The 72,089-nt window shown below is 45.3% G+C and overlaps 2 protein-coding genes across 3 annotated transcripts; one reads left to right on the top strand and one right to left on the bottom strand.

Moving 5' to 3' along the window:
• The first annotated feature begins 35,302 nt into the window (after positions 1-35,302).
• LOC123097414 (villin-2) lies at positions 35,303-48,802 on the top strand. The gene is made up of 24 exons (XM_044519129.1): positions 35,303-35,555; positions 36,137-36,244; positions 36,342-36,441; positions 36,539-36,607; positions 36,705-36,941; positions 37,020-37,197; positions 37,281-37,413; positions 38,093-38,252; positions 38,329-38,482; positions 38,564-38,664; positions 38,759-38,917; positions 39,227-39,295; positions 39,373-39,441; positions 39,712-39,849; positions 40,632-40,760; positions 42,117-42,264; positions 42,397-42,407; positions 42,495-42,635; positions 42,716-42,841; positions 47,322-47,378; positions 47,491-47,589; positions 47,678-47,876; positions 47,969-48,153; positions 48,259-48,802. The coding sequence occupies exons 2-24, from the start codon at positions 36,189-36,191 to the stop codon at positions 48,370-48,372; spliced, it is 2,832 nt and encodes a 943-aa protein (XP_044375064.1). The 5' UTR covers positions 35,303-35,555; positions 36,137-36,188; the 3' UTR covers positions 48,373-48,802.
• On the bottom strand, positions 36,886-45,082 carry LOC123097415 (uncharacterized). 2 transcript variants are annotated; one of them, XR_006447169.1, is made up of 2 exons: positions 44,838-45,082; positions 36,886-37,071 (listed from the first exon to the last, which is right to left on the bottom strand). XR_006447169.1 is itself a non-coding variant. In XM_044519130.1 (2 exons), exons 1-2 carry the CDS (start codon positions 44,377-44,379, stop codon positions 37,041-37,043), a joined length of 390 nt encoding a protein of 129 aa, XP_044375065.1. In that variant the 5' UTR covers positions 44,380-44,816; the 3' UTR covers positions 36,886-37,040. The 2 variants fall into 2 exon arrangements, 1 of the variants encoding a protein (XP_044375065.1); XM_044519130.1 differs by lacking the exon at positions 44,838-45,082 and adding an exon at positions 44,021-44,816.
• Positions 48,803-72,089: the final 23,287 nt, after the last annotated feature.

Here is a 72,089-nt window from a genome sequence, read left to right on the forward strand (position 1 = left end):
CTCTCATGATATAGAAGATTATGTTGCATCCATGGATGAAAATAAATCCATGGAGGGTAATTGATCATACCTAGGGATGTGTTCCATGGCAAACTCATCAATGGCATGGTTGAAGAAAATGGATGATGTGCTAACCGAAGAATTTGATGTTGTGATGCACTCCTTCGGCTTAATTGTTTGTTGCTACCATCCTCCTCTCTCTTCACTTTTATTGTACTTCTTGTAATGGAAGCTTGCACATAATTCTTATTTTGAGCACTTCCTTTGGGAACCCATGCCATGTTCCTTTCTTCAAGTTCTTGTGCACTAAGTTTTTGTAATTTCTTCTTTTGCCAATGCGATAAGCCGAGCGGGCATCTCGGCTGTGATTCTGTTTTGACCAATGGCAATTCCTTTTTGGCCTTGTGCACTCTCAACTTCTTTTGTTTATATTTGGCACTTCGACTCTCAATAATTGGTTGCTTTGTCTCATTTCCTTTAGTAGCCAATGTCAACACTTTAATTGGCTCTTTTTCATTTGAGATCAAATCTAAAGTTGCACTCTTACGACCATCTCTTTTAACACGGTAAACTCACTTGACCACCTCCTTCTTCTTCTTCCTTGAGCTCTGGACCGATTCCTTATGATTGAAACGGTCTTTAACACGTGATTGTTCAAATGTTGATCTTCTCGGAGCTGCATAATATTGGTGAGATGGTCTAAAATAAGATGGAGAATGTGCCCTTGTATCATACCTGACCCATGATGGATATGGATCTATATGAGCATAGCGAGGCATCCACGGCATTGGCATTGGCGGCCCAAAATAAGGATATGAATATCTTGCATTAAAATTCTCAGTTTGCCAATACCAATCCTCATATTTGTGCCTTGGGGGTGATCTTGGTTTCTTTGCATGATTTGGCCGATAAGTATTCGTCTCTTCACTCTTCTTTTGATATTTATGCAATAGTTCAGCGAAGGTGATTTTTGATCTCTTACACTTGCGCGTATTTCGGCCTTTGTTTTCTTTTGGTTTGCTTTCGTCGATCATTGGATTTGCTTGCTGCCCCCCAGTCCTTGGCGTCTCCATTGTAGCTTCGATGGAATTCTCGCCCTCAAGATTATGTTCATTATGCTCTTCAACAACTTCTTTACTTGAAAGCTTGATCTCATCACCTGCAGTTTTTACCTTCTCTTTAAGTGGATCAGCTTGAAGCAGCCGATGCAAAAACTTTCTGCCATCGGGACCACTCGGAATAGACTAGTCATCTCTTGGTGTCTCAACAAATTTCAACCGTCCTTTATTAATGGCCGATTTAATTATTTGACGAAACATGTTGCAATCCTCAAAATTGTGCTTGGACGAATCATGCAACTCACAATACATTCGTCCCTGGACAGATGGCTCAACATGGTGATCAAGAATTCTAATATAATTATTTCTCAACAACAAATCAAAGATTTGATCACACATATTTGAATTGAAGGTAATTTTTTTATTTTCTAGCTGATCTTGCTATGAAAACGGCTTTGGAGTTAAGCAAACGAGTGGTTCAGATTTTGTATCGCCCCATTCGACTATGATTTTTATTTCGCATTCTTTTACCGATGTCATTGGATAAGATATTATACTAGCATTGGTTTTCTGAAAAGAATCTAACCTTGGCTTTATGTTTCTGAAACAAAATTAGTTAGAACATGCATGGCTCAATTGAGACCAAGAGTAAGCCAAGTATGAAACAAGCAAAGCTACCCATGTAGATACGAACTTTAAATAAAGCAATGAGGAAAGCCTTGATTGCAACAATAAGGCAGTATCGGTCTTTATTAATGATGCAGTGGGTTGGCCGATATGTTCTATAACAATTTTATTGCTAACAAGTAAATGAAGGAAATATGCCCTAGAGGCAATAATAAAGTATTATTTATTTCCTTGTATCATGATAAATGTTTATTATTCATGCTAGAATTGTATTAACCGAAAACATAATACATGTGTGAATATATAGACAAACAGAGTGTCACTAGTATGCCTCTACTTGACTAGCTCATTAATCAAAGATGGTTATGTTTCCTAGCCATAGACATAAGTTGTCATTTGATTAACGAGATCACCTCATTAGGAGAATGACGTGATTGACTTGACCCATTCCGTTAGCTTAGCACTCGATCGTTTAGTATGTTGCTATTGCTTTCTTCATGACTTATACATGTTCCTATGACTATGAGATTATGCAACTCCCGTTTACCGGAGGAACACTTTGTGTGCTACCAAACGTCACAACGTAAATGGGTGATTATAAAGGTGCTCTACAGGTGTCTCCAAAGGTACTTGTTGGGTTGGCGTATTTCGAGATTAGGATTTGTCACTCCAATTGTCGAAGAGGTATCTCTGGGCCCACTCGGTAATGCACATCACTATAAGCCTTGCAAACATTGTGACTAATGCGTTAGTTGCGGGATGATGTGTTACAGAACGAGTAAAGAGACTTGCCGGTAACGAGATTGAACTAGGTATCGAGATACCGACGATCAAATCTCGGGCAAGTAACATACCGGTGACAAAGGGAACAACGTATGTTGTTATGCGGTCTGACCGATAAAGATCTTCGTAGAATATGTGGGAGCCAATATGGGCATCCAGGTCCCGCTATTGGTTATTGACCGGAGACGTGTCTCGGTCATGTCTACATAGTTCTCGAACCCGTAGGGTCCGCATGCTTAACGTTACGATGACAGTTTTATTGAGTTTTGATGTACCGACGGAGTTCGGAGTTCCGGATGAGATCGGGGATATGACGAGGAATCTCAAAATGGTCGAGACGTAAAAATCGATATATTGGACGACTATATTCGGACTTCGGAAAGGTTCCGAGTGATTCGGGTATTTTTCGGAGTACCGGAGAGTTACGGGAAATCGTATTGGGCCTTAATGGGCCATACGGGAAAGGAGAGAAAGGCCTCAAAAGGTGGCCGCACCCCTCCCATGGTCTGGTCCGAATTGGACTAGGGAAGGGGGGCGCACCCTTCCTTCTTTCTCCTTCCCCCTTCCTTTCTCCTACTCCCACAAGGAAAGGAGGAGTCCTACTCCCGGTGGGAGTAGGACTCCCCCCTATGGCGCGCCTCTCCCCTTGGCCGGCTACCTCCCCCTTGCTCCTTTATATACGGGGGCAGGGGGGCACCCCAGAGACAACAATTGATCCTTGAGATCTCTTAGCCGTGTGCGGTGCCCCCCTCCACCATATTACACCTCGAGAATACCGTTGCGGAGCTTAGGCGAAGCCCTGCGTCGGTGGAACATCATCATCGTCACCACGCCGTCGTGCTGACGAAACTCTCCCTCAACACTCGGCTGGATCGGAGTTCGAGGGACGTCATCGAGCTGAACGTGTGTAGAACTCGGAGGTGCCGTACGTTCGGTACTTGATCGGTCGGATCGTGAAGACGTACGACTACATCAACCGCGTTGTGATAACGCTTCCGCTGTCGGTCTACGAGGGTACGTGGACAACACTCTCCCCTCTCGTTGCTATGCATCACCATGATCTTGCGTGTGCGTAGGAATTTTTTTGAAATTACTACGTTTCCCAACAGTGGCATCCGAGCCTGGTTTTATGCGTTGATGCTATGCACGAGTAGAACACAAGTGAGTTGTGGGCGATATAAGTCATACTGCTTACCAGCATGTCATACTTTGGTTCAGCGGTATTGTGAGATGAAGCGGCCCGGACCGACATTACGCGTACGCTTACGCGAGACTGGTTTCACCGTTCGGAGCACTCGTTGCTTAAAGGTGACTGGCGGGTGTTTGTCTCTCTCACTTTAGTTGAACCGAGTGTGGCTACGCCCGGTCCTTGCGAAGGTTAAAACAGCACCAACTTGACAAACTATCGTTGTGGTTTTGATGCGTAGGTAAGAACGGTTCTTGCTAAGCCCGTAGCAGCCACGTAAAACATGCAACAACAAAGTAGAGGACGTCTAACTTGTTTTTGCAGGGCATGTTGTGATGTGATATGGTCAAGACATGATGTGATATAATGTGTTGTATGAGATGATCATGTTTTGTAACCGAGTTATCAGCAACTGGCAGGAGCCATATGGTTGTCGCTTTATTGTATGAGATGCAATCGCCATGTAATAGTTTTACTTTATCACTAAGCGGTAGCGATAGTCGTAAAAGCAATAAGTTGGCGAGACGACAACGATACTACGATGGAGATCAAGGTGTCGAGCCGGTGACGATGGTGATCATGACGGTGCTTCGGAGATGGAGATCACAAGCACGGTGCTTCGGAGATGGAGATCACAAGCACAAGATGATGATGGCCATATCATATCACTTATATTGATTGCATGTGATGTTAATCCTTTATGCATCTTATCTTGCTTTGTTTGACGGTAGCATTATAAGATGATCCTTCACTAAATTATCAAAGTATAAGTGTTCTCCCTGAGTATGCACCGTTGCGAAAGTTCTTCGTACTGAGACACCACGTGATGATCGGGTGTGATAGGCTCTACGTTCAAATACAACGGGTGCAAAACAGTTGCACACGCGGAATACTCAGGTTAAACTTGACGAGCCTAGCATATAACAGATATGGCCTCGGAACACGGAGACCGAAAGGTCGAGCGTGAATCATATAGTAGATATGATCAACATAGTGATGTTCACCATTGAAACTACTCCATCTCACGTGATGATCGGACATGGTTTAGTTGATATGGATCACGTGATCACTTAGAGGATTAGAGGGATGTCTATCTAAGTGGGAGTTCTTAAGTAATATGATTAATTGAACTTGAATTTATCATGAACTTAGTACCTGATAGTATTTTGCTTGTCTATGTTAATTGTAGATAGATGGCCCGTGCTGTTGTTCCGTTGAATTTTAATGCGTTTCTTGAGAAAGCAAAGTTGAAAGATGATGGTAGCAATTACACGGACTGGGTCCGTAACTTGAGGATTATCCTCATTGCTGCACAGAAGAATTACGTTCTGGAAGCACCGCTGGGTGCCAGGCCTGCTGCAGGAGCAACACCAGATGTTATGAACGTCTGGCAGAGCAAAGCTGATGACTACTCGATAGTTCAGTGTGCCATGCTTTACGGCTTAGAACCGGGTCTTCAACGACGTTTTGAACGTCATGGAGCATATGAGATGTTCCAGGAGTTGAAGTTAATATTTCAAGCAAATGCCCAAATTGAGAGATATGAAGTCTCCAATAAGTTCTTCAGCTGCAAGATGGAAGAGAATAGTTCTGTCAGTGAGCATATACTCAAAATGTCTGGGTATAACAATCACTTGATTCAACTGGGAGTTAATCTTCCGGATGATAGCGTTATTGACAGAATTCTTCAATCACTGCCACCAAGCTACAAGAGCTTCGTGATGAACTATAATATGCAAGGGATGAGTAATTAAGACAATTCCCGAGCTCTTCGCAATGCTAAAGGCTGTGGAGGTAGAAATCAAAAAGGAGCATCAAGTGTTGATGGTCAATAAGACCACCAGTTTCAAGAAAAAGGGTAAAGGGAAGAAGAAAGGGAACTTCAAGAAGAACAGCAAACAAGTTGCTGCTCAGGAGAAGAAACCCAAGTCTGGACCTAAGCCTGAAACTGAGTGCTTCTACTGCAAGCAAACTGGTCACTGGAAGCGGAACTGCCCAAAGTATTTGGCGGATAAGAAGGATGGCAAGGTGAACAAAGGTATATGTGATATACATGTTATTGATGTGTACCTTACTAATGCTCGCAGTAGCACCTGGGTATTTGATACTGGTTCTGTTGCTAATATTTGCAACTCGAAACAGGGGCTACGGATTAAGCGAAGATTGGCTAAGGACGAGGTGACGATGCGCGTGGGAAATGGTTCCAAAGTCGATGTGATCGCGGTCGGCACGCTACCTCTACATCTACCTTCGGGATTAGTTTTAGACCTAAATAATTGTTATTTGGTGCCAGCGTTGAGCATGAACATTATATCTGGATCTTGTTTGATGCGAGACGGTTATTCATTTAAATTAGAGAATAATGGTTGTTCTATTTATATGACTAATATCTTTTATGGTCATGCACCCTTGAAGAGTGGTCTATTTTTGTTGAATCTCGATAGTAGTGATACACATATTCATAATATTGAAACCAAAAGATGCAGAGTTGATAATGATAGTGTAACTTATTTGTGGCACTGCCGTTTAGGTCATATCGGTGTAAAGCGCATGAAGAAACTCCATACTGATGGACTTTTGGAACCACTTGATTATGAATCACTTGGTACTTGCGAACCGTGCCTCATGGGCAAGATGACTAAAACACCGTTCTCCGGAACTATGGAGAGAGCAACAGATTTGTTGGAAATCATACATACAGATGTATGTGGTCCGATGAATGTTGAGGCTCGTGGCGGATATCGTTATTTTCTCACCTTCACAGATGATTTAAGCTGATATGGGTATATCTACTTAATGAAACATAAGTCTGAAACATTTGAAAAGTTTAAAGAATTTCAGAGTGAAGTTGAAAATCATCGTAACAAGAAAATAAAGTTTCTACGATCAAATCGTGGAGGAGAATATTTGAGTTACGAGTTTGGTCTACAGTTGAAACAATGCGGAATAGTTTCGCAACTCACGCCACCCGAAACACCACAGCGTAATGGTGTGTCCGAACGTCGTAATCGCACTTTACTAGATATGGTGCGATATATGATGTCTCTTACTGATTTACCGCTATCGTTTTGGGGTTATGCTTTAGAGACGGCTGCATTCACGTTAAATAGGGCACCATCAAAATCCGTTGAGACGACGCCTTATGAACTGTGGTTTGGCAAGAAACCAAAGTTGTCGTTTCTTAAAGTTTGGGGCTGCGATGCTTATGTGAAGAAACTTCAACCTGATAAGCTCGAACCCAAATCGGAGAAATGTGTCTTCATAGGATACCCAAAGGAGACTGTTGGGTATACCTTCTATCAAAGATCCGGAGGAAAAACTTTTGTTGCTAAATTCAGAAATTTTCTAGAGAAGGAGTTTCTCTCGAAAGAAGTGAGTGGGAGGAAAGTAGAACTTGATGAGGTAACTATACCTGCTCCCTTATTGGAAAGTAGTTCATCACAGAAACCTGTTTCTGAGACACCTACACCAATTAGTGAGGAAGTTAATGATGATGATCATGAAACTTCAGATCAAGTTATTACTGAACCTCGTAGATCAACCAGAGTAAGATCCGCACCAGAGTGGTACGGTAATCCTATTCTGGAAGTTATGTTACTAGACCATGACGAACCTACGAACTATGAAGAAGCGATGGTGAGCCCAGATTCCGCAAAATGGCTTGACGCCATGAAATTTGAGATGGGATCCATGTATGAGAACAAAGTATGGACTTTGGTTGACTTGCCCAATGATCGGCAAGCCATTGAGAATAAATGGATCTTCAAGAAGAAGACTGACGCTGATGGTAATGTTACTGTCTATAAAGCTCGACTTGTTGCGAAAGGTTTTCGACAAGTTCAAGGGATTGACTACGATGAGACCTTCTCACCCGTAGCGATGCTTAAGTCTGTCCGAATCATGTTAGCAATTGCCGCATTTTATGATTATGAAATTTGGCAAATGGATGTCAAAACTGCATTCCTGAATGGATTTTTGGAAGAAGAGTTGTATATGATGCAACCAGAAGGTTTTGTCGATCCAAAGGGAGCTAACAAAGTGTGCAAGCTCCAGCGATCCATTTATGGACTGGTGCAAGCCTCTCGGAGTTGGAATAAACGCTTTGATAGTGTGATCAAAGCATTTGGTTTTATACAGACTTTTGGAGAAGCCCGTATTTACAAGAAAGTGAGTGGGAGCTCTGTAGCATTTCTGATATTATATGTGGATGACATATTACTGATTGGAAATGATATAGAATTTCTGGATAGCATAAAGGGATACTTGAATAAGAGTTTTTCAATGAAAGACCTCGGTGAAGCTGCGTATATATTGGGCATCAAGATCTATTGAGATAGATCAAGACGCTTAATTGGACTTTCACAAAGCACATACCTTGACAAAGTTTTGAAGAAGTTCAAAATGGATCAAGCAAAGAAAGGATTCTTGCCTGTGTTGCAAGGTGTGAAGTTGAGTAAGACTCAATGCCCGACCAATGCAGAAGATAGAGAGAAGATGAAAGATGTCCCCGATGCTTCAGCCATAGGCTCTATCATGTATGCAATGCTGTGTACCAGACCTGATGTATGCCTTGCTATAAGTCTAGCAGGAAGGTACCAAAGTAATCCAGGAGTGGATCACTGGACAGCGGTCAAGAACATCCTGAAATACCTGAAAAGGACTAAGGATATGTTTCTCGTATATGGAGGTGACAAAGAGCTCATCGTAAATGGTTATGTTGATGCAAGCTTTGACACTGATCCGGACGATTCTAAATCGCAAACCGGATACGTATTTACATTGAACGGTGAAGCTGTCAGTTGGTGCAGTTCTAAACAAAGCGTCGTGGCGGGATCTACATGTGAAGCGGAGTACATAGCTGCTTCGGAAGCAGCAAATGAAGGAGTCTGGATGAAGAAGTTCATATCCTATCTAGGTGTCATACCTAGTGCATCGGGTCCTATGAAAATCTTTTGTGACAATACTGGTGCAATTGCCTTGGCAAAGGAATCCAGATTTCACAAGAGAACCAAGCACATCAAAAGACACTTCAATTCCATCCGGGATTTAGTCCAGGTGGGAGACATAGAAATTTGCAAGATACATACGGATCTGAATGTTGTAGACCCGTTGACTACTGTGTAATCTAGATTATTGACTCTAGTGCAAGTGGGAGACTGAAGGAAATATGCCCTAGAGGCAATAATAAAGTATTATTTATTTCCTTGTATCATGATAAATGTTTATTATTCATGCTAGAATTGTATTAACCGGAAACATAATACATGTGTGAATATATAGACAAACAAAGTGTCACTAGTATGCCTCTACTTGACTAGCTCATTAATCAAAGATGGTTATGTTTCCTAGCCATAGACATAAGTTGTCATTTGATTAACGAGATCACCTCATTAGGAGAATGACGTGATTGACTTGACCCATTCCGTTAGCTTAGCACTCGATCGTTTAGTATGTTGCTATTGCTTTCTTCATGACTTATACATGTTCCTATGACTATGAGATTATGCAACTCCCGTTTACCGGAGGAACACTTTGTGTGCTACCAAACGTCACAACGTAAATGGGTGATTATAAAGGTGCTCTACAGGTGTCTCCAAAGGTACTTGTTGGGTTGGCGTATTTCGAGATTAGGATTTGTCACTCCAATTGTCGGAGAGGTATCTCTGGGCCTACTCGGTAATGCACATCACTATAAGCCTTGCAAGCATTGTGACTAATGAGTTAGTTGCGGGATGATGTGTTACAGAACGAGTAAAGAGACTTGCCGGTAACGAGATTGAACTAGGTATCGAGATACCGACGATCAAATCTCGGGCAAGTAACATACCGGTGACAAAGGGAACAACGTATGTTGTTATGCGGTCTGACCGATAAAGATCTTCGTAGAATATGTGGGAGCCAATATGGGCATCCAGGTCCCGCTATTGGTTATTGACCGGAGACGTGTCTCGGTCATGTCTACATAGTTCTCGAACCCGTAGGGTCCGCATGCTTAACGTTACGATGACAGTTTTATTGAGTTTTGATGTACCGAAGGAGTTCGGAGTTCCGGATGAGATCGGGGATATGACGAGGAGTCTCAAAATGGTCGAGACGTAAAAATCGATATATTGGACGACTATATTCGGACTTCGGAAAGGTTCCGAGTGATTCGGGTATTTTTCGGAGTACCGGAGAGTTACGGGAAATCGTATTGGGCCTTAATGGGCCATACGGGAAAGGAGAGAAAGGCCTCAAAAGGTGGCCGCACCCCTCCCCATGGTCTGGTCCGAATTGGACTAGGGAAGGGGGCGCACCCTTCCTTCTTTCTCCTTCCCCCTTCCTTTCTCCTACTCCCACAAGGAAAGGAGGAGTCCTACTCCCGGTGGGAGTAGGACTCCCCCCTATGGCGCGCCTCTCCCCTTGGCCGGCTACCTCCCCCTTGCTCCTTTATATACGGGGGCAGGGGGCACCCCAGAGACAACAATTGATCCTTGAGATCTCTTAGTCGTGTGCGGTGCCCCCCTCCACCATATTACACCTCGAGAATACCGTTGCGGAGCTTAGGCGAAGCCCTGCGTCGGTGGAACATCATCATCGTCACCACGCCGTCGTGCTGACGAAACTCTCCCTCAACACTCGGCTGGATCGGAGTTCGAGGGATGTCATCGAGCTGAACGTGTGTAGAACTCGGAGGTGCCGTACGTCCGGTACTTGATCGGTCGGATCGTGAAGACGTACGACTACATCAACCGCGTTGTGATAACGCTTCCGCTGTCGGTCTACGAGGGTACGTGGACAACACTCTCCCCTCTCGTTGCTATGCATCACCATGATCTTGCGTGTGCGTAGAATTTTTTTTAAAATTACTACGTTCCCCAACAGTAAATTACCCTTCTTCATTGGTCTTTCAAGATTACTTAAGAGGATTTTTCTAATAGATGCATCAACAATAAATTTTTGACCAAATCTGAAAATAGGTAAATTACTTACTAAACATACCTCTTCAAATATGTTCGGAGAGCATGATGGTGGTGTGACTTGAACAATATCTTGCTTCATCTTTGGGTGGCTCCCCAACGCCTCTTCATCATCTTTTTCTTGATTCCGTGCATCATTACCTTGAAGATCCTTATCAGTCAAACTTTGTTCGGCTACTTGGTCTTGTCCTTGAGGCTTGTTAATTTCTACGGCACAGAACTCATAGGGCAGGAAGTAGGTTCCATCAACTTCAGAAAAATCAAGCATGGTTGTTTTGCTATGCTTGCCATGCCCCTTCTCAATAATGCTTGCCTCTTTGGATTTGATGGATTCGGAATATATACTACTTGATTCGGCTTTTTCAACCGAAGCACTTTCAAGTTCTGAATCATCCTTCTTTTCATTGATCCTACCAATTGGCAATGCTTCTTTTATCTGAGCCAATTCTTTTTCTATTTGTTTCTGGTGGCGAGCGACAAAATTGGCTTTAAGCTTGTTCTCAATTTCAGCCCACTCCGGATATGATTGCCCCCCAATGTTTTTAGATTCTTTCGGCAATGACACACGGGTGTTGCCGAAATTTTGCAATATTTTTGGGGGTGTATAATATGATGTAGTACTAGGTGAAGGCATATGCATTGTTGTAAAACCATATTTTTGCTCGCCAATTTTATCAATTGGCAAACATTCATCTTCTTGCAAAACTCTAGCTTTTATTGCGGCATAATCAGGAAATAGCCCCTTTTCATGTTGTTCAAGGCAAAGAGCATTAATCCTCTTATTCTGGGCTAAACTCTTCAATGCAGCCACAACTACCTCATCTTCTACAATATTGGGCACAACCACTCCTGTAAAATTTACATTTATTCGGCTATGACCAGAAAGGTGTGAAGCCGAATTATGAACATCTACAGTTGTGTATGGTGTTGAAAAATTAGTAGCATGAGGTGTAGCATATGATGTTTGAGGGTAATTGGCCGAATAACTAGTAGTAGCATGGCCAATTCCCCTATCCACCGGCATGTTTGGATTAACATGTTGCAAGTTGTTTGCCGATGAATAAAAAGGTGAAACACTTTGTTGCATGCTATTGGAAGTTCCTACACGAGGTGTTTCAACTTGATTGACCAAATTCATCATGTTGTTTCTGGGGTTGCCGATGCATGAGAGTTGGAGTACATATGGTGCATGTTACTAGTATCATAAGAAGTTGAAGCATGTAAATTACTTTGAATCGGCCTTTGCACGTAATTAGATCCATTATTGAAAAAGTTAGGGTTGGCCGATAGAGTATACTCATTGAACGATCTAGTAACACCATATGAATTATTTGCATCTACAGTAGAGAATTGGGTATTCATATTACCTTTGTAGATTGCAAACCCTAGATGACGATCTCTTCGTAGCATGAACAGGCTGGAGACCGTTCAAAGCTTTTTCCCCAGCGGAGTCGCCAAAAAGTGTGTTCGCGCACGAACACGTCACCGTGTACCTCCAACGCCGAGGGTGATGCACCGCAGCTCACGTCGAAGGAGACCCGTCCGGAAGCGCGGTACGCAAGCAATTCGGCGGGTGCTTTTGAGGACCCGAAACCCCACATGCCCGGGAGGGACCCCGTCATGGCGCGCGGCGGCTATGGGCTGCCCTAGGTCAACCTGATCTCCCCTAGGGCCTCGAGGTTCGCCGCCCTGCAACAACAAGAACGAACGAAGAACGAGGAAGAGGAAGAACAAGGGAGAGAGATAAAAGTAAAGATAAAAGGGGTAGATGATTTGTTCGATTGTGTGTTGTTCAATCGGCCGTCACCTCTCATCTATTTATGAGGCGGTTGGACTTCCCGTACAAGAAAAGGTTGAAAAATTCCGTCCAAAACATCAAAAACCCTAACCTAACTCGGACAGGAATCTTTGGTAATGTCCCGGACCAACTCGGTCTCACCGATTGGTTCGTTTCGGTCCCACCGAGTGAACGTTGCCAACTCTCTGTATCCTTCTGTAATTTCTTGGATCAACTCGGTCTCACCGATTGGTTTGCTTCGGTCCTACCGAGTGAACATTGCCAACTCTCTGGTAAATTTTCGGACCAACTCGGTCTCACCGATCAAATCAACTCGGTCGGTCCGAAATGACTCTGCAGCTTCTGTTTCTGACCTTGTTTTGCCTCCACAGGTTGCATACAAACTCGGATTAAGACGATTTTATATCAAAATCAATCGTTTCGATGAGATGCACAACTTTCATGTTGAAACAGTTTCCATCAGAGGCCATCTTGATTGAGTTTTATGCCTTTCTTTACTCTGGTGTGAACATGAGCATCTCTGAACTTGTCATAACTTTTGAGTCTGAGCTCCGTTTTAGACCATCTTCATATCCATCTTGATCTTATCGAAGAGAGACATTCCAAGGTGACTTCCAATCATAAGTTTGAATTGGTCTTGATATAACCTATGCTAATTTTATGACTGTGCCAATTTTGAGCGTCAACAGGCCCAAGATTTACCGAGGAACAAGCACAGTCTTGTTGAAGGAAGAATTATGAAGGATCCATGAAATGTCTACCGATCAAGTTATAGCTATTCCATAGGAGGATACGTAAAACCAGAGGGTTTTGGTGAAATGGTAGTTGTTTTTGTTTGGCTTGCAGAATTGATGAATTTATCCGAACCCAGTTTGTGGACAAGAGAAATCTGCAATGCCTGTGAGGATGCCCGAGTGTTAGGATGCGAGATTCACTAAACCTTATAAAGGGTAATGATTTGTGTGCGACATGGCTTGGCCACCATGACGACTTACTCTTATCATTCGCTCTTGTTATTTGGAATGGTAAATCTAAGTGACATACCCACAGTAAAGTGACGACGCCCATTGAAGCCTTGATTAAGCCTTAGAATGGTATGATGATAAACCCATGTACATGGTAGGTGTTGCCAATCGTAGGTTACACGGTGAGAATGAAGCCAAGACCCATTTCTTGCAGGGAACCAGTAATGGCAGACCTCCATGAGATTTTCCGATAGTTGTTTACCATTGGCGCTAGACCGGTCAGATGAGAAGATCCAGTCTCGGAAGAATTTCATTTTGATGCAAAGACCCAGGATATTGAAGGAAATGTTATGCCTCTAACAGGAGAGCATCAATGAAGGTGTTATTACAAGAAATTTGAGGAGAAATGTGTTGTCAACACTATAGAGGTGGTGCATGAGTTTATTTTAAGTGTGGTAGCACCCGGGACCTTCATAATGATCAATGGAATTGCAAGGAGACCCCAACCCTAACCTTTTCTTTCTAGCCGTTCCGAATCTCGAGGACGAGATTCATTTTAAGTGTGGTAGGTTCGTAACATCCCAAAATTCTATATCTTGGAATGTTATATTAAATAAATAAATAGGATTGTTTGTTTGATTGTTGTGTGATGGATTGTGTGAAATTATTTTATTTTCATGAGAATTAAAACCTTTTGAGTTCTTGTTTAAAACTTTTTCTAATCATGTTATAAAAGTTGGATAACATTTTGCCCAATAAAGAAAACTATGGTTGGGGAAGTTTATTCAAGAAATCAAAGGGCTTTAATTTCTGTTTGACTCTTTTTGAAATATTGGAGACCACAATCACAATTTTGGAGTGAGAATAAGATGACTTTCTCAAATGTGGTGGATGAATATTTTCATATGGAGTTTGTTTGGATTTTGGAGTTCCAATTGAAATATGATATTATTTGGAGTTTTACAGCCGTTTAAAAATTTCCAAATTAATCAAATAAAATTTATGAGGGGAGATAACATGACTTCTCCAAAATTATATTTGGAAATGTTTATGGCTCAATTATTAATTTTCAATTGAGAATTTATAAAAGAGAACACTTTTGGGGATAATTATAATACACTTATTGAATAATAAGAGCAGGATAACTATTTAATTTTGGCTAAAACTTTTTTCAAAATATATGAATGTTATTTAGGTTCACTTGAACATTTATTAATAAAATTTTATTTGTTGTTTATACAAACGTTTTGCACACTTAAATTAAAAATAAATGTGAACATTTATTTTATTTGCTATTTTAAAACTTTTGCACAAAAAAATATTATTTTATAATTATGTCCTAAGCCTATTTGGACCATGCCCACTTCTATTTTTTTCTTTCTCTCTTTCCATTTTCCCCTTGGGCCTGGTTCCCCACTAAGGCCCATCTTATTTTTTCCTTAGCCCAAGTCGAGGAACCCCTTCTTCCTCCTCTATAGGTTTCAATCTGGAGCAGAACACAAACAGCCATGGCACCTGTACATCTTCCTCTCCCTTTAGCACTTGAAACGCTCGCTCTTTCCACTTCTTATCAACACGAAAGATCTTTTGTATTGCATGGATAACCCATTCAAAGGATTAAAATTCCACTTTGATATCTTAATTGTTCCGGAATCAATCCGTCATTAGAGGCCACAATGAGCTCGTTTGATCTCCCTGTACCGGCTCCCTCGGCCACTATAAATAGGACCCCTAGGTGCGCCTCGAAGCCCTCATCCCTCTCCCTGAAAACCCCTCTCTATATCGCTCTATTCCGAGAGGAATTGCTCGCCGGTATTTACCCGTTTTCGCAACTCCGGCGGCTTCTCCACCGCGCCCAAGGACGAGGACGATCTCACCTCTGCATCTCTCAAGTTCGCCTCGGCCTCCTCTCCGCCGTTCGGCCATTCGTTGACGTCGGGGCCTTTTCTTCTCCAACTCCGACGAAACTCCGGCGAAACTCCGGTGAGCACTGTGTAAATCCCGTAATTTGTTTTTCAGAAAAATACTCAAACTTCAGAAATTCATATCTCCTAGACAGTAAGTCCGAATTCGACAAATTTTATATCCACGGATTTTTTGAAACACGAAGTTTATCATGAGACAAAAATATTCCACTTTTGGTAAATTCAATTTGACACAAATTTAAAATTTGTATTTGAGTATTTTTGCTATATCTATTAATTTGTAATTCTTTTGAAAATGTTTCCTTCTGCAAAATTGATCCTTCGGTCCATATCTTGCTGTTAGATTTTTTTCCTAATTGTTCATCTATGTCTAGCCACTGTTTCAACCTTAACACTTGATATAGTTTTTCTTTTATCGTAATTCAATTTCATCGTTAGTTTAATTTGATTCTTGATTCAGCTTTCTTGAGAAGATCATGAGGAACCTCTCTGGTCATATGCTATCATTATACAAATTTAGACTTCACGAGATGTTACATACATTTTGTAACATAAACCTTTATGCCACAAACTCCATCTACCATTTTCATTATAGACTTTGTCGTACAACCTTGCCTCACAACTCTTCAACCCGTGATCTTCACTTTGACCGAACCCTAGAACAAAACCTATATCATATTTTCATTCTTGATCTTATCTCAACCCGTAACCAAGTCCTAACAACTTATGTAGGAATGTTTTATTTTATTTTATTTTGTATTGTAATTTGAATATTTTATTTGGATCTTTATTTGGATGTTGTTGTGTGTTAAAGTATTTTCTTATATCGTTAGATATATCGTAATGAGAAGGAGAGACGGCTCAATAGAATATTTCATCTTCATCAACAGTACAAGGCAAGTTACATCTTGATCATGCCCTTTTATACCTATGTTTTATATATGCATTTAGTCCTTTGATGTAGGGTTTGCATGAATATGTTAGTTGGCTATATCATAAACCCAGTAGTGTAATGAGGTAGGTCTGAGCCTTTACTTCTTTGTCGCCAACATTGAAGGGATTTTGCTATGCAATTGTAGACGGGGATTGGTATGTGAGATCATGAAAGTTGTGAGTGATATAATAATTAAGGGTAACCTTAAGGTGGCAACATTAACACACATCTGGGTGGATTGGTAAGGGGCACCCTGGAGAAACCAGTGGACTTGCCCGGGCACCCTGGAGAAACCAGCGGACTTGCCCAGGGGATCCCGGAGTACCCGTGTGATCACCCTATGGACTGCCACCCAGGCTCAAAGGGATTCATGAATTTTTCATGACTAGAAGCTTACCTACACAGCCACAAGATATTATGGGCTCTGGTTTAGTTGAGTATGTTGTGTGACCTCTTATAGTGGTAGACTAGTAGATGTAGTTATATATGTAGGTGTACCGGTCTACCCAGGGTTTAGAGGGAACACTTCAGAAAGACTATGTCTCGATCTTCCGGCTCTCAAACACCAGGCAGTGCGAGGACTATAAAGGAGTTGATCGAGTCTTGTGGGGAAAAGTGTGCAAAACTCTGCAGAGTGTAAAACTAATCGATTAGCCGTGTCCCCGGTTATGGACAATTTGAGCATCTGGAAAGTGGGAATTGAGCAATCTCATCACTCTTAATCAATTTAATGGGTTTTAATGAATTTGGGTATAGATTGAATGGAGCAACCATCTCAATCATATTATGATGAATTATGTAGTAACAATATGATATTCTTTTGATGATAGGGAAAAATCAACTTTATGCAAATTAAATTTAGAACCATCCACCAGCCATATTGCATGTATAAATAGGACATTTATTCACCTCTTGTGGTGTGACTTGCCAGTACATTTAACGTACTGGCCTACACGGCTGCAACATATTATGTTGTAGGTATTATCCGACGAGTAAGTGATACGATAGGGATACGGTCCGCACTCAACTTGCCGATGGAGTTGATGGGACTCCACACCCGTTTGCATGTTTCCGCTGAGATTCTTAAGGTATATATCAGTTTTTCGCTACTTATACATGTGATTGCACTTTGATATATACATTGATGTACTATGTGTGCTAGCCTAGCGAGGCCGCCCCTAGGGAGGTCTTGGTGTCGTCCGCCTCGCGAGGCTTGGCCCCTCGCGAGGGTCTTGAGTTTTTGCTGCTGAAGCTGGGCCATGTCGGGTCGTTGATCGAGCCACACCACGGGCTGCAGGCAGGAAAGTCTGGGTACCCCAGTTCTCAGGACGCCGACAGTAGCCCCCGAGCCCAAGGCGCGCTCAAACTTGGCTTCGAGGCGAAGCCGAGGTGCAAGTGCGGAGCGCCGCGGGCCCCAACCCCCTGTGGCCTCGGCTGACGCGTGGCGATTGATGGGACGTGGGCTCCTCCGCTTCCCCATGCTGCCTCGGCAACCGCTCGACTTGACGAGACCCTGCTGCATGCAAAAGAAAACCATCATTACGTGCGATTGTGGAGGCCAGCGGTTGGCCTCCTTCTGTCTATAAATGAGGGGAGGGGCAGAGCCCCCTCGCTCATCTCTGTCTTCTCGCCGCCCGCTCCTTCTCCTTCCCCCTCGCCTCGCCGTCTTGTCGTAGCCCCATAGCGCCAACGAAGTGGTTCTCGGCCGCGGAGAAGGGGAAGGCTTGCCAGGAGGGCCCCGGCTCGCCACCGCCCAAGAGGGGGTGGGGCCGCCCCCGCAAGCACGCTGCTACCCCTGTTGTGGCTCCTCGGGGGCGCGGACGTACTCCTTCGGGGACCGGCATTGCTCTCGGCGGCAGCAGCGGTGTCTCCTCCCATGGCGGGGGCCGCTCGAGGTGGAGCAGCCCTTGCGCCGAGGGGAGGCGCGCCATGGTCGCCCGGCCTCCTCGGTCGCGCTTCCATTCGGCGGAGGTGCTCCCGGAGTTCGTCATGTGGTCGGAGAGACCGGGCGGCACCTGGCTCCAGCTCCCGCGCTCCTTTGCCAGCGAGCTGCCGGCCGCGGGTCTCGACGGCTTAGCCGACGGCTGCTGCAGCAAGGCCTCGTGGGCCGTGGTGGAGGTTTCGGCCACAGGCAACGCGGTCCTGGCCCGAGGCTGGCAAACGTTCGCCCACGCGCGCGGCCTGAGCAGGAGGTGCACCCTCCACTTCAAGTACGACGGTGTCGCGACCCTCTATGTGAGGGTATTTGGGGAAGACTGTCGCCGCGCAGGGTGCTGCCCCGAGGACAGCGGTGGCGACGACGAGCTCAGCCTTGATGACGGGCATGACGATGTTGAGGGCGAGCTTGCTCTTGGCGACGGCCGTGGCTCGTCCAGCGACAGCGGCTCCTCCTCCAGCAAGAGCACCAGCAGCGGTGGCTATGACCAGCCGGCACGTCACCGGGCTCGCTTCGAGGACGGCGACGGGTCGTTCCGTCACCACGCTCCGGTGAAGCACGAAGAAGGCTCGGGCTGAATCCGGGAGGCCCTTGGAGCCAGGCCTCGTGCTGCTGCGGTCGCGTAGGCCGCTTTTGTTTAACCTTTCCTTTCTTCCTGTATTTGAAAAGTAGATGGCCCTGCTGGGGCGTGTAATGAACCATGGTACTTATGCCGTTATGCTATGCTTATTGTCCTTGCGTTATGCTATGATGTTCATGCTCCACGTAGATGTAGAGGAATAACTTAGCTTGATACGCTCGGGGTAGTTTCCCGTCTCGTGAGGACGCGCCTTTTGGCATCTGGCGAGGCCTCCTTGCTGCCAACTCGGAAACTACTGACCTTGGGAGGCGTCATAGAGCTGCAGAGTTTGTTAGGAAATCCGTTGGGTGCCTTGTTCCTCCTTGCACGATCCCTCATACATGGGCTAATCATGGCTTAGTGCATCACGTCGCGGTACCCGGGGGGCACGGACTTTAAGAGGGGTGCGCCAATCACGAGCTCATTCTAGGGCGCCTTGCGAAGATCAAGGGAGCCGAAGCTCTGGGGCGACAAGGCTTTGGCGAGGTGTGTCCGCGGTCTAGGCTAGCCCGGTGCAAACACACCTGCCCAGCCCCCGCGCGAGGGAGAGCGTCGGGCAACTACCGTCCTCCCTGACGCAATACAAAAAAGCGAGCGAAGTAAAAGGGGAAAACTCAACCAAGCAATCGAGAAACGCCAAAACTCCAAATTTCATTAAAAAGTTGCAAACCAGCTACAGAAAGCAAATGAACAGTCGTGTCCGGCACCTAGTCTAGTCTTCACACTTCACTACGACGTGGGAGGGAGCCCCCGAGGCCGGAGGGCGGCACTCTGGAGACTTCAGGGCGTGTGCAGCCCCACTCATTATTATGTGAGAGTGTCACGAGCGGAGACCTTCACAGGCACTGGGCCTTGCTTCATGGGTAGAACTTCCGGAGGTGCTGGATGTTCCAGGCGCTCAGGATGGAGATCCCGTCCTGCGTCTCCAGGCGCGCGGCGCCAGGCCTGGAGACGCGGGCGCCCCTAAACGGGCCCTCCCACATGGGTGAAAGCTTATGCATCCCTTCCCTGGAGAGCACCCACCGTAGGACGAGATCACCCACCTCGAGCATCCTGGAGCGGATGCTGCGGCAGTGATACCGCCGCAGCGCTTGCTAGTACCTTGTCACTCAGAGTGAGGCTTGACGGCAGCATTCCTCCCCCAGCACGAGGTCCATCCCCCATGTGGCGTCCTGGCGTGCCTCGTCAAATGCCAATACCTCATGTGGGAGAACCGCTTCCGCTCCATAGACGAGGAAGAATGGAGTTTCACCGGTTGGCTTGGTCGCGGTGGTGCGGATGGACCACAGCACGGTCTGGAGCTCGTCCAGCCAACCCCTGCCGCAGGCTTCGAGCTTCTTCTTGAAAGTCCTCGCTTTAAGGCCCCTCAGGACCTCCGCGTTCACGCGCTCGGCCTGGTCATTGCTCCTAGGGTGTGCCATTGAGGCATAGCATATCTGCGTTCCAAGATTAGCACAATATGTTTGAAGAGATTGTTAGTGAACTGCGAGCCGTTGTCGGTGATGATGCGATTAGGGACTCCGAACCGGCTCACGAGGCCCTTGATGAACTTGACTGCTGAGCCGACAGGGATGGTGCAGACCGGCTCCACCTCCGCCCACTTGGTGAACTTGTCGATGGCGACGTAGAGGTAGCGGTAGCCCCCTGGCGCTCGAGGGAATGGACCCATAATGTCCAGCCCCCAGACCGCGAATGGCCACGAAAGCGGGATGGTCTGGAGGCCTTGAGCAGGCTGGTGGATTTGCTTGGCATGGAACTGGCAAGCCTCGCAGGGTCTCACCAGCTCGGTTGCATCGTTGAGTGCCGTGGGCCAGTAGAATCCGCTGTGGAATGCATTGCCCACCAAGGTGCGTGATGACGAGTGATGTCCGCAGTCCCCTCCATGTAAGTCGGCTAGCAGCTCACACCCCTGCTCCCTGGAGATGCATCGCAAGGAAACATAGTTCGATCGTTTTCGGTATAGCTCACCATCCTGAATGGAATAGGTTGTGGCCTGCCGAGCCACGCGCTCCGCGTCTTCCTCCTTCTCTGGCAGGGCCCCTCGCAGCAGGTATGCCTTAAATTCTTCGGTCCAGCATTCCTCCTGAGGCTCGAGTGCGAGGAGTATAAGCGCTCCTGAGGTCGGGCCACAGGCGGGGGCTCCCGAGGTTGGTGGCGGGGGAAGCTCCTCCTAAGGCAATGCCAACCCCGCAGACGGAGGTGCTGCTGAAGGCTTGAAGAGCCGCTCCTCGAAGACGCCGGGCTCCTGGGGCAGGCGCCTGGACGCCCTCTTGGCGATGTCATCGGCTTCCTTGTTCGTGCCGCGAGGCACATGCTGTAACTCCAGGCCCAAGAATTGCTTCTCCATTTTGCGCACCTCCGCGAGGTATTCCTCCATATGCTCGCCCTTCGGCTCGTATACTTTGTCGGAGAAGTTGACAAGGAGCTGAGAGTCGCCCCTGATGGTGAGGCGCTTCACTCCCAAGGTTGCTGCAACCTTAAGACTGGCGATCAAAGCCTCGTACTCTGTGATGTTGTTGGAGACCTTCTCGCCCCGCTGGAAGCAGAGCTGCACGCTGTAGTAGAGCTTGTCCTGGGTGGGCGAGATGAGCATGGCTCCAGCCCCCGCACCCTGATGCGCGAAGGCGCCATCAAAGTGCATGATCCATCATCGCGCTTCAGTCCGAGGTGAGAGGGACCGGCCTTCGCCTGGCTCGGGCCCCGGAACGTCCGTCCGGCAACACCCTTGACGACCCTGGTGGTGCTGAACTCCAGCTGGAATGCTTGCACTTCGATGTTCCACTCGGCGACCCTTCCCGCAGCATTGGGGCTCCGGAGCACCCTCTCCAACGGGTAAGCTGAGACGACCTTAATGGGGTGGCCTTGGAAGTAGTGACGCAGCTTGCGCGAGGCAACGAGAAGCGCCAGCAGGAGCTTCTGCGGCATGGGGTAGCCCCGCGCGTTGCAAAGTACCGCGCTGACGAAGTACACCGGGTGCTCGACCAGGGCGGGAGTGTTGGTGGAGTCTGAAGCCACCTGAGACAGGGGCATCTCCTGGGGCTGGGAGACCTCAGGAGCCGGGCCGCCTATTTGGGCAACCATAGCCTCAGGAGCGCCCCTTAGTGGAACCTGGCCGTCCACTGGCGCTGTGCTACCTCATGAGCATGCGTTGGTTTTCCCTTGAAGAGGAAAGGGTGATGCAGCAAAGTAGTGTAAGTATTTCCCTCAGTTTTTGAGAACCAAGGTATCAATCCAGTAGGAGACAACGCACAAGTCACCTAGTACCTGCACAAGCAATCAAGAACCATGCAACCAACGCGATAAAAGGGTTGTCAATCCCTTCACGGCCACATGCAAAAGTAAGATCTAATAAAGATAGTAAAGTAAATATTTTTGATATTTTTGTTGTATAGATTGGAAAGTAAAGATTGCAAAATAGTAAACGAGATGCGATGTAAATAAAAGAGATGCAATATAATAAGAAAGAGACCCGGGGGCCATAGGTTTCACTAGTGGCTTCTCTCAAGATAGCATGTATTACGGTGGGTAAAAAAAATTACTGCCGAGCAATTGATAGAAGAGCGCATAATTATGAAGTTATCTAAGGCAATGATCATGAATATAGGCATCACGTCCGTGTCAAGTAGAGCGAAACGATTCTGCATCTACTACTATTACTCCACACATCGACCGCTATCCAGCATGCATCTAGAGTATTACGTTCATAAGAACAGAGTAACACATTAGGCAAGATGACATGATGTAGAGGGATAAACTCAAGCAATATGATATAAACCCCATCTCTTTATCCTCGATGGCAACAATATAATACGTGCCTTGATGCCCCTACTGTCACTGGGAAATGACACTGATGAGGACATGACTACCTTGGATACGACCAAAAATATTGCATACATGCATATTTGTCAGGTGATTTCTAGTGCAAACTATTCAATAATTTATTTATGTTATCCAGAACAAAAATACTTCACACACTTTTGTGTTTTGTCTAATTGCATGTGTATGCGACATTTGTACAATCCACATATGAAGATAAGGGAAAAGGAGAAGTTTAGGTTCTGTTCCAAAAGTCCTCTCGCGTCACTTTTGGGCCAAGAGAAGATAGAGTCCAAGTGTTTCACGTTCTGGATTCAGATTCAGACTGCACAGACATACCTGACTCAAAACGCCAACAACTTTTTCATACGGAGTCCAAATTGGGTGATTCTTTTTTTGTTGGAAAGTAGATTTCGTGCTCTTTCCAACCCAATCAGATTAACCTTCAAATTCATCTGGAACATTGAGATATGGACGAACAATCTGACGCTGCACAAGAATCCGAGTCGAACAAGAAGTCCAAAGGTGTTGCATCACCTCCACTTGGGCCCATGAGCCTTGTACGACCTAGGGTTAGTTTTCGGCTATCTTGGGACGTCCTTCCACCTCATTGGCCGCCACCCCTTGCTCCTATATAAGTAGATCCATCTAGTAGCTTTTTCCTTGGGATTTGTTTAGTTAAAAGTTAGCCATTGCAACTTCATGTACTTCGTTTGTGTCCACCAACCAGACCAAGACCGCTTCCGGATCCCCACCTTTATCAATACTTCATCCATATTTGCAATATTCAGATTGTTGTTATCATATTCTTGCTTGTTCTTCGATTGCATGCAGGAATAGACCTTCATGGTCAGGCTGATCATGCTTCCGGCATCGTCGGTAACCTCACGGAGATTGGTTTAGCGATTGCTAAGGCGCAACATCGTGCATGTTTGTAGTCGAATCGTCAAAGTCGTCTCCACAAATCGATAGTTATCATCTCATCGAAAGATCGGGACACCCTTTGCCTCTATCAGACACCACAAGATTGAACCCAAAGCTAAGCACTTCTCCCATTGCAAGAAAGATCAATCTAGTAGGCCAAACTAAACCGATAATTCGAAGAGACTTGCAAAGATATCAAATCATGCATATAAGAATTAAGAGAAAAAAATATTCATAGATAATCAAGTTCATAAATCCACAATTCATCGGATCTTGGCAAACACACCGCAAAAGAGTATTACATCGAACAGATCTCCAAGAACATCGAGGAGAACTTTGTATTGAGGATCAAAGAGAGAGAGAGAGAAGAAGCCATCTAGCTAATAACTATGGACCCGAAGGTCTGTGGTAAACTACTCCCGCTTCTTCGGAGAGGCTATGGTGTTGATGTAGAAGCCCTCCGTGATCGATTCCCCCTCCGGCAGATCGCCGGAAAAGGCCCCAAGATGGGATCTCACGGGTACAGAATGTTGCGGCGGTGGAAAGTGGTTTCGTGGCTCCCCTTGATGTTCTTAGGGTATAAGAGTATATATAGGAGAAAGAAGTACGTCGATGGAGCTACGAGGGGCCCACGAGGGTGGGGGCGCGCCTACCCCCTGGGCGCGCCCTCCTGCCTCGTGGCGTTCCAGACTTCAACTCCAAGTCTTCTGGTTTGCTTTTGGTCCAAGGAAGATCATCGCGAAGGTTTCATTCCATTTGGATTCCGTTTGATATTCCTTTTCTGCGAAACACTAAAATAGGCAAAAAAACAGAAACTGGCATTGGGCCTCCGGTTAATAGGTTAGTCCCAAAAATAATATAAAAGAGCATATTAAAGCCCATTAAACATCCAAAACAGATAATATAATAGCATGGAACAATCAAAAATTATAGATACGTTGGAGACGTATCAAGCATCCCCAAGCTTAATTCCTGCTCGTCCTTGAGTAGGTAAATGATAAAAACAGAATTTTTGATGTGGAATGCTACCTAACATATTTATCAATGTAATTTTCTTTATTGTGGCATGAATGTTCAGATCCGAAAGATTCAAGACAAAAGTTTCATATTGACATAAAAATAATAAACTTCAAGCATACTAACAAAGTAGTCGTGTCTTCTCAAAATAACATGGCCAAAGAAAGTTCATCCCTACAAAATCATATAGTTTGGCTATGCTCCATCTTCGTCACACAAAATGCTCAAATCATGCACAAACCTGATGACAAGCCAAGCAATTGTTTCATACTTTAGTATTCTCAAACTTTTTCAACTTTCACGCAATACATGAGCGCGAGCCATGGACATAGCACTATAGGTGAAATAGAATGGTGGTTGTGGAGAAGAAAAAAAGGAGGAAGATGGTCTCACATCAACTAGGCGTATCAATGGGCTATGGAGATGCCCATCAATAGATATCAATGTGAGTGAGTAGGGATTGCCATGCAACGGACGCACTAGAGCTATAAATACATGAAAGCTCAACAAAAGAAACTAAGTGGATGTGCATCCAACTTGCTTGCTCACGAAGACCTAGGGCATTTTGAGGAAGCCCATCGTTGGAATATACAAGCCAAGTTCTATAATGAAAATTTCCCACTAGTAAATGAAAGTGACAAAATAAGAGACTCTCTATCATGAAGATCATGGTGCTACTTTGAAGCACAAGTGTGAAAAAAGGATAGTAGCATTGTCCCTTCTCTCTTTTTCTCTCATTTTTTTGGTCCTTCTCTTTTTTTGGCCTTTCTCTCTTTTATTTATTTATTTATTTCCTCACATGGGACAATGCTCTAATAATGAAGATCATCACACTTCTATTTACTTACAACTCAAAAATTACAACTCGATACTAGAACAAAATATGACTCTATATGCGTGCCTCCGGCGGTGTACCGGGATGTGCAACGAATCAAGAGTGACATGTATGAAAAAATTAAGAATGTCAACTACATGATCATGCAAGGCAATATGACAATGATGGAGCGTGTCATAATAAACGGAACGGTGGAAAGTTGCATGGCAATATATCTCGGAATGGCTATGGAAATGCCATAATAGGTAGGTATGGTGGCTGTTTTGAGGAAGGTAAATGGTGGGTTTATGGTACCGGCGAAAGTTGCGCGGTACTAGAGGGCTAGCAATGGTGGAAGGGTGAGAGTGCGTATAATCCATGGACTCAACATTAGTCATAAAGAACTCACATACTTATTGCAAAAATGTACAAGTCATCAAAAACCAAGCACTACGTGCATGCTCCTAGGGGAATAGATTGGTAGAAAAAGACCATCGCTCGTCCCCGACCACCACTCATAAGGAAAACAATCAAAGAAACACCTCATGCTTCAAATTTGTTACAGAACGGTTACCATACATGCATGCTACGGGACATGCAAACCTCAACACAAGTATTTCTCAAATTCACAATTAATCTACTAGCATGACTCTAATATCACCATCCTCATGTCTCAAAACAATCATCAAGCATCAAACTTCTCATAGCATTCAACGCACTTTTTATGAAAGTTTTTATTATACCCATCTTGGATGCCCATCATATTAGGACTAATTTTATAGTGAAAGAAAATTACCATGCTGTTTTAAAATACTCTCAAAATAATATAAGTGAAGCATGATATATCAATAATTTCTATAAAATAAAACCACCACCGTGCTCTAAAAAGATATAAGTGAAGCACTAGAGCAAAATTATCTAGCTCAAAAGATATAAGTGAAGCACATAGAGTATTCTAATAAATTCCGATTCATGCGTGTCTCTCCAAAAGGTGTGTACAGAAAGGATGATTGTGGTAAACTAAAAAGCAAAGACTCCAATCATACAAGACGCTCCAAGCAAAACACATATCATGTGGTGAATAAAAATATAGCCCCAAGTAAAGTTACCAATAGACGAAGACGAAAGAGGGGATGCCTTCCAGGGCATCCCCAAGCTTAGGCTTTTGGTTGTCCTTGAATTTTACCTTGGGGTGCCTTGGGCATCCGCAAGCTTAGGCTCTTGCCACTCCTTATTTCAAAATCCATCAAATCTTTACCCAAAAACTTGAAAACTTCACAACACAAAACTCAATAGAAAATCTCATGAGCTCCGTTAGTATAAGAAAATAAACCACCACTTTAATGTACTGTCATGAAATCATTCTTTATTTATATTGGTGCTAAACCTACTGTATTCCAACTTCTCTATGGTTCATACCCCCCGATACTACTCATAGATTCATCAAAATAAGCAAACAACACACGAAAAACAGAATCTGTCAAAACAGAACAGTCTGTAGCAATTTGACTAAATCGAATACTTCTGGAACTCCAAAAATTCTTAGATAAATTGGTGGACGTGAGGAATTTGTCTACTAATCATGTTAAAAAATAATCAACCTAAAAGAACTCTCCAGTAAAACATGGCAGCTAATCTCATGAGCGCAAAAGTTTATGTTTTTTACAGCAAGATCGCAAAGACTTCACCCAAGTCTTCCCAAAGGTTCTACTTGGCACAAACACTAATTAAAACATAAAACCACATCTAAACAGAGGCTATATGAATTATTTATTACTAAACAGGAACAAAAAGTAACTAACAAAAAATAAAATTGGGTTGCCTCCCAACAAGCGCTATCGTTTAACGCCCCTAGCTAGGCATTGATAATTTCGATGATGCTCACATGAAAGACAAGAATTGAAGCACAAAGAGAGCATCATAAGCATATGAAAAACACATCTAAGTCTAATATACTTCCTATGCATAGGCATCTTATAGGCAAATAAATTATCAAGACAAGCAAAAACTAGCATATGCAAGAAAGAAGTTAGAAACAATAACAATCTCAACATAACGAGAGGTAATTTAGTAACATGAAAATTTCTACAACCATATTTTCCTCTCTCATAATAATTACATGTGGAATCGTATTCAAATTCAACAATATAGCTATCACATAAAATTTTCTCTTCATGATCCACATGCATGCAAAGTTGATACTCTTCAGAAATAGTGGGATTATCATAAAATAAAGTCATGACCTCTCCGAACCCACTTTTGTCAAAAACTTTATAAGATTGAACATTATCCAAATATGTGGGATCTAAAGTTGACACTCTTCCAAACCCACTTTCAGTATTATTGCAAACATTATTATCAATCTCATATTCATCATGGGGCTTAAATGATTTTTCAAGATCGTAAGAAGAATCACCCCAATCATGATCATTGCAAGAAGTAGTGGACATAGCAAAACTAGCATCCCCAAGCTTAGGGTTTTGCATACTATTAGCACAATTGACATTAACAGAATTTAAAATAATATCATTGCAATCATGCTTTTCATTCAAGGAGCTATCGTGAATCACTTCATAAATTTCTTCTTTCAACACTTCATCACAATTTTCAGATTCATGAATTTCAAGCAAAACCTCATCAAGATAATCTAGTGCACTCAACTCACTAGCAATTGGTTCTTCATAATTGGATCTTTTAAAAAGATTAACAAGGGGATGAGGATCCATAACAATAGTTTTTTAGCAAGCGAAGATGCAAGCAAATAGCAGGCACATGGCAACACAAGCAAACATAAGATCGAATGGAAGAAGGGCGAAGAAAAGGGGCAAATCTTTGTGAAGTGGGGAAGAGGAAAACGAGAGGCGAATGGAAAATAATGTAATGTGAGGGAGAAGAGTTTATGATGGGTACTTAGTATGTCTTGACTTGGCATAGATCTCCCCGGCAACGGCGCCAGAAATCCTTCTTGCTACCTCTTGAGCGTGCGTTGGTTTTCCCTTGAAGAGGAAAGGGTGATGCAGCAAAGTATCGTAAGTATTTCCCTCAGTTTTTGAGAACCAAGGTATCAATCCAGGAGCAGACAACGCACAAGTCACCTAGTACCTGCACAAACAATCAAGAACCTTGCAACCAACGCGATAAAGGGGTTGTCAATCCCTTCACGACCACTCGCAAAAGTGAGATCTAATAAAGATAGTACAGTAAATATTTTTGGTATTTTTGTTGTATAGATTGGAAAGTAAAGATTGCAAAATAGTAAACGAGATGCGATGTAAATAAAAGAGATGCAATATAATAGGAAAGTGACCCGGGGGCCATAGGTTTCACTAGTGGCTTCGCTCAAGATAAAATGTATTACGGTGGGTGAACAAATTACTGTCGGGTAATTGATAGAAGAGCGCATAGTTATGAAGTTATCTAAGGCAATGATCATGAATATAGGCATCACGTCCGTGTCAAGTAGACCGAAACGATTCTGCATCTACTACTATTACTCCACACATCGACCGCTATCCAGCATGCATCTAGAGTATTACGTTCATAAGAACAGAGTAACGCATTAGGCAAGATGACATGATGTAGAGGGATAAACTCAAGCAATATGATATAAACCCCATTTTTTATCCTTGATGGCAACAATACAATACGTGCCTTGCTGCCCCTACTGTCACCAGGAAAGGACACCACAAGATTGAACCCAAAGCTAAGCACTTCTCTCATTGCAAGAAAGATCAATCTAGTAGGCCAAACTAAACCGATAATTCGAAGAGACTTGCAAAGATATCAAATCATGCATATAAGAATTCAGAGGAGAACCAAATAATATTCATAGATAATCAAGTTCATAAATCCACAATTCATTGGATCTCAGCAAACACACCGCAAAAGAGTATTACATCAAATAGATCTCCAAGAATGTCGAGGAGAACTTTGTATTGAGGATCAAAGAAAAGAGAAGAAGCCATCTAGCTAATAACTATGGACCCGAAGGTCTGTGGTAAAATACTCAGGCTTCATCCGAGAGGCTATGGTGTTGATGTAGAAGCCCTCTGTGATCAATTCCCCCTCCGGCAGATCGCCAGAAAAGGCCCCAAGATGGGATCTCACGGGTACAGAAGGTTGCGGCGGTGGAAAAGTGGTTTCGTGGACCCCCTTGATGTTTTTAGGGTATAAGGGTATATATAGGCGAAAGAAGTACGTGCGTGGAGCTACGAGGGGCCCACGAGGGTGGGGGGCACGCCTACCCCCCCCCCCCCGAGCGCGCCCTCCTGCCTCGTGGCCGCCTCGTGGCGTTCCAGACTTCAACTCCAAGTCTTCTGGTTTGCTTTTGGTCCAAGGAAGATCATCGCGAAGGTTTCATTCCATTTGGATTCCGTTTGATATTCCTTTTCTGCGAAACACTAAAATAGGCAAAAAAAACAGAAACTGGCATTGGGCCTCCGGTTAATAGGTTAGTCCCAAAAATAATATAAAAGAGCATATTAAAGCCCATTAAACATCCAAAACAGATAATATAATAGCATGGAATAATCAAAAATTATAGATACGTTGGAGACGTATCACGCTGCGGTGGCTTCAGGAGCGCCGTCTTGGTGCTGCGTCATCTCGATTGGCTGTGTGTCGCCGCACGGCAGGTCCTTGGCCTGGCGCTCCTCCCGGACGGCCACCAGCGCTGCGCTGGCTGAGTGAGGCATGGCGGCCAGGTAGAGCACCAGGGGCTCGAGAGGACGTGGCGCCACCATCACTTGCGGGCTGGTGAGGTATCTCTTGAGGTCTTGGAACGCCGCCTCGGCCTCCGGAGTCCACTCAAATGGGCCCTTCTTCATCATCTTGAAGAACGGGAGGGCGCGCTTCCCCAGTTGGAGATGAAGCGCCCCAGCGAGGTCACGCAGCCCGCCAGATTTTGCATTTCCTTGAGAGTCTGCGGCAGGCTCATCTCTTCTATCGCTTTGACCTTCTCTGGGTTCGCCTCGATTCCCCAGTGCGACACGAGGAAGCCCAACAACTTACCTGAGGGGACACCGAACACACATTTCTCCGGATTGAGCCGCAGGTCCACCTTACGTAGGCTGGCGAAGGTCTCCTCCAGATCCTGGATGAGGGTCCTTGCCTACCGAGATTTTACTACAATGTCGTCGACATAGGCCTCTGCGTTCCTCCCGAGCTGCCGGCCTAGAGCGATGTGCATCAGCCGCTGGAAGTTCGCCCTCGCGTTACGCAGGCCGAACGGCATGCAGGTGTAGCAGTACACCCTACACGGGGTTAAGAAGGCCGTCTTCTCTACGTCCTGCACCGCCATCTTGATCTGGTGGTACCCTGAGAAAGCATCTAGGAAACATAGCAAGTCGCACTCGGCGGTGGAGTCAACGATATGATCAACGCGCGGAAGTGGGAATGGGTCTTGAGGGCAGGCCTTGTTGAGGTTGGTGAAGTTGACGCACATGCGTTCCTTCCCTCCTTTCTTGGGCACGACGACCTGGTTCGCCAGCCACTCCGGGTACCGAACCTCGCGGATGACATCTGCTTCTTGCAGCTTGCGGGTCTCCTGGAAAATGAAGTACTGCTTCTCTATGGACTATCGTCACGCCTTCTGCTTCACCGGGCGCACATTTGGGCACACCCTTAGGTGATGCTCGATTATCCCCCTCGGGCCCCCAACCAGCTGCTGGGGCTCCCTGGCGAATACCTCCTTATTCGTGCGCAGGAAATTCACCAATGCCGCTTCTTGGTCCGGGGCAAGGTCGGCACCTATGGTGAAGGTGGCTCCTGAGGCCCCGTCCTCGTCGACCGGCACCTGCTTCGTCTTGGCCCGATCTTGAGAGAACAATCGCTTCTTCTTCGCCGGCGCAGCCCCCTGGGCCCCAGGTGCTGCTTCGCCTGCGGGGTGCGATGCCGCCGCGGCCCTGAAGGCGAGCTTGAGGGCCGTCAGGGCCTCCTTGGTCTCCAGCCACAGTGAGGACGTCGCTGCTCCCTGGCATCTTCATGAGGTTGTAGGCGGGATGAGTTGCCGCCATAAATTTAACCAGGGCTGGGTACCCGAGGATGGCGTTGTACGGAAGGCCGATGCGAGTGATGTCGAAATCGATAAGCTCGGTGCGGTAGTTGTCGCGGGTGCCGAAGGTGACAGGGAGGCGGATCTGTCCTAGGGGGCTGGTGGAACCATTGCCTACCCAGGAGAAGGGCTTGGTGGGACGGAGCCGGCCGTGCGGTACGTGGAGCAAGCCGAAAGCTTCCACAGAGAGCACGTTGAGGTCAGCTCCGCCATCGATGAGGGTCTTGGTAACCACTACGTTGCAGATGGTGGGTGTGCAGAGCATTGGGAGCGTGCCCGAGCCTGCGGTGGTCGCCGGATGGTCCTCCGAGTCGAAGGTGAGGTCGACCTTGGGTGCCGCCCATCCCGGAGGAGCCCCCTACTGCACACGGGCAGCACCCATTTGGCGGAGGAACTGCTTGACGTGGCGATCCGTGGGCGGCGCCTGCGAACCACCAAGGAGGGCTGCAACGGCGAGGGGCGCCGGTCCTGCGAAGCGCACGACGAAGAGATCGCGCAGCTTCTCCCAGGAGGCCACAGAGGATCCCGACAAGTTGAGCAGCCAGACGTGCGGCACGCCGGCGAGGGCCATGGGGAGCCAGTTGGCCATGAAACATGGCTACTACCTTAAGCGGAGACCCTATGTGTGATCAGGTGCTTGGAGGAAAGCCATGGAACAGCTACACCCAACGGACAAGACGGCGAGGACACCAAGTACAAGGACCAAGAGAAGAAGCCGCCTGAAGCTGACAGCCACCGGACGACCGGTACTCGTCGGATGTCCGACGCCTGTGAGCTCTAGCCAGCCAGCCGAGTCCTAGCCTGCGCACGCTCCAGTGGCTGGACAACCGACACCGATCGGACGTCCGACATGCTCCATCCCCCGGACGGCCGAGCCCTCTAGACGACCGACACCACCATCACAGAACCAAAACGCCAGAAGTATGGAGACCACCAGACGACCGACGCCCCAGACGTTCGACGCCGGCCGAAAATCCGACGCCAACCATCCCGAGCCAAACCGTCGGAATTCCGACAAGTACTGGACGTTTGGACCCTCGCGAGCCACCGGACGACCAGTAGCCGTCGGACATCCGACGCCTGTGTGTTGACAGCATGTTGGGCCGAGGCCCATGTACCCCTTCGTCCACTTAGGATGCGTTTGTTTAAAGGGACGTGCTAGGGTGGCTATGGCATCCATATCCAGCAGGATAAGGATAGCCATAATTTCAGTTTGGTTGATGGATGAGGTTAGCCTATGTTTTGTTTGGTTTGAAGGTTGAATCTTGGTTGAGGATAGCCTCTTTTTTGGGGTCAGAAGATGTAGTCCCTGACTTCCCTGTCGCCTTTGACCCGAGGTGCTGCAGCACAAAAAATCAACAAAAAATGATCAGCAGGTTGGATAGAAAATCAATGGAGAAAGCACACATCAGTACATATGGCCGCCACAGTACACGCAGCAAGTTTGGCCGCACAGCTAGCAAGGCCGGCGTAGCACGCACAGCAAGCAGCGCCAAGCAGCTAGCACGGCTGGTGTAGCGCGCGCAGCACCTGCTCACAGGGCACACAACATGCGCACCTGCCGGACAGATGCAGGGCCGGTGCAGCACGCGCAGTACCCGCGCATGGGGAGCACAGCCGGCGCACCGGACGGAGAGAAGCAGGGCCAGCGCCCCCATCCGTAGGGCTCCGGCGGCCGCGCGCGACACTGACCTGTGTTGGCCGCCGCCGCCATGGCCTCTGCTGACAAAGGAGGAGAGAAAGCAAAGGAAGGAGAGAGTCATGCCGCTCCGCACTCACCGTCGTCCCCGGGCTTCAATCTGCCGGTGCCGCTGCGTGCTCACCGTCATCGTCGAGCTTCGATCTGCCGCCGCCGTTGCAACGGAGAGAAGAGAGATCCGAGATGCAAAGGGCCAAAGGGGAAAAGAGATAGACAGTGCGGCGAAAAATGTTTCGCGGGCTGCCTTCGCGCCCCCTGAGCGCGGCGGGATGCCCACATTCGCGAGATTCTCGCGGACACGCGTAGCCGTGTTTTGGGCGAATATTCGAAGCATCTGGCCAACGCTATCCCAACTCGCCCGTGATCCTAACGACTGTCATCCAGGTAAAAAATGGCTATCCCTGTCCCACGGAGGGATAGTCCAGCATCCAAACGCATCCTTATACTATATATACTCCTCCTCCTCTAGGATTAGCATAGTGATAGCTTATTTAAGAGATAGAGCTTTGCTCATCCATCCGGATCTACTTCACCGAGAAAGACCGCGGCCTCTACGGAGAAGATCCATCTTGGATTCAAGACCCCTAACGGGAAGACCCTCAAGACCTCCTCACGGAGAAGAACTTGCTACTTATATCATCCTTTGTTGATCGTGCATCGTGTATCTCTTTGTGTTTCGAGGATCTAGCACATGTGTAATCGAATCTTGTGTAGTTTGAGTTATACCTCTCATTTTCCCCTTGTGTTTCCCCTCATGTTCTTCATAGGATCTGCTCCAATCGTGAAAGATCGGCCCTAGGGTTTCCACCCTACATCACCTTGCCTTTTCGATCATCATGGTTGTTTGTGCTAGCCTTCTTTAGGCAACCTTGTTTAACTTATGTCTGTACTCAGATATTGTTGCTTTCGTTGACTCTTTTGTATTCGAGCTGATGTATTCGAGCCCGCTGGCTTGTAATATAAAGCTTGTATTATTTTTGTGTCTAGAGTTGTGTTGTAATATCTTCCCGCGAGTCTCTGATCTTGATCATACACATTTGCGTGTATGATTGAATCGGGGGCGTCACACCTTCTCCCCCCTCCGGTGACCATTTAAAAAACTGGGAGTTGCTGCGACCGATGTGACCATTGCCAGATAACTCACTACTGATTGCCACGAGTAAAGTGTGGATATTAAACGCATTGGCCGGGATGCAGGGAGCAGGTTAGAGATATGATCATATGCTCATTTGCCGCATATGGTCACTTCACTCGGACATTGTACATGGCAAGGACATTCCTCCTCCTGAAACTACAGTGGAGTATCTTTAGAGCTATATTAATTCATTGGCTCACGCGAGGTTGTATACAAATGAAGATATTATTAAAGGAAAGTTGCCTCTGTTGGACATTGGTCCTGTGATAGGTGTCAAGAGGACCGAACCTAATTCTTCATGGCCGCCACCGCTGGCAGACCGTGTAGCCTTCTCAGTGGACGGTTCTTTCTCGGCTGACGACGGTATGGTGGGGCCCGACATGATTCTTCGAAGGCCAGATGAAAGTGTGATATTTGCAGCTTATTGATTTTTGTTCAACTGCAACATTGCCTTGGAAGCAGAAATTCATGCACTGATGCAAGGAATGCCTTTGGCGTTGTAGCACACTGATGACCCAGTTATTGTCCAGTCAGATTCTTCGGAGGCTTTCATGACACTTGTCGGGGAGAGCTTGTGAAGCTTAGCTTACAGTCACCTGGTTGCTGAAATGAAGTTCTTGATGGTATCAAGAGAGTTTATTCTTATGAAGCTTAAGCGTGTTTAAAATAGGGTAGCAGTTCGATTGGCGTACAGTCTCATAAAATATGATACTGATTTATGGTTACATAGAGGACCACAGGGTATCGAGGAGTTTATGTCTCTCGATTGTAACCCTAATATCTTCGAGTAAATTTTTTTCGACCTGCAGAGAAAATATAAGATAACAAAATAAAACTCTTTTTTGAAATAAAATAATAAAATAAAGCTCATTTTTGAAATAAAATAATAAAATAAAGCTCCGAGTCAGAAGAAAATGTGTGTGTGGGTAGCAGCGCTTCAACCGCATGGCTGCACGGGTGGATGTATTTGCCGGTTTAAGAGTTCCGCATCCAGCTCCCTTCCCTCGCTCCTCCGTCTCTGCCGCTGCCGTATAAATAGGCAGGGGGCGTTTTCTTAAAAAAGCGCCCGAAACGCCGCTACCTTGTACTATTTCTTAGATCTCCGTTCCATCCCACACACGCCCGCCCACGACACAAGAGAGTGGTGGTGAGGAGAGAGGAGGAGGAGGACGGGAGCAATCATAGCTAGCGCCACCCCGCTTCCTTCCTTTATTTAGCCAGCCTCGCCTCCGCATTTCCCTGCCACCTCCAACCATCCCCCCATCTAGCCATCCCTCGCTCCCGCCGTCCAACCGGGATCGTTCCAAGGTATGCATCTCTCGTCGATTCTCGGGCTGCCAAGGTTTAGTTTCCTTGTGATTTGATCCCACTAGAGTGTGTGGCTCCGGCCGGCGTGTCATATTTCGGGTGGGATTAAAGGTCCCCACTACGTTTCGGGGTTGGGATTTTGGTTTGTTTCATCCACCGATCGTCAGGAATGTGGGTTAAATGTGAGCGGTCGGCCAACATCTGATATAGGTCAGTTGTCGTCGATGATCTGGTTGGCCGAGCCCATCGGACATTGATCACTGCGTCTCCGATCGCCTACATATTTCAATGCGATTCCCACACATGGTCGTTGGTTCTGCGCATGCATGCCTAGGCTCAGGTCTTCTCATCAGACTTGCAGTTTTTGGTCCGAGCAAGAAATCCTACAGTCCCTGCCTCGTGATTTGTCATGGCTGCTCTTCTCTTATTTACTACACTATTGATTCCTTTCTCCCAGCTGCTAATATCGTTCGAATCTTATTAATTTCATTCAAATCCATGTTTATCTAGGATATAGAGTAACTATAGTTCTCCTTTTTCTATATGCGCTAACTATAGTGTTTCTCTGGTTCCTTTTTCAGTATACAAGTTCCAGGTGTTGTGCAGTGGAGTCCCCTTTAAGGTTGCTTCTAAATGTCAAGTACAAAACAGATACTTGATCCTGCATTTCAAGGAGCTGGCCAGAAACCGTATCCTTTTGATTTCTTCAAATAGGCCCTGTTGCTTTGCTTTCGCCCAATACTTCCCTTGTCTCTTTATGTTGCATGCCCCTTAACAACACTACAGTGGGACAGAAATATGGCGGATTGAAGATTTTAAGCCAGTTCCTTTGCCAAAGTCAGATTATGGTAAATTCTACTGTGGAGATTCATATATTGTTCTGCAGGTGATTGTTTCTTCTTTCAGAGGAATCTTTCTGAATTCCTATTTCTTCTCACCAAGAATACCCTTTTTAATACTACTGGTTTTCATCTTTCTGCTAGACGACTTGTAACAGGGGCGGTGCTTACCTCTCTGACATTCACTTCTGGATTGGGAAAGATTCTAGTCAAGTACATCTTCTATAATACCACAACCTTTTCTGTACCGAGCACAATGGCATTTCCCTCTAGCTCAGTCCTCATCCTCACTTGATATCTTGTTATACAGGATGAAGCTGGCACTTCAGCAATCAAGACAGTTGAACTTGATTCCATGCTTGGGGGTCGTGCAGTCCAGCACAGGGAACCCCAAGGCTATGAATCTGATAAGTTCCTATCATACTTCAAGCCATGCATTATACCCATGGAGGGAGGTTTTGCTTCTGGGTTTAGAAAGCCAGAGGAGGACAAATTTGAAACACGGCTGTATATTTGCAAAGGAAAGAGAGCTATCAGAGTTAAAGAGGTGTAATACATTTCCTTTCTTCCGGTGCTTTCAGAAATACATATCAAGAACTAATCCTCCAGTGTCTTGTTTATTCAGGTTCCATTTGCTCGTTCCTCACTAAACCACGACGATGTCTTTATCTTGGATACTGAAAAGAAAATATATCAATTCAATGGTGCTAACTCCAATATTCAAGAAAGAGCCAAAGCACTGGAAGTGATCCAACATTTAAAGGACAAGTACCATGAAGGAGTTTGTGATGTTGCAATTGTTGGTGAGATGGCCAACATTTTAACTAAATACTTGTGACATAGTGAAGCAAGTAAACACATTTACTTAAGTTGCTTTTTATAATAGATGATGGAAAATTGCAAGCAGAATCAGATTCCGGTGAATTCTGGGTCGTTTTTGGTGGTTTTGCACCAATAGGGAAGAAAGCTCTAAGTGATGATGATGTTATTCTTGAAACTACACCAACAAAGCTTTACAGGTAGCTCTACAAGGATTTTTTTTTGAAATAATTGTAAAAGGATTGCAACATCAAACTAACCAACAATTAGGTACTCATCAATTTTGAACTTATGCAATGTTATAGTGAATTACATATTTGTACCTACAAAAGGCAGTTACACCTATTGGAGAGTCAGAAGTGGGGGCTGTGAGATGTGACTCAGTAGGTTGAGAAGATGGAGACTTCGTACCTCTCTTCGTAAAATAGAAACTTCACATATAGAAGTTTATGGTTAAAGAGTGTAGACATTGAAATAGCTCGACGCTATGCTGAAACTAAAATCCTTTGGACGGTGTTTGGATATCTCTCATTACCATTTCTTAGATTAGCCTGCTCTTTCTATAGGTTTCTGCAATTTCCTGTTAGTCAAGTAATATCTACTGAATGGGCAGCAGACTTCTAGTTGACCCGTAAAGTTTATTACTCCTTCTGTCCCATAATATAAGATGTTATTACAACCAATATGCGAGGGAGTACTATATATGGAGTATATCGGTTGTAATAACATCTTATATTATGGGATGGAGGGAGTACTATATATGTAGGTCTGCGTGCCCCATTGTACGCTAGATTTATTTTACAAGTTTTCAGTCTCAACTTTGTATTCATTCCTTGAACTGTCTTCAGTCTTTACACATGTCAACTGTTATGTTTGCAGTGTCAATAATGGTAAACTGACGTTAGAAGATACCGTTTTGACAAAATCAATTCTTGAGAACACTAAATGCTTTTTACTTGACTGCGGGTCCGAGTTATATGTATGGGTTGGTCGAGTAACACAAGTGGATGATAGAAAAGCTGCAAGTGTGGCGGTTGAGGTAAACGCACAAGACATCCTTTTGAGCTTCTTATCTTGTTCAAATAAGTCATCCTATCTATATCTTTGATTTGCAGGAATTCATTGTTAAGCAAAATAGGCCAAAGACAACAAGAGTAACTCAAGTAATTCAAGGTTATGAGGACCATACGTTCAAGTCCAAATTTGATTCGTGGCCTGTAACTAACGCGGCAGGAGCCAGCGGGGAGGATGGCCGAGGAAAAGTTGCAGGTAATTTATTTTTTATTGTACATTGGGATATTAAAAAGTTCCTCTTTTGATTGGTGTTGAGAATACTTTGTTCTCCTCTAGCGCTGTTGAAGAAAAAAGGTGATGTTAAGGGAGCCTCAAAAAACAGCCCTGCAGTAAATGAGGAAATTCCTCCTTTGCTAGAAGGCGGTGGAAAGCTTGAGGTTTTGCTTATCATGCATCATAATTTACGTGTTATTTTAATAACCACAACTGGAAACAGGAAAGTGCCATAAAAACATTATGCACATATTTCAGGTATGGTGTGTTGATGGCAGTGCTAAGACTGCTCTTCCGAAGGAAGATCTTGGAAAATTTCATAGCGGGGATTGTTATATTGTTCTCTACACATATCATTCGGGTGACAAAAGAGAAGAATTCTATCTAACTTACTGGATTGGGAAGAATAGTATACTGGTAACTGGGTTTTCACCTTTCTCAAATGTTTTATATACAGCACCTTACTATTGTTATATTTGCTTTCTCGTCTTTTTTTTTTGAAATTGCACCATATTTTTGTGACTTTTCTTACTTTGCGTGTGATCACCACATCATTGTGATGATAAATTTGATTTTATGTATTGCACGTTTTCTTCTTGACCTTTCTGTTATTTTTAATGAATTCTTATTCTTCTCAGCACAGTTAGTTATTTCTTTGTCATGTTTGTTATTAATCCCCACCCCACCACAAAACTGTGAACTTACTCTGTGATTTATTTCTTACAGGAAGATCAGCATACGGCTCTTCAAATAACTAATACAATTTGGAATTCAATGAAAGGAAGACCTATTCTGGTACTGTATTTATGTCGTGACAATTTGCACAATATATCCAGAAAGGAGTTTGACATGTCTTGTATTTGGTATTGCAGGGTCGTATTTATGAAGGGAAGGAGCCTCCACAGTTTATTGCTCTTTTCCAGCCCATGGTTATCCTTAAGGTATGGTCTCTGCTTCCTACCTTACTCAAGTAATGTATACTGATTGGGTTCATAATAACTTAATAAGTGCTATCCTGTGAGGAGCAAACTATGGACTGGTAGTTCTAAAAAAACTATGGATTGATCTGTATAGCTGAAGATATTTACATTGTCAAGTACTCCCTCTGTAAACTTTTATAAGGCTTTTTAGATCACTAAAGTATGATCTAAAAAATCCTATAAAAGTTTACAGAGGAAGTATAAACTAAGGTTATTACTAAAATCATGCAGGGTGGAATCAGCTGCGGGTACAAGAATTCTGTACAAGAGAAGGGCTTGCCAGATGAAACATATCCTGGCACTGGTGTCGCTCTTGTTAGAATTAATGGAACGTCAATTCATAACAATAAAACACTTCAAGTCGATGCGGTATGGTCTACCTCTACCTGTGCTTATTTGATTCCAAATGATAATATTTCTTGGAAGTATGAAACTGTATTTAATGCTTATTTTTATGTTGTTAAGATGACATATCATAATAATGACTAAGAATTTAGTTAGCTTCTGAGATTCTTTTTACTCAAATGTAGTTTCATGACTTGGCATAAATGATTCATAATAGAGTATCTTAATGGTAAACAGTGAAAAATTCATAGAATGGTGGTATACCCGTGCTGTTACGAAGCAATGCTGTGAAGTAAATATAGTAGGTTAACCTGTGATTGCGCATCCATCATTTGTGCATCTGTGCGTTAAAATTTTGGCGAGTTTTTGTACACAATCATCGTGACTTACGTGCCATTTTATAGTTAATGTGATTGCTTATGAAAAAATGGATTTTACTTCATAATCATTTGAAATGGATATTAGGGAAAACCAGTGGAAAAAACCAGAGATGGGAGTGGGAAAAAAATCAAAATTGGGAGGAGGGAGGGCTGACCATACGTGGGGGTTTGGACGAAGGAAAGAAGAGCGAAACGTCAACCTTATGTTCTTTCTAAATAGTGGAGACAGAGATTGGACTGATTTTCTGATAATAAAACTCTGTCGCCCACATTCTTGTTCTTCAGAATGACCTTTTAGCTTACTTTGCTCATTAAAAACTTACAAACATCCAGCGTCATTCTCGTTTACATATTGACCACTAACCTTAGGTAGTACGAATCAAACATTTGCTACCTTTAATTAACTCGTCAGTAACAATTTTATAGGTGTCAACATCCTTGAGTTCCACGAATTGTTTTGTCCTGCAATCTGGAAATTCAATGTTTATATGGATTGGCAACACAAGTTCTTATGAACAACAACAGTGGGCTGCAAAAATTGCTGAGTTCTTGAAGGTATGAAAAAAGATACCACCTTGTTATTTCCCTTCTGTCTTTTGTAGTTAGTGCAATTTCATGTATACAAAAAAAAAAGATAAACTGTGCTCCTATTGATAACTTGTGAATCTGTGAAAGTGAAGCTGATGTTACATTTTCTCATTCTCATTGTTCGTTCTCATGAAATATCTTTCTAGGCCTTAGATCAAATGAGATGACATCTGTTGAGTTGTATATAGTTGTGTTTGTGTGTGGCCATGAGTCCCATATACCCTTGTAAGGTCGGTATGTATGTGACTTGTACTATGATCCTTATGATATAAATGAGACATGTATTACAATGCAAAAAAAGCAAGGGTGAGGACTAGACACCCCCCCCCCCCCCATGTGCTGTTGGAAACTTCTGCGGAACTTACGGTGAACTGGAGAGGAAAAAATCATCCTGAATTTTGATTTGGACTAATCTACTACTACCTCCGTTCACTTTTATAAGGCCTTGAAGGCATTTCAGACAGTGTGCAAAGCAATCTATTTTTCACTTGTCTGAAACGACTTACAAAAGTGAACGGAGGGAGTAGAAGAATGATAATCTCAAGATAAAATTTAACAATGTATCAATACCAGTCTTATTTTCACCAACTTTATCTAAGGGTAGTTCATGTTTAACAACTTTACCATATTCGAGCTGTAAGCGGCCAAATATGAGCAAATTTGTATGGAAATAGCAAAGTGCTCTTAGCTACATTTTTCTTCATTTTATTTTAAGTGCCTTTTCATGAAATTTTCTGATATTAAAACCAAACCACTATGCATAACAGATGCACCAGTTGCACATGTGACACTGAAGTTACAAACAACTGGAAAGGCTACACAAAATCTGTCTGATTGGAGGGAACTTGTTTCTACCTAATAAATTGCATGAATGCAATGCAATATTTGAATTAAGATGGTTGTTTACAGTTCCTGTTGTAAATTTTGTACTCCCTCCGATCCATATTACTTGTCGTTCAAACGGATGTATCTAGACGTATTTCAGTGCTAGATACATCCATTTGAGCGACAAGTAATATGGATCGGAGTGAGTAGTACTTTACAAAACACTGACCTCCATGAGTAAAACATTAGAGAATATGAAATAATATTAACAGGATTGCTGTCACAGATAAGGCCCCGTTTGGAACGCAGGATTTTTGTAGGAAACAGTTGCATCCTACAGAAGGAAACAGGGCAAATCCCTGCTTCCAAACGCGACTGACTTGGTTGTCAAGCCCCTCGAATATCCTGTTCTTACTACAGAACGTTTGATATTTCCATCAATTTCCAGCTACTTATTGCTAACTATAATTATGTGATGTGATGTGTTCCAAACCACAGCCTGGCGTTGCTGTCAAACATTGCAAGGAGGGAACCGAGAGCTCTTCTTTCTGGTCTGCTCTAGGTGGAAAACAGGATTACTCAAATAAAAATGCCACACAAGATGTTGTTAGAGAACCCCATCTCTACACATTCTCATTTAGGAATGGTCAGTTCTATTCTGAACTTAAATCCATATTTTTTTGTCTTATTGCTACTACTTTGGGAGTTTATATTCTTTAAGTACCCTAATCATCTTCTGTTGTGTTGTTTTCATTGTTCATGTCGCGCCACGTACCAGGCAAGCTGGAGGTTTGTCATCTTATTCTTTGAAGCCTAAATTTTGTATGCTCCAGCACTTCAGGATTGCAAATTTTGAAGAAGCTTCTTTATCTGTAGGTAACTGAAGTTTACAATTTTTCACAAGATGATCTGTTGACCGAAGATGTGATGGTACTTGACACACACGCCGAAGTCTTTGTCTGGATGGGTCAGTGTGTGGACACAAAAGAGAAACAAATGGCATTTGAAATTGGCGAGGTATAATATGAAGTATTATCTTTGTTGTTTTCATCTGTATTAGTACCATTCAACGTAGATAAATAACCACTTTTCCGCAGAAATACATAGAACATGCGGTGACCTTCGAAGGTCTTGCTTCTGACGTGCCTCTCTATAAAGTCAGTGAAGGAAATGAACCTTGCTTCTTTAGGACATACTTCTCCTGGGATAGCACAAGATCTCTGGTATGCCATTCTTATTTACCAATTGCATCTTACTTTTCTTTTCTCTCACTTCTAACTCTCTTCTATTTATCACCATTTATATGGGGTAGCAGATATTTTGAACGGTTTACTTCAGAGGCATTGCTACTCTCCTCTCAAAAACCTGCCTCCTTAGCACACTACTTGTGCTCATCTACCGCTAAGTCTACAACTCTCTGCACCAGCGACGCCTTGCCGTCAAATACTCTGGTGTTCTTTTACCCAAAAAGGCTTTCATCCCGCTTTATATATAAAGCAACGATCAACAACAACCCGGTACAACGCATGCCACCACAACACACGCACGCACCCAAGGCTGGATACATAGGTGCTGATCACAGCAACACCACCCCTAGCACTACAAGAGCAACCGGGGGCTCAATCGGGAACACGCCACCGCAAAGACGAACCATGGGCTTCAAGGCGGCGCCTTCAGGAAGGATACGACACTGGAGCGCCGCCACCGCCCGATTCGAGGATCAGAGTTTCCCCTGGAGCAGCACGACGGGCAGTGAGAGCCACGACGACGCCTTCAAGAAGGGAACGAGCTTCGCCGCCGTAGGTCTGTTCGAAGATAGAACAGGTTTTCACCCCGGCCAACACTCACCGCCACCGAACGCTACACCCCGCCTACCACGCCGCCCACACGGCCATGGCCACCGGGCAGCACCAAGCCACGGGCTCTGCCCAAAAGCACAACACTACCACCACCAGGGCCGCCGCCCTGGCATCCAAGACCTTGACACCACCTCACCCGAGATCCGCCACTACCCTAGCCAAAGAGACGAGCGGAAAGGACCCGCCTTTCACACCCCTGGGCAGCTCCCAGCGCCGAGACCCAATAGGCTGGCCAAAGCTATCCTCCATCGACTCATCCTGCAGCACCGGGCACGAGACGAGCTCGGTCCTACGGCACCGTGTGCGAAACGAGGTCGGTCTTGCTGCACCGTGCGCGAGACGAGCTCGGTCCTGCTACACCGTGCGCGGGACGAGGTCGGTAATGCCGCACCGGGCGCGAGACAAGCGATGGACAGCAGCTGGGAGAAGGACAACCCTTCGACGAAAGTAGTGTCCGGACGACGAGGAGAGGGGTCGAAGGCCGACACAGGGCGCCTACAAGCGAGCCGACGCTAGAACAAGCCAACCGCCGCCGCAACCAACCTGCCACCTCGCGAGCCGCTCGCCGACAGGCCGACGCCGGAGAAGACCGGCCGCCGCCGTGGAACGGCCCGGACCATCGCCATGAGCCACCACCACTCCGTGGCAGACCACATCCACACCGGGACCCCGAGGGCCAGCCCCGAGCCACCCGCCGGCGGCCATGGGCCAGATCCGAGCTGATCTGGCCGACCACCACCGCCACCAGCAGCAGCAGTAGGCGTGCCGCCTTGGTCCACGGCCATCACCACGACCCCACCAGGCCGCAGCCTACCCCCGCGCCGCCCGACGCCCACACGCACGCCAGACCAGATCGGATCTGGACGGGGCCGCCGCCACCAAGTGCGCACCACCGCCGCCATACGCACACCGCCCCCGCCAGGTGCGTGCCGGCCCGCCCCCGCCCGATCTGGCCTGAGCGCCCGATCCGAATCCGCCGCAGCCGCTGCACCGCAAATGTCCGGCCAGCTGCCGCTGCGACGCCACTAGGCGCCCTCGCTGTCGATCCGGATCAACGCCGCCGCGCCGCTGGCCCCCGCCGTAGGCCAGCGCCCCCGGACGAGCGGCCGACCCGCGCCAGCCATGATTCTCGCGCGGAGGGGAGACGAAGGCCCCGCTGCCGCCCTTGCCAGCCGGGCTTTGCCAGTTGGGCGGCGGCAGGGGAGGAGGACAGAGGGAGGAGGTGAGGAGCGGCGGCGATTAGGGTTCCCCCAGGCGCTCGCGGGAGCGCCGTGGGAGGGAGAGGGGAGAGAGTCCTGGCGTTCCTTTCTAACCAAAGATTGTGGAATCCCACTATTATGATAGAAGTCAATTCTCTCACCTTAGTCCGAATCTGTTGCTTATCGAGCACCACCGTTCTCTCGCTGATGTTCATTTTTGGAGTTAAGCTTTGAAGTCTGAAGCTACGGAGGAAAAAAGCCCAGAAATGTCTGGCAAACAGCACTGCACCATGAGATGGTCGATGAACTCCGCAGCCTGATTGCAAAGCAGGCAGTAGGGTGGGTGTTGCATTCCCCGTCAGGCGAGCCGATCAGCTGTCTAACGTGGATCTCTAATCACAAGGCATGTGAAGAACTGTTCCTTGGGAGGGGCAGCATTCTTCAATAGGGCACTAGCACAGTCCGCTTCCTCTGTACCGAAGAAAAAAGCTTTGGTAGGCCGAGCTGGTTGTGTATTTCACGGATGCCGTCAGTCTCCAAGTGAAACTGTCCTCCACATCTCTCAGCGGCGGTGTCATCTGCATAAGCCGCCATAGCTCCATGAATTCAACGATCGCATCTAAGGTGAGGGTCCCTTTGATATCGTTAATCAACTTGCCCTCTGCTAGAGCATCCGCCACTGATCTTCGTTCACCACCTTAGCCTTCACCAATGGATATAAATTTGGTGCGATGTCGTGAGCAGTGCGTCCCTCAATCCACCTATCATGCCAAAAGCTCACCGTATCATCTCTGCTAATCGTGCACTTGGTCGCTGCAAGAAAGAGTCGTATGGTCTCCTCGGAGATAGAGGGTGATAGCCTGGACCAAGCCCTGATTGGCCTAGTTTTCTGAAGCCAGAGCCAGCGAATCTGCAAAGCCTTATTGAGATAATTAAGTCGATGAATGCCAATGGTTTGCAAATCTGCTCCCAAGCAACCAGGCAATGACCTCCCTTTGCCTCCTTGGTGCCCCTCCAGAAAAAATTATGGCAGAGCTCGGTGATGGTCTTGAAAATCCATGGAGCGAGCTCAAGGGAAAGCATATCGTAAATCGTGATCGCAGTGAGCACAAATTTGGTCCACAGGAGGTGCAGTACCTTATTCAATGTGAGCGATGTGAAGAATCTAGGAAATTAATCTACAGGAACTTATGAATCTTGGGAAGTAACTGCAGTTGGTGTACACACTTTGTTTTCACTAATTTGGCCCAATATTGCTTAATACAAGCCACTAAGGGACTTGGGAGGTTAGACATAATTCTGCTCAGACATCAAAATCAAGAATAATTGGACGAACTGTAAACATGGATATCTTTGTCCATATAAAGAAATTGTGCACAGTGGCGACAATATGATAGCTGGTGGAAGAAAACAGAAACGTTTGGGAATACAAATTTGAATTTGATGTAAAATAAGATGATTTTTTTCCGTGGTTGATGAGCTGATCCCACAGCCTAATCTCAAGAAAAAAAGTGCCATGAGCATTACATGTACGTAACATGTTTTTTTCCTTGAAAGTTATCGGTGCTTGTATTCTTTAATTCAAAACCTAAATATTTATTTTAGAGCAAAGGCTGTTATGGCTGAGCTTTGTATTGAAAACCTTAAAGTCATAAGTTTTTGCTGGGGCTGTGAGCTTGCAGGTAAAGTATATTACTCCGCTATTTCACTACAACTATCCCTAGCCCACCACATACACATCAAAGAAATAATTTAATATAAGAAAAAGTTTGTAAAAAATTACTATGAATGGCATACGTAAATTGCGGAAGCTTACTACATCCTTGGTTATCTCAATGGACATTTATTTGAAAATGGAGAAGCCCAAGGTTGTGGACAATCTAGTGAAATGGAGGAAATATGAAAAACATTGCCTACTAGCTATACCAGACCACCTACTTTAGCAGTTACTACATGAGCTTAAAAGAATCAAGCAAAACCACCACCATTACCAAAGATTGCTTGGGAGAATAGTTAACAAGGTTGAGAACCAATTGATAAGTTCCTAAAGAAGTCAAATATGTGTTTTTAACCGACACTACTTGAGATCATCCTACAGCCGGTGTCGTATTTGTTCGGAGCGGCCAAATAGACTCTCTATCTCGAGAAGTCGCTTTGGAGGTACAAGAATTATCCAGACTTTATCATGGTTCCATGCAATATTTTCTTCTCTTATCAAGTCCGCTGGCATTCCTGTTCTGGTGCTGTCCAAAATATATATCTCTGGGAGCTGGATGATTTAGATTTTAGGGGTTTACATTCACAACTTTCTAAACTAACCCAATCAATTCTATACCTGTAAGTTTAAGTTAACCCTGAAAATCAAGTAGGAGGATTGTTGAAGTGATTCTATATCTGTAAGTTAAGTTAACCCTGAAAACTCAGTAGGAGGATTGTTGAAGTGATAGAACAACCCTATACCCTTTTCACTGTTCTTTTTTCTTTCTTCTATCTCGCCTCCATAATTATATCGCTGTGGTAAATGCCAGCATTGCTATTTCTCCTTGATTTCTTACACTGGCCTATGCTATCACATTTGGTCGTACCACTTTTGTTTCTCACACTTGTTTTAGGATGTTTTATAATAAACTTCGCCCTTGAAACAGATTCACGGGAATTCATTTCAGAAGAAACTTTCACTTATGTTTGGAATGCGTTCAGAGGTAAGTTACATTTTTTTTTCTCTTGAAGTATTTGCTCTATTGTTTATGGAAAAGATACTTGGAAATGTAAAGCCAATTTCAGTTTGGTAAAGTAGTTAATAATTGCTTGCAGAGCGGGCCTAAGGGCTCAGGTGATGGTGGACCAACTCAAAGGGCATCAGCACTGGCCGCACTTTCATCCGCTTTTAATCCATCTTCCCAGGATAAACAGGTAATTTAAGCATTTCTTAGCCAACTATTATTAACTAATTAATAAAATTCACATCTGACAAGTCAACTAATGTTGTGATCTTCTTTAGTCTACTGATAGGCCTCAAAGCTCTGGTGATGGTGGACCTACTCAGCGTGCTTCGGCATTGGCTGCATTATCATCTGCACTCAATACGTCAGGGAAACCCAAAAGCCCACAATCACAATCTCGTGCAGGTCAAGGGTCTCAGAGAGCAGCTGCTGTTTCAGCACTGTCTAATGTTTTAGCTGCCGAAAGTCCCCGCATTGGTAGGCAGAGATTTGTGTTTAGGTTATTGTTTCTTCTTCATCTTGATTGATACCAAATACTGTATGTATTAACAACTTGAGCTGATTAACAGATGCAGAGGGTGAAGCAGCGGGGTCCTCAGAATTTGAGATGGTGGATGAGGGGGAGCGAACTGAGCCTGACGTATCACGGGAAGAGACTGCCAACGAAAATGGTGGTGAAACAGTCTTCAGCTATGACCGTCTGATATCAAAGTCTACTGACCCTGTCCGCGGAATAGATTACAAGCGCAGAGAGGTTTGTCATTTCCATTGCCTTTTTTCTAATGATAATAAAGTCAGCCATAGAAATCTATAATCTGCCGGATTTCAAATGCTTATTCCACTATATATGCTTTTGCAGACATATTTATCGGACAGTGAATTCCAGACTGTGTTTGGTATGAGCAAGGAGGAGTTCTACAAGCAGCCAAGGTGGAAGCAAGAACAGCAGAAAAGAAAAGCGGATCTTTTCTGAAGCATAGCCTTCTCCGTCCGGCTGCATCCTAGTTTTCTCTTCCATGAACAAGCCCATGCATGCCCAGCAGTCTTTTCATGTTCCAGACGCGAGACTACCTGCTCCTGGTTTATGTGCTGATTTGATTTCCCCAAGTTTTATAGGCTACAGTATTATTTATATTATTTCTACATGATCTGCGTTACGCAACTCTAAGGGTCGTCCTTACATCAATTACTCTGAGCTTCTTCTCGTGGTTATTCTTCGTCGATGCACATTGTGTACGCTGTTTCCATGCTCAAATTTGTAACAAGGGCCGCTCTTGGCGTAGTTTCGTTTCTGATGGTCACGCTATGTTGGCACTGAGATGTATGACACAAATTCATATCCAGATTTCTGCTTTACTTTTGTTTTCTTTTGACAAAATATACTTCTGCCTTTTAGACTTTTATTTTTTGTGTGTCACTACTTGGAAATTGGTCGTTGTCGAGTGTTGTTATCTTTGCCGAGAGTCAAACCGCGGGGGCTCGAAAAAAAAACAATGTAGGCCGAGTATGGTTCTTGGTAATGACTCGGCATCGGCTTATACTAACCATGATGAGTTTCTTGCTGGCCGAACTTGGCAAAGTTTGTGCCATGTGGCAACAACAGCGGTTGTTGTGTACTTCATGGTGGGCCGAGTTTGCCGAGCTCCCGCATTACTGCCAAATTTTTCGAGCTCCCGCGTTACCATACTTGGCATAGTTTTCGTAAGACGTTCTTTTCTTTCCACCACGTGGACTGTTTTGCCAAGTTGCCGACCGTAGGCACTCGTCAGCTGATCTGGCCTAAATTATTTCTTATACATACTGATCCGCCGCCGCCTCCTCCTCACTGTCATTGTGCCACCCACACCCCGACAACTTCTCCTCCGGCCGTCTCCCCAGACCGCTCCTCTCCTCCTGGCGGCGCACTCCAGCCGAATCCCGTGCGCAACCCAGACAACCTCCTCCATACCGACTTTCACCCACCAACGGCTGACAACAAACCGAGGTGATGAGCTCGATCTCTTGAGCCACATATACACTTCACCATTTTTTTATTTAGATAAAAAAATGAAATGTTTAGTGGTTAATTTGTTTATAGTTAGTAATTGTTATAACATTATTAGTTGCTAGCTATTTAGGTTAATATGGATTGGATGATATGAATGTTGTAGTGCATGTGGATTGCCAGTCATTTTCATTAGTTCGGGCTTTTGGTTGTGTTGGCTTAACATGGTCGGTGCCTAAGGCCTTGAGTTATTGGCTATTGCAATTTATCAAAAAAACTCTTGTTCCCCCTTTGTGTCCATGTATAGGTCGGGGTGTCGAAGTGTATATGTGGATTGACTAGCTTTTTCATCACTTCGGACTTTTGGTTGTGCTAACTAGTGCATGAAGCTTAACATGGTATCAGATCTTAAGGTTTTAAGTCCAAGTCCCGAATTTCGTATTTTATACAAAAATTGTTGTTGTCCCCCTTTGTGTCCACCTATAGGCCCCTTGAGCTATACCTCTGCACTACTAGGAAATACCTTATAGGTAGCAGCTTAACAGTAGCGGGGGTAATAGCCCCACGCTACAGGTACGTCTTAGTAGTAGCGCGGGCCAATGGCCCAAGCACTACTGCTAAGTGAGCCACAAGGCCACCCCGGGTCTAGCGTTAGTAGCAGCGCGTGTCGCGAACCCGCGCTACAACTAACATGTTAGCTGTAGCGCTCATTAGTGGAAAAAGTGCTAGCCACAACTTTTGTTAGTGGCGCCACGATTCCCAACAACGCCAGCACTTTTTGTTTCAAATAGTGGTGGCGTCGGACAAATTGGTACGACATTGATATGAGTATACCGCTGGCATAGAATGTTTCTAGGACGCCATAGCTATTTTATGAGTTTTTTTTCCCATGTGCCATCGTTTTCTATGGCGTGGCCCATTAGTCCTACGATAGCACTGTCCATTAGGCCCACGCCAGTAAAAAAAAATTCCTTGTCCAGTAAAAATCAGCAAGTCCGATTCATCACTACGAGCTCATTGTTTTCACCCTTCTTTGTCTCCCCCTTTCTCGAACAGTGCCGCCGCCGCCCGACCACGCCGCTCTTCACCGCTGGAACTGGCGGCCGCCGCCAACTCCGACAAGGAGGTGAGATCTCCCCTCTTCCCCTCACGAATCTTCTTCCCCTCCCCAAGCGTCTCCCTCTGGCCGGTGGCAAATCTGATAGCCAGAAAATTTTGATATTAGCTAGTACTGTGAAATTGATTTGTTAGGTAGATGATATTTGCATGGCATTGGCATTGATTTATTAGGTAGACGATATTTACTAGAAATTAATTTATTACTAATGTGATTTATTAGTACAAATTGATATATTAGGTCCTTTGCTGGATTTATAGTGAGATACCATTTTGAATTTGGAGCATAGGAGAATGAGTGTGAGTAAATTGAATTGGTTGGGCGGGGAAACTAAAATCAAGACCATGATTTTGAATTGGAGTGGCATACTTGCATTTACAATTCAACTTAGTGTTCAATATGTGTTTTGTGTAAAATGGAGCAAGAACCACCATCTCTACTGTGCAAGTCAAGGTGCCGGACCAGCCTTTGTAATGCCACGCTGTTCGGCATCTACTTCCAGCCTAGTTTTATTACTTCAGCGGTAACAAATTATATGAACCTTCTAACAGTTTTTTTGTTGCTATTTCCACTAATGCATTGTGTGTTTTTGTTTTTTGTTACACAGGTCATCCCATGCAATGTGAGATTGGCATTCAATGAGCTCACCGGAGACACCGTGACCTTCGAAGCTCGTGTGGGGCCCTACACTATGCAGGTCTTCAAGGGGATAAAGACCCAGGCTGGAGGAGATGAATGTGATCGTTTCATCGCCCGCATGGGTCTTCATGGGGGTGAATTTATCAGCTTCTCCTTCAGAGAAGAAAGTCCCAGGCTTATTGTTGTCTATTTGATTTTGATTCCCGATACTGATGATGAGGATTTAGATCATGAGAATTTTGATGATGAGGATTCAGATCATGAGGTTTCAAATAATGATGAGGGCCCACTTAATGAAGCACTATATGCCCAAAGACTGAGGTTGAGCGATGAGGAATCGGGCAACCTCTGGGACATACTTCCGCTTAGTGAGGACTACATCGGGATGCCATTCGTGAGCCGGCTCACAAGGACGAATATTAAACAACATCTCATGGTATGTTACTTAGTGTAGTAATTAGTTAGATGATATATATTCATGCTTAATTAGTGTAGTAGTTGGATGATATGCTTGTTGTAGTAATGTGATGATATATATGCTTAGTGTAGAAATTCAAATGTGCATGCTGTGTAGAAATATGATGATATGCTTAGTGTACGTAGCTAGTAATCAGATGATATGCATGTTGGAGTAATGTGATATGCTAATATACTGTAGTATAATGTGATGATATATGCTTACTGTAGTAATGTGATATGCTTAATTAGTGTCTAGTATAATGTGATGATATATGCTTAGTGTACGTATTAATTTGATGATACATATGCTTAATTAGTGTAGAAAATTGATGATATATGCCTAGTGTAGTGATGTGATGATATGCTTAGTGATGAATCTGATGATACATGTGGATTGAAGTTACCTAAGAAGCTATCTGTGATGACATGCTCATTTATCATATCTAATGATTTTCAGAAATTACCTAAGAAGCTATCTGTGAGTTCTGTCATCGAGACGGATGAAGAAGGCATAGCTGGACTATGCCTTAGTAGAAGGGGCTCCGTCACAAGCTGTGCCTACGCAATGGACGCAGACGGTCACACTGTCTTCAACCGGGTGGGGTGGAAGAAGTTCCTTCATGGCAAGAATCTTCAGGTTGGACAGGCCATCCTACTCATTGTTACGAACACGATCATCATCAACCTCATTTAGAAGTGGCCGGGCCATTGATGTGAAATGACCCGCACTGCTGCTAGGCTTTTCCCTAGTAATGCTAAGTCTATCCACGTGTTGAGTTCAAGTCCTGACTTTCGCAGTTTATCCAAAAATTGTTTTTGCCCCCCTTTGTGTCCACCTATAGGCCTCTTGAGCTACACCTCTAAGTCTATCCACATGTTGATTTCCCGCGTCACATGTGAGAGGAGGTGTTGAAGTGTATATGTGGATTGTCTAGCCCTTTCCACCAATTCAGACTTTTGGTTCCATTGGCTAGTACATGAAGCTTAACATGGTATCAGGGGCTAAGATATTGAGTTCAAGTTCTGAATTTTGCAATTTGTCAAAAATTTCTTGTCGCCCCCCTCTGTGTCCATGTATAGGCCTATGGATTCATACCTATGAGTCTATTCACATGTTGCCTTCCCACGTAACACATGAGAGGGGGTGTTGAAGTGTATGGATTGCCTAATCCGTTCCATTAGTTCAGACTTTTATTGCGTTGATGGCATGAAACTTAACAATGAATAGTTGTAATTAGTACATGCTTTTGACATATCTATCCTATTCTTATTTGGGTACCATATGCACCTCTACACATATGAATAATGAAATTAATTTATATATGCATGCATGTATATATGGAAATGGATATGGAAATTTCATATGAATATTGTTATGGATAAGTTTTGTGTGTGTGAGAGGAGGGGAGGAGAATAGGATGAGGTTGGGAGAATAGGGTGGGTCAATTGTACTAACACCTCTTAAGACTTATTCTACTAACACATCGTCAAATGACCACGTTTTGAATCGAACCGCCACAAACAAAAAAAACCCACCCACCCCCAAACCCAGACCTTATATGTCCCCCACCATCCTGACCCACCACCCCACCTTCTTCCCCGCATCGACTCCTCCCACCTTCCTCTACTGCTGGAAAAGCGGGTCTGCCGGCTACTGGATCCCCACCCCGCTCCACCTCCCTCCCAGCCTTGGCAAACTCCACCACCACCCCTACTGCCCCCACCTCCCTCCTAGCCCTAGCCAACTCCTCCTCTCGCCGCCCCACCTCCCTCCAACCCCGGCCACCCCATGGTGCTACTATCTATAGATTTATTGGGCTTCCCCGAAGAGGAAGGGTGAAGTAGTATAGTAGCAGATATTATTTCCCTTAGTTAAGAACCAAGGTTTATCTAACCAGAAGGATAGGGCACACAACCAACGTGAACAATAACGAGACACACACAAAAGAAAATGCTTGCACCCAACGAAGGCAAGGGGGTTGTCAATCCCCTTGTTCTCGCCAATTGCAAGGATTAAATCTGAGAGTGATAGGTAATCAAACAAAATATAAAGTAAAGAGGAACAACGAGCAATTTTAGGATTTTTAGTATAATGGAAAATGGGCCTAGAGGCGTCTCTCTCATAAGCATAACATCGGTGGGTAAACAAATTACTGTTGGGCAATTGACAGAATTACGCATAGTTATGATTGTGATTCTTCATGCACTGGTGCAGAGACCTGGATGCTATACAAACGGTTTTTAACCCCTTTCCGTGACGGCGCTTGGAACCGTCGCCAAGTGAGTGTGGGCGATAGGGGGTCCTTCCCACACGACCCAGAAACCGTCGGGGATAGGCCCTCCCGGTACACAAAATGAGCTCGTGTGCGATCTGGCGAGGCATCGAAACCGAATCGTTTCCATTCGTATGTACATCCCACACAACGAATCCCAGGAAAATATTTCCGTTCGTATGTATATCACGTACAGTTTTTGGTGTGGAAACATTTGTGCAAGGTGGCCTAACGCAAACAGTTCTCTGCCGGAAGCCATGTGTGATTGTTAATTGATCGAACACGCCTAGTTTCTAGGAACCATGTGGGTTGTTTGAGTTCATCGCCCACGGTGCTGTCTGAGTAACCGTCTGCAATAGAAAACCCCAATAAGCAGGGTTACTAGCCTATTATTGATAATCCATGTACTAATCAATTTCTTATAAAACACACCAGATATTTCATATGACAACCAGGATTTCATAATCGAATTGCATCAGATAGCTTCGGCACTCAGTTACGCCATTACACAACAGCATCAAGTTTCACATGCAACATCGAAAACCTTTGGAAAGTAGCATCATACACGGTAAATAGACATATGAATCTCATCTGGGAAACTGTAGAAGCGGAAGGCAAATATTGACCCTTCAGTGATGTTGAATGTCCTTGCGACTTTAGGCCAGTGGCTATGGATAATTGCCCGCCCAACCTTCGTCCTCTTCAGGAAGACTTCAATATTGTACCATGGGTGTTGAATGAATACCTTCCTCGCCTCTTGACCATGTAGGTGGTTTGAGAGGTAACCATCGGGGGTGAACTGCTTTGAAAAGTGCTGAAAACAAAGATATGCATAAATCGCTGTTATAAATTTTGAATTGGTGCAAGGGGTAAAAACAAGGTAAAAGAGTTAGTATCATCCTATAGTTGACTGATGTCTTCTTCACTGTGCAACAAAGATCTTGCTGTTATTTGTCGCGAGTTTCTTCATCCTAACAATCTTTCTGAGTTTCTTGACTTGACTGATATTCATGGACATCTCATTTCCCCATATGCAAAATGGGTCGAACAGTGGGTCCAAGCCTCTGACAGCAGGACCTACATGTGCAAGACCAAATTGTAAGAAATCCAAATATTAGAATGATTCCTGCAACTGCACAATAATGTGCTATTAGCGAAAGGACCATGCATGAGCACACCTCGATGGTAAACCGCATTGTCTCCCATTGTTTCCCTACAACACACATAAGGAAGATCTTGATCTGGTTAACTGAGAGTTGCCATACTATCAGTAGAATATGTATTGAGTACAGCCAAATTCGATTTATTTCACATGCATAACAATACAAAATTTTACCCGCAGCAAATGAAAATCAAATTGCAGAATTGAACCAAACAGTTAAATGGACAACAGACCAAATGAACCAAAACAGTTAACTGAGCACGACATTGCAGAATAGAAACATGTACTAGAAGATAAGACAATTAACAAAACAAAGAATGCTTGAGAACAGTACTACGAAATGTAGCAATTGTTGGACCAAACTGTTAACTGAACATTACATTTTAGAGGACCAAACTGTTAACTAAACATTACATTTCAGAGGACCAAACTGTTAACTGAACATCAGATTACATATTAACATTACAAAGGACAAATCACTAGAAGGCACTGGCGGTGGCCTCGAGAAAACAACACAAACTCTGTTTTAAAGTAGACAACCACGTGGCGGTGTCGACGGTGGCCTCGAAGATGAGGTGCTCCTCCAAGATCTGGCGGTCGGCACGCATGGCAGCCATAGTGACCTCGTGCGCGCGTGCGGCCGTGATTTGCTTCTCCGCTGCCAGATGCTACTAAGCTCCACGTTATACTGCGTGCAAAATGGATGTGGGCGGCGCTTAATTGGAGGGGGACAGTGATTTCGGCGGAAGGTGTCGCGCCGTCGGTCGGGGCATGTGGGACGGGGAAGGAGGAGGATGGTGTGGGTGGGGTGTGGATTACCTGACCATATCGACGAGGCCGCGCAAACAAGAAGAAGGGTCGGCGGCGAGGAGGCCGCGCAGCAAGAAGAAGGGTCGCCGGCGAGGAGGCGGCGCTACAAGAAGAAGGGTCACCGGCGAGGAGGCGGCGCTGCAAGAAGAAGGGTAGCCGGCGAGGAAGCGGCGCTGCAAGAAGAAGGGTCGCCGGCGTGGAGGCTGAGCTGCCAGTAAGCAACAGTGAAGGTTTGAACTTGGAAAGCAAGGAGGAATAGTGGAAATGTGGCTTTTGGTGGGAGGGAGGGGGCGAGGAGATAGATATTTCTGCGGTGGCAGAAAAATTTCGCTCGGTGCCGCGAGAAACTGGCGCGCAAGTGTGGTTCAAGCGGGGGTGGTGGACTGTAGACGACGAAGCTTCCTACGTAAGCCAGACAAGACGGTGCACCAAGATATTTTATATCGCATCCCACACGATTCTTTCCAGTAAACTGTTTGTGGTATACCTGATTTTTTTCATTATGTTTTGAAAGACAAAATGGTGTTATAGAGGCAAAGTATGGTGAAGTGTATGTAGAACATTTATGTACAGTGAACATGCAACTACATGAGTGTTGTGTTTAAATTTGGAATTGTTGCGGGTTCTTTTGGCATTTTTATGCATTAATTGAGTTTCTAGGCATTTAATGTGCATAATTCAAATTTGAACTACAAGCACATGCTCCAGTGCACCAAAGTTTGTTAAAAAATCACATGTGTATCTTTGGGTGAATTTATAGGTCCTATGCAAGAAATGGGAATGAAATTCAAACATCTGGGCGTCGTGGCTTGGCCGGGAACATTGAGAAACTTGGTTTTTAAATTCCTGGAAATTCAAAACTAGCCTGAAAATTATGAAACTTGGCATGGTGTCATTTTATGGCACCAACATGCTGTGGTAAAAAAATTGGCCACATTTGCACAAGTTTTTGGGTATAAGCTTCTTGCAAACCGGCGCTTTCTCTCGAGAAGACTCATGGTTCCCGAGAAGGGACGTGTCACCTTTGTGTGCGAAACGATATACGCTGCCTCCCCCCTTGATTTTTTTACAGAGGCAACATAGAAATATATGAGTATCGTGCTAAAATTTGGAATTATTTCGGGTTCGTTTTGAATTTCTTACACATTAATTGAATTTCTGGTCATTTAATGTGCATAATTCAAATTTGAACTACAAGCACATGCTCCAGTGCACCAAAGTTGGTTGAAAAATCACATGTGTGTCCTTGGGTGAATTTCTAGGTCCCATGCAAGAAATGGGAATGAAATTCAAACATCTGGGCGTCGTGGCTCGGCCAGAAAGATTGGGAAACTTGGTTTTTAATTCATGTAAATCCTAAACATGACTGAAAATCATGAAACTTGGCATGGTGTCATGATATGGCACCAACATGCTGTGGTAAATGTTTTGGCCGAATTGGGACAAGCTTTGGTACAAGCTTCTTGCCAACCAGAGCTTCTCTCAAGAAGGCTCGTGGTTCCGAGAGGGAACATGTCATCTTCGTGTGCGAAACGACATACGTACACTGCCTTCTCCCGCCTTAATTGTTTTACACAGGCAGATTAGACCAAATAGAAGTACCATGCTAAATTTTGGAATTATTCAGGGTTCGTTTGGCCTTTTTATACATTAATTGAATTTCTGGGAATTTAATATGCATAATTCAAATTTGAACTACAAGCACATGCTCTAGTGCACCAAAGTTGATTGAAAAATCACATGTTTGTCCTTGGGTGAATTTCTAGGTCCCATGCAAGAAATGGGAATGAAATTCAAACATCTGGGCATCGTTGCTCGGCCGGAAAGATTGAGAAACTTGGTTTTTTAATTTCTATAAATCCAAAACACGCCTAAAAATCATGAAACTTGGCATTGTGTCATGACATGGCACCAACATGATGTGGTAATTTTTTTGGCCGAATTGAGACAAGCTTTGGTACAAGCTTCTTGCAAACCGGAGCTTCTCTCAAGAAGGCTCGTGGTTCCGAGAGGGAACGTGTCACCTCCGTGTGCGAAACGACATACACTGCCTTCTCCCGCCTTAATTTTTTTACACAGGTAGATTAGACCAAATAGAAGTATCGTGCCAAATTTTGGAATTATTCCGGGTTCGTTTGGCCTTTTTATACATTAATTGAATTTCTGGGCATTTAATGTGCATAATTCAAATTTGAACTACAAGCACATGCTCCAGTGCACCGAAGTTGGTTGAAAAATCACATCTGTGTCCTTGGGTGAATTTCTAGGTCCCATGCAAGAAATGAGAATGAAATTCAAACATCTGGGCGTCGTGGCTCGATCGGAAAGATTGAGAAACTTGGTTTTTAATTCCTGTAAATCCAAAACACGCCTGAAAATCATGAAACTTGGCATGGTGTCATGACATGGCACCAACATGCTGTGGTAATTTTTCTGTCTGATTTGCGAAGGCGCACACATTAACAATCAACAAAGTCATTTTGGAACAAGTGTTGTCACGTTACAAATCGGAAACACAAGTATTATTGAAACCGTGGGCGTTCTACTTACCAATTACGTGCCACCACGCATCCCCTTTTTTATTGGCTAGGAGGTGCCATGCGGGGTAGCTATTTGAGTACGGGAGGCGTGCGATCAGACCCTCGCGCGTGCTCATCGGGAGAAGAGACATCTGACCTCTATCTGCCACGCACCTCCCTCCCAACGTCTCCATTAATGGTGCCCGGGCCCCTGTTTCACGGCTTGGCTATGTCTCACTGGACTGAGATTTAAGAGAGAAAAAAAGAAGATCTGAAAAGAAAGTTTTGCACGGATCTCTATGTAAGATCCGACGAACCTATATAGCATCGAATGCGACTTATAGCAAGACTGACGAATATAAGGACGATGATAATGCATAATAATTGTCTTACATATGTAGGAACATAATTAAAAAAGCCACATGCGGCAATGCCCGAAATACACAAGGGCAAAAGAAGAAGGAAGACAACGATCTAGCTCGCTGAGATCTACTTTCTTGATGCATTGCTGTAGGCCGCGTGAACTAGTCTCCGCGGCGAGCAGCGATGAGCTCTTTCTTGTCCTCAAGATGCTGCTTGAGAGCATCCACGGATTCCTCCACCAGCCTTCTGCGCTCGATGCGCAGCATGGCATTCTCGTCCATAAGTTTCTCGACGATGGCGCCGGTCCTCTTCAACAAGGCAGTGGTCTCCTCCTGCTGCTCCGCACTTTCGACGATCTTCGCCCTCAGCAGGTCATGCTCGGCCCGGAGCTTCGCATTGCTCTCATTTAGTTGCCGGATGACGCCGGTACCCTGGTCAAATGAGGCTTTCATGTCGTCCTGCACCCTCGCCCAGCCGGAGATCTGATCCATCTGGCTATGGACGATCGCATGCATGTTCCTGTAAGAGTCCTCGCCTACCCGCGAGACATTTTCCCAGGCCATGACAGCGCGGGAGTACATATCTGCTGCATTGACGACGTGGTGGGACATCTCTTCTACTTCTGCGGCGCGGCCGGACCAGTCTGCTGCATCGAAGGCGCTGCGGGACCTCCGTGCTGCTTCGGCGGTGCGGCGGGACCTCTGTGCTGCTACGGCCGCGCGACGGGACATGTCGGCTGCTTTCACGGCGAGGCGGGACATCTCTCGTGCTTCCGCTTCCATGCTCGCATGTCCCTGGTGGCAATCTCTCGACCCAGAACTCACGCTGACCATGGCAGACGCAAGGGAACGATGATGAATGACTTGTTTGTTTTTGTGGATGAGGAGTTGAGGAGGATTGTGCAGTCATCTTGGAGTAGTAGTATTTATAACCGAGTACTAATATACTCCTAAGTGGGAAACCGTTTAGGTTTTGATCGGTGTGAACAGGTTTGCAATTAAATATAGTGGGGTAGTAATTTGGAATGTGACTAGACGCAGGCTCAAAATTTATTGACGGTTCTAACTGCGGCACTATTCCCGGAACGCATAACGTGGGCATGCTTTCTCGGCCGCGCACGTGGCGTTTGCACCATAGGGTGCACCACAATAGGCAATGTCAGCACACGCCTTGTTCCAACAACCGTGCGCGCTCATTATTACCATCGCACACGCTTCTTTTAATTAGAATGTGTGCCCGTCTAGCACACACACGTTGATCTCTCTAACTGTTTCTGTTTGTTGTGGCTAATCGCAAACAGTTCATCCGTGTGAAGTGTATGCCATCAATCACAGACACTTTGATCTGGCTGACCGTTTCTATTCTGTTGCCTAATCGCAAATAGTTAATCCTTCTAAAGAGTATGCCCTCAATCGCACACACCTTTATCTTGTTGCCCATTTCTGTTGTTCCTCCTCATCACAAACAGTTCATCCGAGTGAACCGTATGCTGTATATCGCACAAACCTTCATCTGGATGCCCGTTTCTTTTGTTCTCCTCATCGCAAATAGTCAATTGAACTGAACTATATGCCCTGCATTGCACACGCAACTAAAATCTGAACCGTGTTTGATGCATCCGTCATCGCAAACGTTTTGCACCTTTTTTGACGGTTTTTTACACCACAGTTTGCGATTATTGTATCGCACACAGTTTCGTCGAAGGGTCTCTAATCGTAGTGTCGCATTAGTAGCATCCTGCAGTAGTGATGGTATGATTCATATATAGGCATTACGTCCGTGACAAGTAGACCATTAATCCAACTATATCTATTACTGTTACTCCACCCCAAGACCACTATCTAGCATGCATATCAAAGTAATGCATTAAGCAAGATGACATAATGTAGACAAAGTAAGACCAAGCAATATGTCCAAACCCATCGTTTTATCCTTAGTAGCAACAATAGAATACGTGCCCTGGCTCCTCTTGTCACAGAGTAAGGCTAACCGCAAGATTGAACCCACTACTATGCACCACTCCCTCTGAAAAGACTCAACGATTTTCAATGAATAATCTGATCATATATAGGTTTGTCAATCCCCTTGAACTCATCATTTGCAAGGATTAATTCTGATAGTGAAAGATAGATTAAAAGAAAATTAAAATAAAAAAGTGAAATTGCAGCAAGGTATTTTGGTTTTTTATAATATGATAAAAGTAGACCCAGGGGCCATAGTTTTGACTGGAGGCTTCTCTCTCGAACACATAGCATATGGTGGGTGAACAAATTACTATTAGGTAATTGGCAGAAAAGTGCATAGTTATGACGTATTCATGGCAATGATCATGTATATAGGCATCACATCCGTGACAAGTAAGTCGAGTCCTGCCTACATCTACTACTATTACTTCACCAATCGACCGCTATCCAACATGCATCTATGATATTAAGTTCATTACAAATAGAGTCAGGGGCGGACCCAGGAAAATAATTAAGAGGGGGCAAAAATATATGGCCATATTCATAAACCAACAAGCCAAAAACATCCATGTAAACTAAAATGCAGAGATAATCTCTTTATCATCCACATGGTAACCAAGTTCATTGAAAAGTTAAGGGAAAACTAACCATTTCAGATAAATTAGATATATGTCAATATAACAATATCTTGTTATGAAGTTACAAAAGAGCACATTGACACATTGCTCTAACACTCTAATCTACAACCTGCAACAACAACGAAAAACATGATCAAAATCGAGAAGTAGTGCAAATGTTGAAGAAGGCTGGTATTAAGAAAGGCAAGAGCTTTAGGAAGCGCGTTACCTTTCGTTTCCCTTCAATTTTAGGAAAATATAATCATCATCATGTGGAGATAGAACACATAATCAAACGATTGAAAATATTTTAGAATCCCACTGCCTTGACGGTTCTTAATAGGATCAGTACCATCTTCCTCAACATATTCTCCACTTTTCCTTCGTATCTCCTCATGCTGATTGGCATTGTAATATATAATCCTATTCCTTTTAGATGGATCCCTAGGAAGCTTCTTCAAATCACTAGTTCAGGCATCATGGAAGTTTTTGATTTCTTGAAAAACCTCTCCATTAGCTGTCCTGTAATATTAAGTGCCAAAAATTCAAACATCAATACAAAAAAATTGAACTGATCTAATCACACAAATTGATAAACTATACACATGAGTTAACAAGATTAAGATGGGTTTTAACATGGAGGGAAACAAACAAGAAGTTTGAAGAAAAAATTTCTAGGATTTATCTTAATGTCAACTTAAGTCAGGGAACTGCAGGACAGGAGAGGTGAGATCACCGTCGCCGTCCCCGTGCCGCAGTGCTGGTGTGCCCCTGCAACATCGCCCGCCAGGAACACGAGCAGCAAGGGATGGACTATGGGGAGTCGACGATTCACGATTGCGGATTGCCGGCGGCGCCGCAGCGAGCCGGTGACTGCGTGGCGGTTTGAGATTGAGGCGGCATGCGAGGGATTTCCTTCCAGTCCCGTGCGGGGCTGTTGTCTCCGTGTTTTTTCTTAGGTTGTGTATTCGTGTGTAGGCAGGGTACAGAGTTACGTTACAGGCTGTGGCCTTTTACTGGGCTGTTTTTGTTATGATTGGGCTTCTAAAAATATCCAACTAATTAGGCTTAGTGGGGGCAGGTCATTAGGCTTAGTGGGGGCACTAATGAATCACATGGTAGCACTATCATTCGATGCAAAAAATCAAGTGGGGGCAGCTGCCCCCACGACTCCTGATGTAGGTCCGCCCCTGAATAGAGTAACGCCTTAAGCAAGATGACATGATGTAGACAAAGTAAACCCAATCAACAAGAGATTCCAGCATTATGTGTGCCCTTTCATCATGCCATATCTCCATGCATATAGCTCCGAATTGCGCATATGATATATTGAAATGTTCGCCTCATCATGCCCTTCATATTAGTGTCATTTGCATGCATGCTACTATACATATTGATGCCCTAATCCTCATTGCAAAAGTGCTATATGATGTTGTCTGTTGGAATTCATCATAACTTGCTGATTTGTCATTTTCATTGCATTTCATGTGTGCATCCTATGAGCATCATGTCTACATGTTTTAGGAGCATATTCATGCCATTTTACAGTGGCGCAGACCTTGTATTTTTATGATCTTTGTGGTGACTAGCACAAGCATGCAAAGTAGTTCACCTGATGTTGCTGATTTCAGACACTTTCTGCCAAGTATTTTCCTGTTACATTGTGGTGCTATGTTGTCTTGTTGCCACAAGTAGATCAATGCATATTTTGAGGTAGTTCAGTAAGAGTGTTTCTAAGATATGGTTGTGATCTATCCGTTAATGTCTCTGGTTGTAATTATGGAGTAGTGTAGCTTGTCATTACCATGCTCTACTTTTGCTAACTATCGTTGCTGGTAGATTGTTAACATGAAGTTCATTTTTGCCATGTGTTTTGCTAGTGATCCATGGATCCTATGATCTTTCTTTTGCCGTGTTTAGCTTGATAAATGTGAATTCTTACTGTTGGTTACCTTGTGATGCCATGAAATTCTTTGTGGTGAGTGGCATGATCTTGCAAAGTGGCTATCATGAATCTGTTTCTGCCATGTCATGTTTTTCTACTGTCTGTAACTATTCATATCACTTGCCATGTTTGCATTGATGCTACCATCAATTACATGCATAATATGGAGATTCCTACTTTAGAGGTTTAGATTTCCATGTCATGCTCTATCATGCCATGGCTTTTGATGCCTCATATATGTCCTGTGGCATATGTTTTCATTGCCATGAACATGCCTAAATGATGTTCCAGTTTTCTGTTAACTTCATGATGCCATGTTGTGAGCTTGTTATTGATTGATCTATGCATCTTTTGAAATTGCTCCTTTTACATGATTTGAAGTATACTACGAGTAATTTGTCCACATGCTTAGTTTGGTAATTGTGGGCTTCATATGATCTCTGTTCCATGCTTGCAAATATGCTATGTTGATGTTATGTTTTGCATTCCAGATTTCCTCTTAAGTCTGAGAATCAGCTTATATCTTGTTGCATCTAGTCTTGTTGTTTGCCATTGATCAATGGGTCATATGGAGATGCTTAGTAATTATGTTTTGCCATGATTAACCAGTACTTTAATGACATGCTTTTGTTTGCTATGATCTTGCTCTGTAGCATGTTTGTTTAATGCCTTCAACATATCAATATGCTATTTCTGCTCACATGTATGCTCTGTTTTTCACTGTCATAATCTGTGTTATTAAGTTGTCTTTTGTATTGATCATCTTGGATTAATCTTGATTCCTATGAACATGAACCTTAAATGTTATTTGAAGCATGTAATCTTTACTTTGAGTGCATACAAGTTTGTGCTCTTATGATTCCTGTAGCATGTTGTTTCCTTGATTGCAAAATGCTTAGTTGTTGTTTTGGGCAGATTGTGTTTGAATCTTGTTTTGAGTGTGTGTGTTGAACCATTGCTCCGTTTTGAGTATGTTCTATATGAAACTTGCTTAGTTTTGCATGTAGTTTCATGTTAACTTGTTGCATCCTTGTTTTGTAGTGTTTGTGATGTTGTTTTGCTTGCATTTGTATCAATGTCATGTGTAGCTTGTTTTGCTCATATCTTCTAGGCCGTAGCTCCGAATTAATCGAACTTTATATGTAACTTGACTAGAAAACCGTGTAGATCATCTTGGTGCACTTTAACTTGATGTTTAACAACTTCAACATTGTGTTCTAATCAGATCTGGACTAATTTCGAAATTTGCATATGAGGTCTCACCGGAATTGTTATATGTTGTTTCTGGCCTCATTTAAACTTGCTTTGATGTGTTGTTCTTGTATGCATCATCTCTGGCCATGAGTAGCTTCATGTAGTCTTGTCATGCATCATACTTGGTTGAGCATCATGCCATGTTATGTGTTGTGTGTTTACCGTGTTGTTTGTTTCTTTCCGGTTGTGCTCCTTCTCGATAGTTCCTGTTTTGTTGCGATTGTCAGGATTCGTTCGACTACGTGGCTTCATCTTCTTCATGGACTCGTTCTTCGTCCTAGCGGGATTTGAGGCAAGATGACCGTCACCTTGGATCTCACTACTATCTTTGCTATGCTAGTTGTCTCGATGCTATTGCTATGTCGCGGTACCTACCACTTGTTATCAAGCCTTCCAAATTGCCATGAAAACCTCTAACCTTTTCCCCCGTCCTAGCAAACCATTGTTTGGCTATGTTACCGCTTTGCTCAGCCCCTCTTATAGCATTGCTAGTTGCAGGTGCAGTTGCAGGTTGTTCCATGTTGGGACATGGATTTCATGGATATTGTTGGGATATCACAATATCTCTTATTTACTTAATGCACATATATACTTGGTAAAGGGTGGAAGGCTCGGCCTTATGCCTGGTGTTTTGTTCCACTCTTGCCGCCCTAGTTTCCGTCATACCGGTGTTATGTTCCTTGATTTTGCGTCCCTAACATGTTGAGGGGTATGGGACCCTCTCGACGTTTCGCTTTCAATAAAACTCTTCCAGCAAGGCCCAACATTGGTTTTAACATTTGCCATAATAATACTTGAACCTAATAATTAATTGGTATAGGGCGTCGTGAACCTGAGGATTTTCTACATACAGGGCGGGGCGAGCGCTGATGGTGTTGGTCCCAAACAGAGCCACTTTCGGTGCCACCCCTTCTTTCGGGGTTTTCGGTTGCTGTACATAGTGCTCATCCGGTCATGGCCTGAGACGAGATACGCGCGGCTACTATCAGGGTGTCGGCACACGGGGAGGTCTTGCTGAATAAGTTTTACCATTGTCGAAATGTCTTGTGCACCGGGATTTCGAGTCTGATCGGAGGGTCCCGCGATGGAGGATTGTCTCCGCGGATCGTGAGCTTGTCATGGGCTAAGTTGGGACACCCCTACAGGGTTTAAACTTTCGAAAGCCGTGCCCGCGGTTATGTGGCAGATGGGAATTTGTTAACATCCGGTTGTAGAAGACTCGAAGTAAACTCTATTAAAATACACCAATCGCGTGCGTAACCGTGATGGTCTCTTTTCGGGAAAGTTCGAGAGGAGAACACGGTTGGGTTATGTTTGAACGTAAGTAGTTCAGGATCACTTATTGATCATTACTAGTTTGCGACCGTTTGCATAGTTTCTCATCTTATTCTGGTATTCGTAAGTTAGCCACCATACATTGCTTAGCCACTGCTGCAACCTCACCACTTATCCTTCCTTACCCATAAGCTTTGCTAGTCTTGATACCCATGGCAATGGGATTGCTGAGTCCTGGTGGCTCACAGATTACTACACCAATAGTTGCAGGTACAGGTAATGCGATGATCATGACGCGAGTGCGATGTTTATTGTTGTGGAGTTCTTGTTCCGCTTCTTCTTCGTTCGAGGGATATGTTCCTAGTCGGCAGCCTGGGCTAGCAGGGTGGATGTCGTTTGAGTTTCTATTTGTGTTTTTCATCCGTAGCCGGATGTTGTCCTATGTATGATGTATTGATGTATTCTTGTGGAATTCTTATGCCTTGTATGTATTCCAACTATTATGTAATGGATCGATGTAATGATATCCACCTTGCAAAAGCGTGTCAATATGCGGTTCTATCCTTGGTGGGACCTTCGAGTCTCTTTAGGACAGTGTCGCATATTGGGCGTGACACTTGGCCACTTTCTGCCTCATCAACCTCTCGCTGTGCTACCAAGGCCGCACTGACCACTTGGTTGGTTGCCGCCAAGTAAAGCAATAACGGCTCTTGGGTTTGGGTGCAACCAAGGTAGGCACAGACGGTAGGTAAGCCTTCAATTCTTGCAGAGCTGCATCTGCTCCCGGGGTCCACTCCATAGGCCCTGCCTTCTTCAAAATTTTGAAGAACGGCAGGGCACGCTCGGCAGACTTGGAAATGAATCTGCTTAGCGCGGCAACGCATCCCGTCAAGCGCCTCACATCCTTAACTGTCCTTGGATCTTGGATCTGCTCAATGGCCTTGATCTTGTCGAGGTTGGCTTCAATCCCCCGATGGGATACGAAGAATCCAAGTAGCTTGCCGGAGGGAACACCAAATACACACTTCACCGGGTTAAGCTTCAAGTTGATCTTGCACAAATTAGCAAATGTCTCCTCCAAATCCTGGATAAGGGTGGCCTTATCCTTGGCTTTGACCACAATGTCAACCATATAAGCTTCTTTGTTTCTGTGTAACTGTGGCTCAACACCAATCTAGATTGCTCTTGCAAAAGTGGACCCGACACTCTTTAATCCTAAAGGCATGCGGACAAAGCAGTACGTACCACATGGAGTGATGAATGATGTCCTTTCCTCATCCTCTTTGGACACAAAGATCTGGTGATACCCGGAGTATGCATCCAAAAAGGAGAGCAGATCACATCCTGAAGTGGAATCCACGATCTGGTCAATGCGCGGCAAGGGAAATGGGTCCTTCGGGCAAGCCTTGTTGAGATCTGTGAAATCAATGCAAAGCCTCCATTTCCCATTCGCCTTCCGGACTACCACTGGGTTTGCCAACCACGTAGGGTGTAACACTCCTCTGACTAGACCAGCTGCCTCCAGCTTCTTGATTTCCTCGGCAATGAACTGTTGCCGCTCCAAGGTTTGCTTCCGAACTTTCTGCTTGACGAGTCGGGCATGTGGGCAGACAGCAAGGTGGTGCTCGATTACCTCCCTGGGAACACCGGGAATATCAGATGGTTGCCAGGCAAACACATCGATATTCGCCCGCAGGAAGGCAACGAGCACGCTTTCCTATTTATCATCGAGGGTGGCGCTGATAGTGAAAGTACCATCAATACCAGCCAGCCCTGCCGGGACCTTCTTCACTTGGGGTGCAGCAACCTTGGATATCTTGCTGTTGGAACACTCCGGCACGTCGTCAACGGGTGTCGTGCACTCGGAGGGGGCACGCTTCCCGGAATCCTTGCCGGACGTCCTACAATCCCTCTTCTTTCCTTTGCTTTTCTTGGCGGGAGCTGCTGCTGCCACCACCTCTGCCGCGACAGCATCCCGGTACATCTTGTCCACGCAGATAATTGCATCCTTCTCATCCAATGGGATAGTGATGACTCCCAGTGGTCCAGGCATCTTCAAAGTGTTATAAGCATAGTGGGATGCTGCCATAAACTTAGCCAGGGCCGGGCGTCCCAGAATCCCATTATACGGCAGGGGGAGATCAACTACATCAAACACAATCTTTCCCTTGGGTCTCCTCCTGCCGGGATTGACTTTGAAACGTGTCGGTAACCTCTAGCTCTTCTTCTCCTATCTGAAGCTTGTTGATGACTGCTGGGGAAATCAGATTCAACCCGACCCCGCCATCCAATAACATCTTTGTGACCTTGAGGTTGCGAATTGTTGGGGAGACCAACAATGGCAAACACCCTACCGCCATGGTGTGGCCAGGGTGATCCTCCTCATCAAAGATGATGGGCGTGTGGGACCATTTGAGCGGCTTCCGGGCCTCTGGCGCTGGTTCCATAGCATTGACCTCCCGTGCCCATCGCTTGAGTTGGCGATGAGAGGTGTGCAAAGATGCACCTCCATCAATGCACAGGGCGTTAGTGGCCTTCTGAAATTCCTGCTCACTGGTTTCCTCTTCATTCCGTTCATCACTCACATCATCACAAACTTCCTTCTCTTGGCCCCTGGCGGGGTTTCCTTGGTTTCGAAAAGGCTTGCCGGGGCGGTTTACTTCACCACCTCAGCCCTTACCGCCAGTAGCGTTCTGACTTTTCTCCTTATCACGCTTATCATACTCTGCTCTCTCTTTCTTGACGAGTTGCTCAACCTGGTAACACTCTTGAAGGTCGTGGCCTTTGGTCTGGTGGATCTTGTAGTACGGCCCATCACCTTTCCCAACTTTTTCCACGGTAGCGGCTTCCCGGCAGGCAGTGCACGTGGTAGCCTCCTTGCCGGGGGCCTCAGCCTTGGCTTTCTTGCCGGTACTAGGTGAGCCCGAACCTTCTACAGTGATTACGGCTTTATCCCTTGGCTTCTTGTTGCGCTTCTTGCCCTTTCTCTGACTGGTTGATTCATCCTCATCTTCTGAATCAACATTGATGCAATCCTCCTCTCCGGGCAACTTCCTTCCTTCCTCCATCCGAGCACACTTATCCACCAGTGTGTATAACTCCTTCACAGTCTTGGGCAACCGTACATTAATCTTAGAACGAATGCGACGGTTGCGCACACTGGACTGGAAGGCTATTATAACAGCTGCCGGATGGATATTTGGAATATTTCTATGAACTTTACTGAATCTTTGTAAATACTTACGGACGGTTTCTTCTTCCTTCTACTGGAGAAGCTGCAGGTCGCTGGGCCTGCCAGGCTCTTGGTGGCAACCGGTGAAAGCACCGATGATCTCGTGGCACAGATCTACCCATGACGAAATGGAGTTCTCCGGCAGGTGCATCAGCCAAGACCTCACGTTGTACTTGAGGGCCAAAGGGAAGTAGTTGGCGAACACCTTCTCATCTCTTCCCCCGGTAGCCTGAACAGCGATGGTGTAGATGCTCAGAAACTCTGCCGAGTTTAGCCTCCCGTCGTATTTCTCAGGTATCTCTGGCTTGAACATGCGAACGGACGGCCAACGAACTTGCCGCACCTCTCGCGTAAAGGCAGGGCAGCCGACCTCGAAAGGTAGGCACCCGCCAACACCGTGCGCAGGCTCGCCGATGTTGAGGCCACCGCACCCATCGGTTTGGCGGAGGTATTCATGGCGCCGATCCATGACGACACAGGCATCTCCCCGCCGCCTATCCTCCGGGGTTCGATGTTGGCCTGGACGTGCTCGAGGGTCAGAAGAGGCCATCGAGACGTTGTCGGGGTCTTGACTCTGCCGCGCCTGTGCCGACTGCCGTTGTGGGGGCTGCACCATGTGAACAGCCCCCTCCATTCAGCCAGGAGTACGGGCGGTTGCTGTCGCTTGAGGAGGTCGTGGCGGGCCAGCTCAGCGCGAGCCCCCAGCTTCGGTGAAACCGAGCATGCTCTGGATGGTGGCACGCCACTCGTCCATCTGCTCGGCGGCCAGCGGAAACCTCAGTAGCAGCTGAGCTCGCGCCATAGCCTTCGTGGCTGTGCTTGGCATAGCAGTTGATGACGTTGACCGCACCGTCGCCTGGCTCTTGATGATGTCTGTGGCGGCAACAGCGGCGGTGGCGCGCCCGCGCTGCTGCGGGATGACCACCTGGGCAGCGGGGTCGCGCGACAATGGTGCTCGAGGGCTTGCGGCTCCGTCGGGCATAGTGGTCGGGTTAGGCTCATCCAGGAAGAGGCACATGCACCATGACTGCTCCCATAGCAGGGTGGCCAGAGGGCGATGGCTCACCCCGGACCGAGCACCGTTTTTGTGGCTGCGCCTACCGGCGGGAGGAGGGGGTGCAAGCGGAGTGACCCTCTCGTCCGTGCCTTGCAGAGCGTGGCCGTCAAGACACTGCTGACGCTGTTCTCCTCTGTCGTCTCCAGCCCCCGGGTCGACCGCCGGGGGAGTGGTGATGGCGCCACCTGCTCCAACCACACCCCCGGCAGCACTCACATCCTCGCTTGTCTTCGCATCCCCCACAGCGTTAGAGGTTGCGAGCGGCGGAGCCTTCGAGGTGGATGGCTGGTCTGAGGGGCCTGACTTCTTCTTCTTGGGCGCCATGGTCGATGGCGTCGTCGAAGATGAAGATGGCGATGAAGATGACGCGCTGCGGACGCTTTTAGGTTCGCGCAAGCGTTCCCCCTACCTGGCGCGCCAAAGATGTCGCGGGATATCCGCGGCCACCTATGGGACCGGGTGGCCCCTTACTGGTTCGGCAGGGGGACGTCGCATTGCACAAAGAGCAGATCAGCGCACGGCAGCACGACAGAAAGCACACGAGCAATTTACCCAGGTTCGGGCCGCGCGCGAGGCGTAAGACCCTACTCCTGCTTTGGTGGATTGATGATGGAATGGATGTGGTGGTGCGTAGTACACTTGCCTGGCAAGGGCTGCCTCGGGGCTGCGGCAACTACGCGCGTGTAGTGGCTTGGGCTTGTCAACTGTCTAACCCTCTAACCCTTCTACGAGTGATGGGCCTCCTTTTATAGATTAAGGGGTCACCACAGTGGCAAAGTGGTCATTATCCACTGATATGATAGCAAACAGTGCTATCATACCTAACTCTGCGGGCTGAAAGGGTGCATTAAATGCACCGCTTAGCGTCACATCACTGGTTGCCCGGCAAGGCCTGCCGGGCTCTCTTGCCAGCTCCGCGCTTGTTCCCTTGACACGTCGCAGGACGGGTGTCATCTATGGGTTTCTTCTGTAGGAAATGGCTGCCATGTGGCGAATGGCTGCCACTTAATCATCTTGCGGCTTGACACCGCATTGATTGGCCACGTGGGTTGCACTTGAGTGGTTGGCGGGGTGTTTTAGCCCCTGCGAGCCCCGGCAGGCTCTGCCGGGTAGTCTTGGTTCCTCGCTTCGGGTGGTGGCCTCGCCCCTTGCCGGGCTCGCCTGCCCAGCAAGGGAGGCCCTTCTCTTGCCAATATCCTGTTTCTTTGGCTTCGATCTCGATCTCTTTGAGCTGCATGTTGGTTCTTCAAGTCTCTTGGCTCTTCGACCTCTGACTTAAGCTGGTGCTCCAATCTTGATCTTGTGCCCGTGCACAGTTGGGCAACAGACCCAAGGTTTGTTGCACCGACACACGTTCTAGTGAATTATAGTAATTCCAGCACTGGGCGCAAAAGTTTTTGTTTTTTCACATAATCAAGTCAACTATCAACCAAATCATCCCAAAGGCTTTACTGGCACAAACACTAATTGAAACATAAAAACACTATCATAATAGTATAAATAAATGTGTCAACACACCAAATAGTAAGTAAAAGAATTTTTTTAAGATAACTATTGGGTTGCCATCCAACAAGCGCTATTGCTTTACACCCTTAGCTAGGAGTAAGGCATTGTTTCAAGTATAGTCATCCTTAGTTTCCAAATCCTCAATTACACATAAACTCTTCCTAGGAGACTTATCATGCAAGTTTTCAATAATCACACTCCTAGGGACAAAGTTGAGGAATTTGTTCTCATTAATAGGTTCCTTTATCAAATCAATGAAGTTGGGATGCACACTATTCATTTTTAGATCTTCGGTCCCTTTACTAGATGTGGCGTCCTTATTCTTAGGAACATACATAAATTTAGGATTCTTATTAGGAGGAGTCCTCTCGATAGTTTTGACAGAAGAAAAAGTGGAACCCAAATTATTAATAATTTCTTCCAACTTATCAATTCTGGAAGGACTTTGTTCTATTCCCTCAGTAATTATTGGTTCCTTCTTCCTTTAACATCTTTAATGCAGTTCCTACCTTCG

Source organism: Triticum aestivum, chromosome 4D, assembly GCF_018294505.1.
Source record: "Triticum aestivum cultivar Chinese Spring chromosome 4D, IWGSC CS RefSeq v2.1, whole genome shotgun sequence".
In the NCBI taxonomy this organism is placed as follows: domain Eukaryota; kingdom Viridiplantae; phylum Streptophyta; class Magnoliopsida; order Poales; family Poaceae; genus Triticum; species Triticum aestivum.

What these genes read in the sequence shown, in the direction of transcription:
- LOC123097414 (XM_044519129.1), top strand. Translation starts at nt 36,189, where the DNA reads ATGTCAAGTACAAAACAGATACTTGATCCTGCATTTCAAGGAGCTGGC. An exon ending in AAATTGCTGAGTTCTTGAAG is followed by an intron (nt 40,761 to 42,116) that starts GTATGAAAAAAG and finishes TCCAAACCACAG; the next exon opens with CCTGGCGTTGCTGTCAAACA. An exon ending in TGTTTGGAATGCGTTCAGAG is followed by an intron (nt 47,379 to 47,490) that starts GTAAGTTACATT and finishes AATTGCTTGCAG; the next exon opens with AGCGGGCCTAAGGGCTCAGG.
- LOC123097415 (XM_044519130.1), bottom strand. Translation starts at nt 44,379, where the DNA reads ATGGCGGCGGTGGTGCGCACTTGGTGGCGGCGGCCCCGTCCAGATCCG. An exon ending in AGCGGCTCGCGAGGTGGCAG is followed by an intron (nt 37,072 to 44,020) that starts GTTGGTTGCGGC and finishes TTTTCTTTTCAG; the next exon opens with TATCCAAGATAAAGACATCG.